The sequence below is a fragment of the Adiantum capillus-veneris genome, chromosome 20 (genome assembly GCF_014529385.1).
Source record: "Adiantum capillus-veneris isolate H3 chromosome 20, ASM1452938v2, whole genome shotgun sequence".
In the NCBI taxonomy this organism is placed as follows: Eukaryota; Viridiplantae; Streptophyta; class Polypodiopsida; order Polypodiales; family Pteridaceae; genus Adiantum; species Adiantum capillus-veneris.
This window is the reverse complement of record NC_140950.1, coordinates 5,799,268-5,871,356: the sequence shown is the minus strand read 5'-3', so window position 1 is coordinate 5,871,356 and position 72,089 is coordinate 5,799,268. Positions and strand designations below refer to the sequence as shown.

The 72,089-nt window shown below is 41.7% G+C and overlaps 1 protein-coding gene across 1 annotated transcript; it reads left to right on the top strand.

Moving 5' to 3' along the window:
- Window positions 1-23,558: 23,558 nt before the first annotated feature.
- Window positions 23,559-66,741, top strand: LOC147432035 (shaggy-related protein kinase epsilon-like). The gene is made up of 13 exons (XM_086491844.1): window positions 23,559-23,974; window positions 24,716-24,808; window positions 25,361-25,420; window positions 25,507-25,779; window positions 25,859-25,933; window positions 26,033-26,089; window positions 26,200-26,391; window positions 26,565-26,660; window positions 58,577-58,660; window positions 58,745-58,847; window positions 58,940-59,011; window positions 65,103-65,389; window positions 66,376-66,741. The coding sequence occupies exons 1-13, from the start codon at window positions 23,810-23,812 to the stop codon at window positions 66,739-66,741; spliced, it is 1,923 nt and encodes a 640-aa protein (XP_086347970.1). The 5' UTR covers window positions 23,559-23,809.
- The last annotated feature ends 5,348 nt before the right edge of the window (window positions 66,742-72,089 follow it).

Sequence of the window (72,089 nt, the reverse complement as noted above, 5' to 3'; positions counted from 1 at the left end):
GCTCCCTTTACACAAAGGGAATGAGGGACACATGTCAGCTCCCTAGGCCAAATGCCCACAAGGTGTACTCAAATCCTATTGGATGTCCATGGAGGTGGACCAATGAGAATTAGGCTAGAGTAAATCTAGTTTAATTGATTTAAAAACACTTAATAAAAGAACCAATAGGAATTAAGCTCTCTAGAAGACTATTGGACAGTCTCCCAAGGGGTCCAATGAACATTCAGCAGCCCAATGGTTTGTCTGATTCCTATTGGCCAGGAGGCAAAGGGGTCCAATGAGAGTTTAGTTGAATTGATTAATTACCTAAAGCTCTCACAAAAGGGGAAAGGGGGTCACATGTCAAAAGACTATCACTTATGCTACTTAACTTTCATTGGCTAAGCTGGGAGAGGTCCAATGAGGTGCTAGCAAGAGCAAATAGCAAGAGGGGTCGACCAAGAGAGAGAGGGGGCTTATTTTTCAAAGGCAATTATCCACTCACACTCACAAAAGCTCATGTGTAGAGTAAGAAGACTCTCTCTCTCTCTTCTCAAGCTTTAATGGAAAGCTTATCACCTACTCCAAGCTTGTGAGAAGGGAAGCCTACACCAACAACTCTTGGCTTTGTGATGCAAATCCAACCAAGAGCCAAGCTTCAATGCATTCTCGTCTCCTCTACCATGCTAATTACTAAGCTAAGTGATTATGTGAGGAGATGTACATCTTTCTCGTAAGACTACTCCTTCTTCCTCTCAATCTACTCTTATACCCCGCTAGCTCTCACCATCTTCGAAGGTGTGTGAGGTCTTGGGTCTGAGACCATGAGGGAATTGATGGTGTGTTTGATAAGTGTTTTGCTTAGTGCTTGAAGTTTCCATCTTCATTGCACAAGCTAGTATTCAAGGAACACAAAGAATTGTATTGTAAAATGTCTGTCTTGATGGGAGAAACCATAATACAAAGCCTTTTGGAGGGAGGACCGGCTCCATGCAAATCCGGTCCTCAACTATTGTCAATTGCTTAATTTCTCTCTCTTTTGAAGTATTGTTCATGCTACCTAACTAGGTGTTATACTTTTTGTTGCTCTCTCCACCCAAGCACTCTTGTTGTTCTCATTAGGAATCTATTGTAATGAAATGCTCACTATTTTCATGCTATTTTCCACTACGCACAAGTTACTAGACCATTAAATGTTACATTCATTGTCAGAGCTTTCACTGTTGTGGGCTTCACGCGAGCTTTCTACTGATTCTTCATTTCATTTATTTTTTCTTTTCTTCTTTGATCCAGTGGTTCGTGGAGAGGGTTGAGTTGAAACTATCCATGTATTCTAATCTAGGGCTGGTGGCAAGTTATCAATCATTCCAATAGCATGGTATGCAATCCGGGTTAGAACTTCTGGAGCACCCGTATATGTTACCTTTCCTTCATTCTTTGTGCTCTTGAGTGTTGTAAGCACGTATTGAGTGTGATCTATTGTTTGTCTTGTTATTGACTTCAACACTTGCATGAAAGTGGTTACAATGGCATGATTCGAAGTAGTGTATCTTGGTGGTCTCTTTGAGAGAAATTGGAAGTGCTGGTGATAGAGACGGGTGGATCGTCCACTTGCTTGAGACAGAGGTCAAAGAAGGTGGTGACAACTATATCCTTTGTGAACGTTCCAGCTGTCTTCCTATCTCTGGTCCTCATTGTCATTCCTTCAATGGACACTATGTCTTTGTTAATGACCACTTAGACTTTCTGGCTTTACTAATCCGTGATCTAAGCCGATCCATCCTCTTTGATTGGGTATAATAGTTCATAAGCTCTCTGGAAATCTACTCCACGTGGCACTTGATCGTAGAATTCTCAAATTCCTAACCTTCTGTTGGCTTCTTTTGTTGTTGGGTTCACGACCATATCATAAATTGCTTTAAGTAGTATCTGTAACTCTACCTAATTTCCATCTTCACTCTTGAGCCAGTGAAGACTGTGGTTTTGTGTTCTTCAAGCTGTTCCTTTGATAGGTAGGTTACCTTGGCCGTTTTCATTGAACTCGGCTCCAACTGGTATGGTGGCAATTCTTGCAGCTTTTCTTTTTGATTCATCCTCTTCTTTGCTTTCTCAGCCGTGACATTGCACGTATTAGGAGAATACAGTTCGTAGTTAGAAAATGCTACAAATTTCAGCTCTGAAATGCTCTATGTCTGAATTGCTGGCAAATGATGTCCATTTTGCTTCAAATCAATTTGGAGCATGCATAGATGCATAAAAACATGTAAAGATCAAAACCATGCAATCCAGTCAAAATTTGTAACCAAAGTAAATAATCGCGATTATTTACAGTAGGGAATTTTTTCAATATTTTTGCACTTTTGACATCATAGCCTTGAAAAATATTTGATTTAGATACTCTGAGTAAAGTGTGGGCTCATTTGAGTGCACTAGGTGGAAAGGGTGACCGATTTAGGCTTCAAACTCTAAAACAGTAGATATAAAGGGATTTTGGGTTTTTGTGATCCAAAGATTCATTATCCTGATGCTTAGGTTTTGATAGAGTTTCCTTTCTCATTTTCCTTGATGTTTTTTATGTCCCTTGTTTGTTGTCTGAAGGATATCTACCCATGATTTTGTCTTTGACACAATCATGTACATCTATCTGCATCAAAAACTGTGTTCTGCTAGAAACTGATGGCATGGGTCTAGATTTTAAGGTTTTTGTGTTTCTTTTTCTTCTATACTATTTTTGTCTTCTTGTTTTTTGGTTTGGAAAGTCAAAAAACTTTTCCTCTCCTCCTCTTAGGAGTAGTTGGACTCGAACATGTTCTATTCTGACCCAGAATCATCAGATGTAGCTGAATGTTCTTCAAACTCATCAGTAGCATCATAATAGAGGTCTGAAAAGACTTGTTGAGCTTTTAGTAAGTCCTTGGGTTCCTGAACTTCAGCTTCAATGGGAATGGTTGAGATCATTTGTATGGGAATTATGTCGTAATCATCCTCATTTTGCAAAATTGAGTAGGCATAGACGTATTCACATACACATCCATTGTTGCCAAAATTTGAGTCTATTCAAATGGCTCAAACAAACGGTCCGAAAAGGGTTCATGTACATATGCTTCATCTGTGCAATCTCTTTTTAAAATACATTCTTCTCGTTTTAAACTCCCGTTTCTAAGGCTCCACACATCCAAATAGGTGTGTCTTTGTTTAATCAAGACGAAAGCTTTGATTCAGCTGAAGAGAATGAGTCAAATTCTTGAATGGGTGTTTTCATTACATCTCTATAAGTGTGATCTTTCAGATTTACCCTTGTGATTGATCCCACTTGCTTTAAGTACAGGTAATTGTTTCCCCGATCTTGAATGAGTTGTACTTGCCGCATGAATGGCCTTCCCAAGATGATTTCATAATTAAATTTCTTTCCAAAGTCCACTATCGCAAAAGTATGTTGATAATCAATTCCACAAGAACTAACTATCACTTTTTCAAGCATTCCTAGGGGTTTTTCTATGTGTCCATCCGCCAATTGTCATTTCATTTGCCATGGTTTCTATATCATTATATCTCACCAAAAGGGTTGTGTTTCCTTCTTCCCCTTCGTAGTATTCTCTGACTTTGTTCATAGGGACGGATCTAATCTCCTTGTTATCCAGTTCATGTTTTAATTTACTAAATTTCTTGCTATTAGCCCTGTTATCCCCACCTTCTCTAGAGTTTTCTATAAATCATTCCATAAATATGGTCTGATTTCTGGCACTTTCATTTCAAGGTGGGGTCCTACCACCACTTTGGATTTTTCTGTATTGGTTTCCACCACAAGCTCCTCAGGTCTTGCTATACTCTCAAGCTTGGGTTTTTGTTTTTCCAGCATCTCTTGAGTAATTCTTACCAAATTTTGATAAGCTTCAATCTTAGCTGCTTCCATTTCTGGAGAAGGATAGTTTTTCCATTTGTTTTTCATGTTTTGGCTTACTTTAAGTCCCGCTTGGAAAGCTTCCAAGGCTGCATCGATTGGATCAAAAAATTTGTCTACCAAAATTGATCCTCCATATTTTATTATGGTTTCCTTGATTTCGCTCCCAGTTTCTTTCACTTTTTCCTGGAATAGTTTCTTGGCTTTTTTCTCAAATTTCATCCTTTTGTTTCTATTTTCTCATCTCATACCTTTGACTTCTTCTTTTCTTGGTCTTTTGAGAGGAAGTTTTAGTATTCTCTGACTCATCAGAGGAGTTATGTTTCTTTTTCTTAGCTTGGGCTCTAGTGATCACCTTGATTGGAACAATAGGCTCACTTTCCGAAGAGCTACTAGGTATCACTTGGACTACATTCACCACTGCTTTTCCCTTGTTTAACGGATTTTTTGGACAGTCTTCAAGGAAGTGTCCACCTTTTTTGCACCACTGTGTACAAAAAGCTTCAATTGGCTTAATTCATTTTTCCAATGATCATCTGCACCACAATTATGGCAGTTTCCAGCCCTTGGCTTAATCATGGGTCTTACCATTGGAGGTCTAACACCTTGATTAACTACAAAGTACATTGGTGTAAGCTCTGGTGTAGTATAAGTCACAAGTTCTTCCATTGAAGGTGGATGTGAATTATACCACTCTCCTTCTACCATAACTGTAGATGGACTAAGCTCACCATAAGGTGTAACAAGCACTAGTGCTTGTTCATCTATGATTCCTTCTGAATGCATGTACTTTATATGCACTACATTATGTCTAGGATATGGAGATTGTTGGCCCAACACTAGTGGTGGTCTTTCCATACTCATCGGTGATCTTTGTGCTGGGACCATATTAGGTTGATATCTGTACATGGGTTGTCCTTGTGGCCTCATAGGCACATATTGAACATTTCCATTGTACTTTGGTCGGTAATAGCACTCATTGGTCTCATGGTTGGTCCATTTACCCTCAATATCAGACGATTTTTGCGGTCTCATTGGTTGTTCCTGTTGAGGTATCCCTTTCCCTGGTCCTCTCATAGGTGTTTTTTGCTTTTTATTCATCCTTTTGAGCATGACTTCTATGACTGTAAGTGGTGTTGCAACAGCCGTTCCCACTTGTGTTGGTTTTGTGGATGTTGTTTTCTCACTCTGAGTATCCTTAGGGACATCTTCTTCATTGAAAATATCACAATGGTCTCCCAAGTCGATAGCATTCGATACACACTCTTTTAGGGTCATATGCTTCTTGCTATATAGTATAGCATGAAGTTCTTTGTTGAGCAATCCTTCTAGAAACAATGACACTAATCTTTCTTCCGTTGGTATTTCTAATTATGGGCATCTTGGAATGTATTGCTTCGTCCATCCTAGTTGCACATCCCTAACAGACTCACCTTGTTTCTGTTTGAAGCTATAGATTTGAGCTGTTGTATTATGTTGATCCCGGTTTTGGAACATGCAACTATAAATCCTTGAGCTAATGTATTTAAATCCATGATTGACCATGGTGGAATGTTTTGGAACCATGTCAAAGCTTTTCCTTCTAAAGTCATTCCAAATTCCTCAAATTGAGTGTGGAAATCAAATATGCATTCTGCTCTTAGCACTTGCTTGAAGCTTGCTAAGTGGTCATATGGATCCCCAAATCCACTATATTTTCTGACCCATTTTTGAAACTCAGTTGTTCTGACGCGTCTATTTGGCTCAGCTCCAACTCTTTTGTGGCAATTGGTCTTGTCTCAAGTCCTTCAAACCAATCTGTTGGAAATAGTGAGTCATGTAATCCTGGACTGGCTTTAATGTCACTCAGTTTTCTTCGTGATGAGGTAGGTTTGGGTTTTTTAACATTGCTCCCAAAAGATCTCTCATGGAGTTCTTCTCTTGGAATAGTTTATGGTCCTTGGCCCAATATCCAATCTCTTATCGAGTACCCTTGGTATCTGGTCTGTTCTACCTCCTCATGACTCATCATAACAAAGTTATTGTTATAACAATCCCTAAATAGGTAAGATGGTACATCTGTTGAACCCTTGTCTTTGCTTTTGAAGATATAAATGATCTTCATGGGTGTTAACTACCCTGATTTGGCATGAGAGGTCCATAAAAGATCCTTGACGCTCCTATCCTCCGAACAATAGACTCCGATCCTAGGATTATCGATGCTAGGCCGTTTCAAAGGTTTCAGATCAACTTGATTGTATCCCTCAAATTCTAAAGTCGGTGAACCTTCTTTTGCTGCCATATCCAGAATTTTTGTAATCACTTATAACCCCCATTTGTCTATCACATCAGGATTTTCAACTTTAACATACTGATTCCAATTTTATCCATATACATTTTTCCTTGTTTGTTTGCTTTGATTTCCTCTTCAAACCCTATGTCATGGTCATCAATGCGAATGGCATACTCCTCATTAGGATCTAGGTAAACATGAGCTCCATGGACATTAGTCTTATAAAAGGTGAGTATGTGCTTATATCGCATTGTCATTCCGGTTCCTGATTGAGTCGAATAGGAAGACATTTCAGATGTTGAGTCTGAATAAGTGTATGAGACTTCTTCAAAGATAGTGCCCAAGTGATCACCTTGATTCACGCTCTCTTCGGTGGATTTTCTACTATCGGTCTCTCCAAATATACCTTGATTTGCTAGTATACGACCAAATCTAAGGTTCATATAGACTTCTTAAGCCCTGTATAGAGTACATACCGTTGGATCCATTTTTCCACTTGACTTGAATCAACTCTTGTCAAGCTCTCAATTCTTTGCCTGCAACCTGGTTCTTGTGTCAGTTTTAACCAGGCTAGCTATTTTCTCTTAAAAACTATACAATTTTTACTAACTCTTGTGATTGGTCTGTGTAATCACTTCAATCTAAGCTAAGTGAGTCAATAAATGAGACTTTCATATTCTACCCTTGCAAAGAACTAAAGGACTAATCTGCAACGTGGAAACTGAGTTAACATGTACCAATTTGGATCCGATGGAATTCATGTTGGAATTAGGGTTGCAGAGAAACGCACACAGCTTGGAGAAGACGAAGGAAGCTCAAGGCACACAATAGAGAGTGTGTTACTTAGTGTGCAGTGGAAAGATAGATAGCCCTAGAGTGATGGGCATCTATACAATGCTCGGGGGAAAAAACCTCCTAAAGAGGGAAAAAATGCCCTGGCGTTCCTAGCGTGTTCACACACATCACTACCACATGTATATGGTAACAAATCCCCCCTGGAGTGATGTGGTGAACAAGAGCTGGCACATGAGTAAAGGGAAGTGCCGTGCCCTGAGGACATGATCAGTCCACAAAGGGGAGTAAGCCCAAAGCTTTGCATACATAAATGAGGCAACCAACAACAGTTTGGTAAAGAGTGACATCAGCACGATCGCCACCATCATGTAGACTCAACTTCAAACCTGTTTCCATGGGAGTGGCAATAGGTTTGCAATCCTCAAGTCAAAACTTACATAGCAATGTCTCTATGTAACTTTTCTAACACAAGGCAATACCACCATCACACTGCTTAAACTGTATACCCAAGTAATGATGCAACAGCCCCAAATCTTTCATCTTGAAAGTAGCATTCAAATCAGCCTTAAATTCAACAATATGTCTCTCATTTGGTCCAGTGATCAGCAAATCATCAACATAAAGAAACACAATGAGAAGTACATCATCCTCACGCTCTACATTCAATGTGCTTTCTGTTGGACTGTTACAAAAGCCTCGTTTGACCAAATGAGTGTCAGCTTTCTCATACCAAGCACGAGCATATTGCTTCAACCCATACAAAGCCTTCTTACATCTGCACACTTTGTCCTCTTGTCCTTTTATGACAAAACCGCGAGGCTGCGTTACATAAACTTCCTCAAATATGTCACCATTCAGGAAAGCAGTAACAATGTCTGATTGATGTACATCCCAACCAAAATGAGCTGCCAATGCACATAGAAAACGCACAGTAGTCATACGACAAGTGGGAGCAAAAGTCCCTTCATAATCTATGCCTTTTTGTTGTGCATAACCCTTTGCAACAAGTCGAGCCTTATGACGATCGATCTCACCATCCGGCTTGCGTTTCACTTGTAAACCCACTTCGTACCAATGGCCTTTTTGCGAGGAGGCTGATCACATAAAGTCCATGTGTCATTTTCTATAAGTGCATCATATTCTGATTGCATGGAAGCCATCCAATTTTCTGAATTATGTGCTTCATCAAAAGACAAAGGCTCCTCAACATCATGTAAGCTAGACACAGCCAAAGCATAACAATCTGATGCATAAGATGCATGGCGAGAGCCTGAACGAGTACGACTAGACAAAGGTGCATCCAATTCACTATCACGCAAAGTGTGCACCAGCCATTTTGGCATACCTCTAGCCTGCTCATTTTCAGCCCTTTCCTGATCAAGTACATCATGTACATCTGCATCAGTAATAGGCTGATCTATAACATTTTCAGAAACCCCCATAGGCTGTACATTTGCCTCATTGGAACTTACATTCGGATTTCCACCACTGAAAAGAGGCAACAAAGTGTCATAAATGTCCTATGAGCTTCCATTACTGTCTCTAGTACATGACAGCGAGGGCTGAACAGAATCTTCCACAAACACTATATCCCGAGAAACCAGAATACGTTTTGTTTGCAAATGATACAACTTGTAACCTTTTCTTTCAGCATTATAACCAACAAAAATACATTTGACAACCTTATCATCCAATTTTCCCTTGAATCTGCAAGAGCATTTGCAAAATTTTGTCCACACTTGTCATACAAAGTGAGCTTATACAGCCCACGGCACAAAAGGCCAGATGCAACAATTTCATCACCAAAACTGAGATCATGAATTGTACATCTGTCATCCACAAATTTGACTACAAGTCCAAGTCTAGCAAGTGCGGATACAGACAAGAGATTCTTCTTGATCCCAGGTACATAAAGTGCATCGACAAGTGTGAAGGAACTGCCATTTGCAGCAGTAAGCACAATCTTTCCAACTCCCTGAACCGGATAAGAGGCATTGTTGGCACAAGTGACTGAATTCCCATGAGGGACAGACTTGAGAGAGGTAAAAATTTCACGATATGAGGTAATATGCTTTGTAGCACCACTGTCGAAATACCACACATGTGAATCTGCAGCAACTGACAAGCATGCATCATGGACAACAGGATTATAAGTGCACTCTGCGCTAAAAGCCCATTCTGCATCAACATCAACAACACAGTCTCCTTTCACAGAAGACTCAACAATGGCTGCATTTGTAGTGGAACTAGCATTTGCAGTGGAACCACCCTCTTTCTTCTTAGCCTCTTTTTCCTTCAACTTAGGACACGACTTGATCAAGTGATCATTAGCTTTACAATAATGGCAACGCATCTTCTTTTTGCCCTTATCACCAGAATTGCCAGACGAAGTGCTGGCAGCAGAAGCATTGGGAACAGAAGTTTTGCCACTCGTAGCAGAACCATAAGAAGTGGCTGCATTGTTGTTACCACCCTTTCTTTGAGAAGCAATAAAAGCCTGTTCGAATGCACGATGTCTAGTCCTATTTTTTTCTAGAAAGTGACTCTTGCAACAGCAATGTGCATAATGCATCAAACTAGACAACTTCTAGATTTCATCGGGTCATAAGTCTCCAAGTACTAGCAAAAGTCTGGTAAGAATCTGGTAAGGCATTTAGAACAGTCTGCACAAGGGAACTGTCTGAAATGACTTCACCTACAGAAATAAGTTGCTCATTGATATCCTTGACACTAGCAAGGAAAGTGTCCATATCATCTTCCTCATTGCATAATCTTCGACTCCAACTCTTTACGCAACAAAGCAATTTTAGCCTCATTGCGACTTGCATAAAGACCAGCCAAATTATCCCAAGCCTGTTTTGCAGATTTTGCTGAACGGATGTGAGGAACAATGGTGCGCTTCACAGACAACGCAATCAATGCATGAGCCTGCGCATCCTTTACATCCCAACGAGCTTGTTCTGCCGTAGGCAAAACAACTCTAATAGAAGCAATCCTTGCAGCAAGACCTGCAACATCCTCAACATCGCTGCATCCTCAGAACCAGGACGTACATCAATGCCTTGCACAATATTCCAGACGCCCTTTGACACATGAACATGTTGCATCATATAAGCCCACATAGGGTAGTTGTCCCCATCCAACCTGTCCTCAGCAGCAAACATCTTGAACACATCTGTGTTGTTGTCAGCCATGGTAAATGCTGCAGTTGATGTGAAAACTGTTCGAAAATAGGAGAAACGAAGCGGGAACAACACGTGCTATATAGCACAAACCGTAGAAGACTATGAGACACCTGTTATGCAGAAAATGGCACTGACAAAAATTTTGCACAAAATGACAAAATAGCATGTGCAGCAATGCATGTAGTGGAAACGGAGGCCGAAATGAGCCCGAATTAGAAATCTGAGCAGATCGAGCTCTACGAGGTCCCTCGAAATATCTGTCGAGCTGCGAGCGCTTGCCAAATCTCATTGAAATCGAAGAAAGTGAGCAGGCGTGTGGTGCTGGAGCAGCTGGCGACTAAGCCCGCTAGGACGTAACCTGCTCTGATACCAATTGTTGGAATTAGGGTTGCAGAGAAATGCACACAGCTTGGAGAAGACGAAGGAAGCTCAAGGCACACAATAGAGAGTGTGTTAATTAGTGTGCAATGGAAAGATAGATAGCCCTAGAGTGATGGGCGTATATACAATGCTCGGGGGAAAAAACCTCCTAAAGAGGGAAAAAATGCCCCGGCGGGGTCCTAGTGTGTTCACACACATCACTACCACATGTATATGGTAACAATTCAAACTTGACCAGTGGCCTTGTATTATGTTGTTCTAACACTGTATAAGCTCAAAAGTCCAAAATCTTGTCTTTGGGGTTCAAAAGTAAATAATCTGATTATTTACTTTTCTCAAATTTTCTCACTTTTTAGGCTTGTTTTGCCATATAAACACAAACACCTTGTTATAGTCTTTGGACAAGTTTCAATGAGTTTGAACAAAGTTATCAACTGTTTAGCGTCCGCATACTCAATTTTCGAGAATTTGGCTTAAGTCTCACTTTTGTGATCCAAATTTCACCAAATTTGATTTGTGGAGTTTACTTGATATGCTTGACCTTGTGGTATACTCAGTCGTGCAGAAATTCTTAATTATGGAGCAGATGTAAATAATCATGATTATTTACTTCTGGGATTCTTTTGCTACTTTTTGACAAAATGTTCATACAAACATGTAAAGCAACTCAACTTAAGCTCGCTAGCCAAGTTTCATCAAATTTAGATAAACTCTGCTCAATTTGGCAATAATTTTGTGTCTGCAGACTAACTTTACAAATCTGGCCACAATTAAAGATCCAAATCTAACCAAATTTGATATGTGTGCTCAATACAACATGATAGAACTTATGGTATTCTTGGTTGGCCAAAAAATCCTTAAAATTTGACAAAACTAAATAATTGTGATTATTTACTTCTTGCAAATTTTATCATATTTTTTGTCATTTGAGCATGCACACATGTTAAACACTTCAAACTAAGCCTCTTTCACCAAGTTTGATCAAGATTTATCAAGTCAAACTCAATTTCTGACCAATCAGTACAGATTCCAGTTTTTATCAAGGTTTTGGTCTGTTTTGTGATCCAAATTCTATGAGCCTTCACAAAAGATGTTTGTAATCATGCATAGAGGCTCTAGTATCAACCTTCGTCAATTTTGAGCTAAAAGTAAATAATCGTGATTATTTACTTTTGGCCTAAAATGAACACTTTTTGCAAATTTTTCAATGGTCAGTCTTTTTGTGATATGTTTTAAGCTTTTAAGTCAAGTCAAAAACTTAATTTGGCCTAAATTCTCAAGAAAATATAAACAATATGAGTTTTTTCAAAATCTTGAAAAATTACCTCAAATGCTTCTTTAAGTTTACCCACTGGTTCATACAACATTTACGAGCGTAGTCTCCAGCCGTATTCAATGGTTAACAGTCTTTTGGTGTTGTTTCAAGTCGGAGACCTGAAAATTCTGCAACTTCACATAAACAACTTACATATGATTCTTTTGGAGTGAGCAATGTTTTGAGATCCCACCTCAGATTCTACTTACCCTACTCCTAGGTTTTGCCGCAATTGGGTTGTGGAAGGTATCCACAAACACTTGTTTTTAATGGTTTTTTGAGGATTGATTTTAAGACTTGTCTTGTCCAACAATCATTCTCAAATCCTAACTTGATTCTACAATCCTACAAGGTACTTAGCAAGTACAATCCTATCTCTACATAGCAAAAGACGACACTCTTAAGCTATGCGATTTTAAAGAGAAAGTTTTACTCTAGGTGATCTTAGAGGAAGTTAAAGGACAACTTACACAAGACGCTCTTGTTTTCCCTAGTTTAGGTTTATTCATCTCTAACAGCGGTGCCAAATGTGGGATGGGTTTCCCAACCTCACTCTTATCTTATTGCAAACATAACGAGAACCACAAACATAATTGTCAATCCATGGGACGAAGTTGACTCGACTAGTGCATAGAGGCTACAAGAGGGTGTCAATCTCTTGGAAAACAACAGACAAATCACATCTAACACAAGCCACACTCAAATGACCAAAGTCATCAAAAGCTAGTCACTAATCGGCAAACAAAACATGATCGTTACAGCATCAAACAACATTCGAATGTTACAAAACTTCTAGGACAATTATATGAGACCTAAGCACACATGCTTATGGTCTCAAACCTCATCTTTGATGAAGTGTAAAAAGCACGATTATTAACAACAGTGAGTTTTTGACCTAGTTGTTTTTTACTTCGAATGCATGTAAAATGCTTAGCAATGATGCCCCAATACCCTGTCTATGCTTATTTTGTGATTTCCTAGCTCAAATTCCTACTTATGATGAAATTAGTATGTGGATCGGTGACGCCAAAAGCTAAGGTTTACCATGATATGTTTATGTCAATGCGTAGAGCTCTTACCTGCGGTTGCAACGCAACAGATGGCACTGCAATGTGACAACTGACAAGAGATTAGGAAGCATGAGAAGGAGAGTGAGCGTCGTTAGCTCACATTGTGTATTACTTATCCAAAACTTAATAATAACTTACAAAAATTGGCTTTTATACCTTAGCCAAGGTTTCTTTGGTAAAAAACTAATCATCTGAGAGCTCTAACTAAGGATAAATTGATACAATTTGGAAGCTTATAGCTTCGGCTCATCGATTACAATATCCACTTAAAAAATAGGAGTTACAATATTCCCGATTTATCAAAAGAATAAGTGTTTTTACAATAAAAGCTCCCGAAAAATGTTACATGGGTTAGCTTGCTGTTAACATGACACGAGTTCTCTTAATTTTTTTTAAAATGGTACTTTTTGTTTATGCAGTGACTATAAAGCACTTAATAAAATCATGATAAAGAATTGTTTTTCTATTCCTCGTGTTGACGACTTACTTGATAAATTAAGTGGTGCATCCATTTTTAGTAAGTTAGATCTTAAATCTGGATATTATCAAGTGCGTATGATGGAAAGTGATGCTCATAAAAGTGCATTTCAAATACAATTTGTACATTATGAATCCCTTGTAGTACCTTTTGGTTTAACAAATACACTTGCTACATGTTTACGCATGATGAGTTGCATCTCTTTTGAAGCATCAAGATTGTGTTGTGGTTTTCTTTTATGGCATTTTGGTTTTTAGTAAGAATGAAAAAACCCATCATGCACATTTGGCTTTAGTTTTTTAATTGCTACATGGAAACCAACTTTATTTGAATCTCGAGAAAAGCTTAATCTTCAAAATTGAGATTGAATATTTAGGTGATTGTCCTTGGCAAAGGAATCCATGTGGATCCTAAGAAGACTCAATGCATCAAGGAATGGCCTAAACTTCAATCTATTCATGATATTCATTCTTTTTTGGGCTTGCATAGTTATTATAGAAAATTCATCATACTTGGCTTTACCACTCACAAAACTTTTGAAAAAGAACACGACTTTCACTTGGAAAGACCAACATCAAACATCTTTTGAGACACTCAAATATGCCCCACACATGCTCTTGTTTTACACATTCCTAACTTCAAAAGATCCTTCTTTTTTGTTGCCACTGATGCTAGTGGGCGTGGTATTGGTGTTGTATTAATAAAAGATAACCATCCCACTGCATACGAAAGTAAAAAGTTGAAACCAATGAGCTCAATTATAGCACTTATGACAAAGAATTGCTAGCTATTGTCATGCTTTGAAATTGTGAAAACATTACTTAATGGATTCTGAATTCTTGATTAAAATTGTTCAACAAAGCATTCGTCATTTGCTTTCATAACCAACTATCTTTGATTGCCTTATAAAGTGGGCATCATTCATTCAAAGTTTTCATCCACTCATTAAATATCAACAAGGATATGAAAATAAGGTCGCAGATGTGAATGTTTAATGGCAGAATGCACACTTGCATAAACATCATGAAAATTACCACTAAAATCATCAGTGACACACACAACATTAGAAAGACGTGAAGCAAGAGTAGGAAGAGAGTTACCATACACAATTTCAAATGGAGATTTACTTGTGGCAGTGTGAGTGGTGTTGTTATATGCAAATTGTAGAATATGTAGGAAATCATCCCATTTCTTTGGTTGAAAAGAAACATAAGCTTTTAGCAAGTCAATGGTATTGCGATTAGTGACTTCGGTTTGACCATTAGATTGGGGATGGAATGTAGAAGTAAAACCAAGTGTAGCTCCAATATTTTCAAAAACAGTAGTCTAAAAAGCACTATAAAATTTGGAATCTCGATTAGATTTTATGACTTTAGGAAAACCATGATGTGGAAAGACAGCTTCAAAAAATAGAAGTACAACTTGATGTGTTTGTGAGTGTCTTCTTACAAGGAATGAAGTATGCTTGTTTAGAAAAACGGTCAATAACAGTCCAAATCATATCATGCTTGTGAACAATGAGTGGAAAACAAGTAACAAAATACATTGAAATGTATTCCCAAGGTTTATCAGGAATGCGGAGAGGGTGTAAAAGTCCCAATTACTTTCCTATTGCTACTTTTATCTTTTGAGAAATCAAACAAGTTGAAAAATACTATTTAACATCACTTCTCATAGCAGGCCAATAGAAATCATGACATAAGTTGTGAAAAGTAGCAGCAAATTCTCTATGTACAACATAGAGTGGTTTGTGCAATTCTTCAATGATCAATGTACAAAAAGATTTCGTTACAGACAATTTCTGTTTGAAATAAAGAAAGTTATCTTGAATAGTGTATTCCAAAAATGTGTACACTGAATTGTCAAACATATACAACCATGTGGTCATCATTTTGTGCATAAGTGTCAGACATTGAATCAAATGAAGTACTTGTAATGGTTGATAGATTATTAAGCGAGGGTCTTCGACTCAAAGCATCAACAACATTTTCCTTACCAGGTTGGTATTGGATGTTGGGTTGAAAACTTTGAATGAAGGCACGTCACTTAATATGTCTATCATCTATTAAGGGTTGAGACAATAAATACTTGATACTTCATCCGTTTTGATGATTAAATCAGTACTCATTAAATATTGTTTCCAAGTTTTTAAAGCATGTACCACAACAATCAGTTCTTTATCATAGGTGTACTGAACTTTGATTCAGAAGGTTTGAATTTACGACTTTCAAAAGCGAGCGGATGGTTATCTTGCATAAGAACTACACTTTTCATTAACATCAGTGACTACGACAAAGGAATGTTCTATCAAAATCAGGCAATTGTAGTACTGGTGCATTTATCAAAGCATTCTTGAGTGCATTAAAGGAACTTTCTTGCAAGTCCGACCATGTATAAGGATAAATTTTCTTTGAGAGAGCGAGGTAATGAGATTTGTAAGCAAAGTTACGTACAAAGTTCCTATAATAATTGCATAGACCAATAAAAGAACGAAGTTTATGCAAATTTGTGGGTCTAGGCCATGACTCAATGTCTTCGATTTTCTTGGGGTCTACATGTATTCCCTTGCCCGATACAAGTGTCCAAAATTTTCAATCTCAGATTGGAAAAATAAACTCTTTTCAGGATTCAGAAACAAGTGGTGGTGTGCAAGCAAATCAAATACACGTGTTAAGTGCTCTTTATGCTCTTGTTCCAATATACTGAATACAAGAATATCATCAAAGAATACAATCACAAAATCTTGATAGTCAATGAAAATTCTGTTCATCATGCGTATGAATGTGGCAGGTGCATTTGTTAGACCAAATGGCATGACAAGAAATTCATAGTGTGTCGTTTGTGTTCTGAAAGCAGTTTTGCAGACATTCTGGTCAAACATTTTAACTTGATGATACCTTGATTTGAGATCGATTTTGCTAAAGTTATTTGCCCCTTTCAGTTTTTCCAACTGAACATCCACTCTAGGAATAGGGAACCTATGCTTAATGGTGATCTTGTTTAAAGCCCTGTAGTCAATACACATACGAAAGGTTCCATTTTTCTTCTTAATAAGAAGTAATAGAGCTCCGTACAATGATGTACTAGGTCTTGTAAGTCCTCGATCAAGCAAGTCAGTGATTTGAGTTTGTATCTCCCTATTTGTAGTCGGATTTACACGGTAAGGTACTCTACATGGAGGTTCACTACCCGATATAATATCTATTTTGTGGTCTTCTGGGCGTGAAGGTGGAATTCTAGGTGGTAGGTCATGCATGAAACATCTTTTAAACTGAAAATCATCATGTGAGGAGTTATGTGAAGTTTCAGTTTTAGCGAAAATTTGATTTACTAGCACCAGATATGTTTTTCCTTGTTTTTGAATTGCTCTTTTGGCTTGAGTGCGAGAGAGAAGTAAAAAATTTTGATGTGCTAGTGTTGTTTGGATGGAGAAATTTTGATTATTATAAGTGAGGGACATGGTACATGTTTTATAATTAATCAATAAATCAAATTCATGACGGAATGGCATTCCCAAAATCATGTCAAGACCATGCAATGGTGCTACCAGAGATGTGCGTGCTTGTGTGAATTCACCAACACAAACTTCAACAGTGACTTGGATTTTGCAATTAAAATGCTCATTATTAAAAACAGTTTTGACTTTGTGAGGTGAAGAAATTTCAGAGAGAGAGTTGTTCTCCCAATCGTGCAAAAATAAAATCATGGCTACTATCATAATCTAAAAGAATGTTAAAATTTTCACCCGATTGTGCCTTGCACTTTAAACAAAGTGTGAGGAGATATAGGAGTACCTGCATATGGGTTGTCATCATGATCATACTCAGGATCATATCCCTCACCATAATTAGCTTCCACTTCGTTGTCGTTGGGATTAGCATCTTCGATGAGGTTAAGTGTAGCACAATTGGGGTGGTTGTTGTTGAAGAGTCTTTGGTTTGGATTTCAGGTGACTCCATTAGATTGGCCATTGGGTTGGCCATTGCTCTTAGCATGACCATTTGGGCATTTATCTACATAGTGGCCATACTAGAAACATTTAAAACACTTCATCTTTTTGTTACCATTAGAGTTTTGAGTAGGACGTCGGTTGGAAGAATTTGGGTTGCCTCGTTGCTGTGTGTTGTTGCCATAGGGTTGAGAAGCTATAGCGTAGTTATCAAATCTCTGTCTCTTGAAAAAGGTATGGCTTTGATGTTTGTTCCTATCAAAGTTAGGAGAGAAAGAAGTTCTCTTGTTACGGTTAGTGTTAGGTGCGAGAAGGTTGTCCACCTTTCTTCTTCTCCGCATTAAGAGCCAAATTAGTAGCCTTTGACGGTGAATTTGGTTCAAATATATCTACCTCAGCAACAACTGTAGTGCTAATCTATATATACACTTACGCTTCAATTTTTTGCGATGACATGTTCAATAGCTTGCAATGGAATTGAACAATTTCAAAAATGATCAATGTAGCCCTATACATCTTGATTTTGACCATGTCGAATTAAATCCCACTGACATCATGCTTTAACTTTATAATGTGTGGATAAAAATTGAGGTAAAAATAACTTTTTGAATGCATGCCAGGTACATGGTTTTCTACCATGTTGTTTGGTGGCGTTCCACCATAATGTAGCGCTACTAGTGAGGTGAGTTGATGCACACTTTACCATTCCACGTTCGAAAAAATCTTCATCGTGAATATAATCATTTAACTAACTAATCCATGCTAGCATATTTAGTGCCATCAAAAACCTTGAAAGTGAAGGCTTTTCTGTTAATTTTGTTTTTCTTTGGAGCAGGTGCAGATTCGATGCATGCAGAATGCAAGAATTTATCTTTAAGTTCTTGGCTTTGCATGCGTTCATAAGTGAGAGATTTCTCCAAATTTATGAGTTACTCAGCAATCGTGGGCAATTGTGAAGATGTGCCATGCTTGCATGGTTTTCTTTCTTTCTTTTTTCTTTTTTTAAGTATATATATACATATATATTTATTTATTTATAAATGGATATAATTGTATATGTATATGATGGTATGCAAGATAATGCTAAAAAAAAAAGTAAATTAGTAAAAGAATAAGTAAAAATAAATGGGTACTTAGCTTGACGATCGCGGGTGATGTCCAGTCGAGAAATATGGTGCACCGAGTTTTGGTTGAGAATGATGAACATTTAAGCGATCGGTCTGCATATCAATTAAATTTCCGCGGCATCCAATCTCTCATGTCCCAAAAGTAATGGCAATTAGTCAATTCAAAAGCTTTTGGCTATGGTAATCTTAAATACACCTTTGGTAGTTTGCATTACGGTTTATGGATTTTTTATTTTCCTCAAAGAAGAAATGAAGCTCCTTATTGACAAAAGTAATTGACGATGGCTTGTTCGAGCACTTTTGGGTCGGTTCTTGGGGGTTACGAGTTAGGTAAAAGGTTAAGTAGTGTGAATCTACCTTGGGTAGGCAATGGTCTTAGCATTTGGTGGGCAACCAAGAGACTTTGAAGGTGGTTGGGAAGATTGTGGATGATGGCGGCCAAGGTTTTAATGTTTGCCTGTGGCGACCGGTCGAAGATGTTAAAAAGGGGGGGAAGAACGGGCTCTTAAAAGGGGTGGCCCTTAATAATCAAAGGGCGGCTAAAGGTGCGAAATAAAAGTGGCATGCAACGAGCTCTTAAAAGGGGTGGCCCTTAATAATCCATAGGGCGGCTAAAGGTGCGAAATAAAAGTGGCATGCAACGAGCAAGCAGCGAGGGCGACTCTGTTATGCAGAGGGAGGATGAAGGCGACCGCTACTACAGGCTTTTCCAGCCCTCGAGGAAGAAATGAAGCTAGTTGGTGAGCCCGAGGCGAACTGGTTGATGACGAAAATTCTTCATTTGGTCGTGGTCGACCTCCAACCTTTTGTGTGTTTAGGGTATCGATCACACGCAGAATTTGCGGTTTCTCTCAACAAACCTTTCGATTTTGCTCAAATGTCATGGGTTAAAATTGCCCATCCTCACATAGCTATTGAGCAGAAGAGATTGGAAATAGAGAATTCCAATGGCCGTCCTTCTTGCCAATATGATTCTTTGCACTCATTTTTTCTTCTTCTTCTTATCTATGATGGATTCCCTCGTCCAAATCTCCTTCAAGGCGTTCCGATGCCAAACTTCCTTAGTCATGGCTTCCTCAATTTCTCTGTATCTTCTTAATTCCCTTGCTGAATTCCGAAGTTAACCCCTTTTTGACTTATTTTAAGCTCTTCGATAAACAATTTTGGATAACCTTTCTTCAACATCTTCAAGCCTTCTGTTTCTTCGACACTTGCTCTCTCTCGCCTTCACAATCGACAAGAGTTAGTCATCAATTGAAATTTAAATGGCCATACCGAATCTCGATGTCATTGATCAAATTTAATTTGTTGATTTATTGATTAATAGCTGATTAGCCTTGATTGGTGAACTCGATGCCGTAGATTTGCAGTTTGCTCCTTAAAATTTGAATTCGGTTGCCGATTTTCCTCGAACTAACTTGGCTCTGATACCACTGTTGGGAGAAGGGGAAACTGGTTGCTTGGACAATTCAACAATTCCTCATAGACATCACCATCAACATGTCACCTTCTCTCTCAAATCCAAGTACACACACACACACACACACACACACACACACAAACAGAGAATAGATTTCGCAAGGACATAGTGTAAGAGAGTGTAAGAGACGTAGACACGTGACATGATTTATAATAGTCTAACAGAGAAGAACAGAGAATCTTGCAAGTGAATGGCTTAAAATCATAGCCCCAAACTCCTTGGCACCCCTTCTTGTGGAGTTTGGCATTTATTTTATTATTTGAGTTTTCTAGGTGCCAAAATTGAAGGGCCCTCTTTTACATCTAGTCCACTTTAGTACTTGAGTGGAGCACATCACTTATTGCATGTCCCATAAGGGTGAGTTCCACTAGAGCTATTTACAAGCAGCCAAAAGTGGCTTATTGAATAAAAAGTCTAAAACACTGTGCCAAGGTAAAATGACCGAGAGGGTTATTATTTGCCAGCGCCTCCTTTTCAACAAACAGAATTCCAATCTACAAATCATCATCAACTCACTATCAGTAAAATCAAATAGATAACACATAATTAACCATTAATCTAGCTATCCTAATTGAAGTTAACCACATACAACAGAAGGGTGCCCAGTCTCGTAACAACAACACCATGGTATTGTGGTCCCTTTAAAATCACTAATTGTATTAATGATAATTCTTTTTTATCAACTCTCCTGACTTTTGAAAAAATAACATTTGACATAAGTTTTCTTCATCCTTTCAAAGGTTCTCTACCATCACTCCTTAATGATCCACCTTTTAAAAAAAAGATTTAGAAATCCTTGTACCTGAGATCATCAAGACACTTTGATACACAATGGTATGTTGCATTGCAAGTATTTTCTTGAGTATAAGAATCATGGCCTTGAAAACACCAAGCGGATACTAGAGAGGTTTTTCCTCTTTCATCCTAGTATCCTAGAAGCATACTAAACCTCTAGAAGCTGAAAGTTTTTATTGTTTACCTGAGGTTCGCTCTTTGGCTGATGACTGTGGTATTTTATACCTGAGGTTTGCCCTTTGACCGTTCATTCAATGGTAATTCGATGCCGAGGTTTGCCCTTTGACTGTTATTTTGTGGAAATTCGATGTTGGGGTTTGCCCTTTGATTGTTATTTTGTGGTATTTGATACTTGAGGTTTACCCTTTGCAACTATTTAGTGCACCATTCATTGCAATACTTGACTGAGATTTGTCCTTTGAATGGTGTAAAAGGTGATTGCTTTTCACTGTTGTCATGCTCTTCTTGTCTTTGTTAGAGAGTCCGCTAACAAAGATCTCTTTCAGTTTTGTAGATTATTGGTTATGTGGATTGCACTTACCTTTTTGGTTTCCTCTTTCAAGATATTATAATGAGCCGTGGAAAGTTCCCTCTGAGTACTTTACTTGATCCAATGTATACCGTGTGAAGATCTACCTCGTCTCCACACAAAATTTGAAGATTCCTTTTTTAAAAAGATTTTTTGCAACCGAGGGCAATTGCTGTCCTATTGGACATGACTGTTATCAATATTACTACTTTTGGACATTTTATCAATTTTTCTTATGTTTTATTCTCAAAAACCATTCAAAAGAAACAATGTAAATAGAATTCTCCTTTATCTACTATTCTTAGAGTTTAAGTGAAAAGCAAACAATTTTATTTTTGGGTGCATACATGAAGAGAAAAAAAGAGTCTCGAAATTGCGTCTGTGTATGCACCGCATTTTTTCAGTTGGAATCAGCTTCTTGACTCTTCATAAAGAAAATAAGTGCTCCTAGAGCATCCTGAACAAGTGACCTTTTGCCCCTCTTTTATGCTAATTTTATCTCTTAATCATGGCATACACTCTCTTAATTGTGTAGCTCATGCTCTCTTATCTTTCATATATCTATACTATTGTATGCTCCATGAGATAAATAAAGAGGTAGAAGGAAAATACTTGATCATATTGATTGGGGGGAAGGTTGGTACCCAATATAGCATCTTGTGTTTTGTTTCTTGTTTATATTGCTCTCTTTGTGCGTTGTGATTATTCAATCAATTGTTTTGCTAAATTTATTTTTATTTAATGAAGAAAGTTGTGTTGAAAGTATTGGGAAGATTTCAAGAAGCCAACAATTTTATTTACAGAGTTTCATGGACAATTCATGCATGACAAATAACTTCAAAGGTAAAAAATGAGTTCCAAGTAAAAAATGACCATCCTAGATGGCAACCTAAGTGTTTGAGTGAACCACTTACAAATTGAAAGCTTGTGGCCCGACTTTAATTCTTGCGTACATCTGCAAAATTAACAATTTTTGCTTCAAAATTGTGGGATCCACCACTACATGTGAGATGAAGAATATCTCAAGACACTTTGCATATGACTTTTAGTGGCTTTGGGTTTAGTTACTGCCAACAAGGAAATGAGCATTTTAACATCCCAAGTATGTATGTAAGCATAGGAAAGTACTTTATGGGCTGAAGCAAGTACCTAGAGCTTGGTATGAGAGGATTGTAGTCAATATTACTATTGGCTTTTGTATAACTAATATGGATTAGTCTTTGTATGTGTGGGAGAATAAGGCAAGTAGTGTAATTATATGCATCTAAATGGATTGTTTGTAGATGTTGAAGCGGAGAACCCTCATTTGTAATATCAAAATTGCCAGCACGCGATGCACTAGAGGAGTGAGGGTGCACACGTGCTAGAGGTGCCGTGATTCCCCCCCCCCATTGCATTGCTGAATAAGAAGACACGTGAGTTGTCATGGTGGGTTGGCTTAGCTCAGTAAATAATCTACTAGTTCGGAGGTGGCAAGCTCGATCCTTGTAGAATTGTATGGGACTTTTGCAAAGGTAAGTGCAAAGTGGAATCTTCTAATCGGAATTTCCAAAGCTTTGTGCTAATAAAATAAACGAGGAGCCAAATATGTCTGTTTAGTTTTCAAAAAATCGAAGAAGAGGCAAATCAAAGCAAGATGCTGGTAAGGAAAGTGGAGGTTAGAATCTAGATTCCAGAAGCCTCGGTCATTCGAAAGCATCTCTCTCTCTCTCAAGCTTTTTGTGGTAGCACGCAAGCACTCTAGCTGACTCAAAGGCACCGACTCCTCTCCTATCTCTCTCATGCGCTCAAGCCTCAATCCTCCCTCTCTATCTGTTGTGAAACAGATTTCTCTCTCCCTCTCTCTGTCACCCAAGTGTGGTAGATTGGTTATGCCATTTCCCTCTTGAATAACAGGTCTTGAGTTCAACTCCTCGTCGGCTAGATCTTTAAGGTCTCTTGGGATAGTTTCCTACGACGTTAAAAATCTCTTCTTCTTCTTCTTCTTTTGTCTTTGGCGCATGAGCTACAACTCTCTCTCTCTATCTCTCTCATGGAGTGTTGCATTTTTGAGGTTGTTAGGCAGAGGGGAGGAGATTTTGCCTATGGGAAGCCAATCTGGCACATTAGTGGCATTTTACATTACGTAAGTTTTGTCGATCACCTTTGGCGGTCTCTCTCTCTCTCTCTCTCTTCGCCTAGTGACGCCCCCTCTCTCTCTGTATCTCGCTGCGACATTGGGGCTAGGGACTCGAATCCCTTCGCCCATTTATAATGGTATATATAGATAGATAGAGGGATCGTTTTTGAAAACACCCTCCACGTCATCTATTTACATGAAATTTGAATAGGCACCCACGACGAATTTGGGATGAATGGACACAGGACGAGTGGGATTTGAAGAGGAAGAAGACGAATTGGGATTTGAAGAGGAAGAAGACGACAGAACAGCGGAAGCGCTGATCAGGATATGGCATCCTTCGGCGCAGGGCTTGTCTCGCCCACAAGAGTGGGCGGCAGAAGCAGGACGAGTGACTTGGTGTTTACAACTTGACAAGGGGAAGGGAATCTTACATGGCCTCCATTAGCATCTCAGCCTCGAAAGTGGGGAGTAGCAGCAGCACAAGTGCCATTGTGGTTGTGGGCGTCAAGCCCACAGCTAGTGCTGCTGAGCAGCTGCCCAAAGAGATAAACGAATTGAAGATCAAGGATGACAGAGCTGATACAAGTGAAGATAAGGTGCATACTGCCATGTTTGCAAGGAAACACATGCTCATTTTTTGATTTCTTGAGTGTTTTGACTGCATTGCATAGGGAGAAAATGCAAGGGACTTCATGGAAATCAATTGCAGTACGAGGTTCAATTTCTACTGGTGCGTGCTTCATATTTTACTTTTTGAAAGGCTCCTTTTTAAGGTGGGTGGCTTCTCTTGGTCATCGATCTTATCTGTTGTACAAGATATCCCTTTCAAACTTCACTGGCATCATCAGTTTGACGATGCCTTTACGGGCGGAAGTTTCTAGGTGGCAGTATTGGAGCTGATTGATGTGCATTATGAACAGTCCTTTGAAAGAAATGAATGAATTATGGAAATATTGTATCGAAGCAAGAGTAGATCAGGAGGGGTAGTGTAGGGAAAGCTGATGTAAAGTAAGACTTACTCAGGAGAGGAAATGCAAGGGTATGTGAGGGCACTTTCTGACAGTTTGGGCCCGAGTGTCCATCAATTTTGCTTGAACATGCTTTTCACTTGCACTTGTGCACATCATGCTACTGTGTCTCTGGTTTTGGCATGTTCGTGATAATTGAGCTTTGTGCCAGGGAGTTTCACTGCAAGTAGGAGGGGATATAAAGAGAATGTGATGGCACCAGCTAACCTGCTTTGTAGCTTCTTCTTTTGTACAGTACTTTGCTGCATATAGTTTCCTTTTCTAAGTTTCCTGTGCTGAGGTTGAAAGATGTACGTTCTTCCTGAGCAGGACATTGAAGGTGCAGTAGTGGAGGGTAATGGAGCTGAGACTGGCCATGTAATCGTGACAACTACAGGAGGAAAGAACGATCAGCCTAAGCAAGTGAGTAGTAAAGTGTATTTTCAGAGTTGTGAAAAAAATCAATATACAGATCTCTGATGGATGGGTGCTTGTGTGTGTGTTTGTGCACGCATGCGTGCGTGTATCGCATTCTACACCCACCATCATAATGAATTTTGTGGGTCCATAGTAGAAAGTTAGTCTTTGCCAATCTATTATGGATCTAATATACTGTCTAGAGGATGACTGTAGCCATCCTATCATTTGCAGTTTCCTCTATAATCGAACTAGGCATTTCCTTGATTCATCCAGGATGACTATAGCCATCCTATCATTTGCACTTTCCTCTATAATCGAACAAGGCATTTCCTTGATTCATACAGGTGTATCATTTGAATATCATTGTGAAGAAAAAGTATGTTACTGAAAAGTATACAACCAACTTTCAGTTTATAATTACCACAAAATTTATGTCACTGGAAAGTTTGCCACCCGTTCATGGATCTCACTCTTATCAAGTAATAGGTGGAGAAGCGACAGTTTTGGTAATTTATTTATGAAGGGACTAAAGTGCAATGTACTTGTGTACTTCAGACAGTCAGTTACTTGGCAGAACGGGTGGTAGGCACTGGATCTTTTGGTGTAGTTTTCCAGGTTAAGTTCTACTTCTGTTTGTGAGATGGGGAAGATGTAACTTGTTGATACGAGGACTGAAAGTAAGGTTCCACATGAATCTGCAGGGAAAATGTTTGGAGACTGGGGAAGTTGTCGCTATCAAGAAAGTGCTTCAGGATAAAAGATATAAAAATAGGGAGCTTCAGATTATGCGATTGTTAGATCACCCAAACATTGTCTCATTAAAGCATTGCTTTTACTCGTCAACTGAGATGGATGAAGTCTTTCTCAACTTGGTTTTAGAATATGTCCCAGATACAGTGTATCGAATTGCCAAGCATTACAATAGGATGAGCCAAAGAATACCACTTCTTTTTGTGAAGTTATATACTTACCAGGTGATTGCTCTATGAATATATCAACCTTGTACTGACGACGTGTATTACCTGATGATGGCCTTTAGCACTCTATGTGCAGATATGCAGGGCACTAGCTTATATCCATGGTGCAGTTGGGGTTTGTCATCGTGACATTAAGCCTCAAAACCTTTTGGTGAGTAGGCTTCATGCAAGACCTTCTGGTACAGGTATTGACAAATAGTGGAAGTGTTTATGTTGCTAACTGCCTCTGTTTGTTTGAATATTAACATAGGTGAACTCCCAAACTCATCAGCTCAAACTGTGTGATTTTGGAAGTGCAAAAATACTGGTGAAGTCAAATTCAGATGCAAAAAATATTTGTGATTACTTTGTCAATTTGTCACCTTCTCTGGACACTAGACTAGCATAAATGAAATGACAACTTTCTGTTGGCTGCAGGTGAAAGGGGAGACAAACATTGCCTATATATGCTCTCGTTATTACAGAGCTCCAGAGCTAATTTTTGGTGCAGTGGAATATACAACTGCCGTTGACATATGGTCTATGGGCTGTGTCATGGCCGAGTTGATGCTTGGACAGCCTATTTTTCCAGGAGAGAGCGGGGTTGATCAGCTGGTTGAGATAATCAAGGTCACGCATCTCTCTGTGAGCATTGCTAAGTATTTGAAAATGTGCATTGAAAGTTAGACTTGAGAATATTGGAAATGGAATTGGAACATAAGTTTTTTGAGACTTTGGCTAATTATTCTGAGCATTACAAAAGGTAATCTGGTCATGAATTCTTTTGTGAAGATGTTTCCCAGGTTTTAGGTACTCCAACAAGGGAGGAGATTAAGTGCATGAATCCAAATTACACAGATTTCAAATTTCCACAAATAAAGGCTCATCCTTGGCACAAGGTTTTCTTTTAAACATTTTTTCAAGGAAGTCCTTTGTATTGCATTTGATCACCTGCATGTGTTGTCTTGCCTACAAAAGGAGGTTCCTGTACACTTGTGGACTTTCTGGTGGCTTTCTATTTAGCTTCTTGTGCTCCAACAAATTCAACAGACTTAATACTTATGTTTGAGGAGGTAGTATACATTATGACCTAAAGAAGTACCACTAAGGTCTTCATGCATCACAGTTATTGTCTTCCTGCTCTTGATAGAAGCTATTTGCGTACAGATGTAATATCAGTTTTTGTTCAATGCGAAATGTCCTTGTTTTCAGTGCTTGCCTACAAGGTCTGGGAGGATGTTGTGTAGGAGTGGTCTGCCTTTGAGCAAGGCCTCAGAGCATGGATGACAATTGCCAATGAAAATAGTCAGCATGTTTGAGTTAGTCAATTCACAAAGCCAAAAGGCTACAAGAGACCTAGAAACAAGAGCAAGTAATGCTTACTGCACAGGCCAGAAAGAGAAGGCTTGTGCCATGTGCCTTTTCTAGTAGGTGCTGTTTCAAAGTGCCATATCTTAATGCACTCAATGCCCTCGGTCCCAAGTTTCAGCTACTGATGGCTTGTTGTAGTTAGCTAGTTCAAGCCACCTGAAAAATTTGTCAAAACAAGTCTTTTGCCATGATGCTCATCATGTTGAGTGGAGACTTAGATAAGCTCAGAGTGCGTACTATATATGCAAGGCATGCAAATCTAATTTACAAAGTTCTTTGCACCTCTTTTGTTTATTCTTGAGTGGATGCTTGTGAATGAATGGCACATGTCAATCTCCTTTTCACTAATGTGCACATGTGCATCTTTGCACACGCATGCGAGGGGAGAGATATGAAACGAAAGTTATATTAATGTCTTCAAAAGGCTAAAATGACCTATAAGACCAAAAGGTTACATCCATGTGTGACTCTAGTACAATGTTTGGGGAGCGTAAAATTAAAATAAATGAGGGTACCTAGAGTGGGTAGGTATGTAAGCCTACCTACATCCTAATCATCATCATCATCGGTATTACGTAATACATCATCTCAAAACATATGGGGAGGGGTACAATCACATGAGGGCTAATGAGGTATACAATGGTGATCATCTCATGAACTATCTCATGGGTCACGATTCAAGATAAGAATCATGAATTTGAATGATAACGATGAATGATATGACTGGATACTGTGGTCAGCGCATCAAGAGCTCCCAAGGGATGAGATGGCTACACAACGATAAGATGATTAGACTGAATGATTGAAACACTCTATTCAATATGAACACAGTGTGTGATTGATGAATTGGAATTCTCAGAAACGAATTTGATTTTGATTACTCACTCGTGATTGTGTTTGAGTGCAGGAATGAAAGATGGAATGTTGACGAAATGACTGCAGTATTTTAGGCTTGAGAAATCTATGGATATGATCGCAATAAGAATTAGTTAATCCGACATCAGTGAGTCCCGGTGTGGATCTAGATGCGATTACTAAACACGTTGCTAGGAATCATGGTCCTAGATTTGAATGGACTGTATTTGATATGATTTGAATGTGATGTGAATGTCAGTGACCGTCGTCTTTGTGCAAGTGTTAAATTTGTGTCGTCTAGTGCGTCCTTACTTAGAGTCGGTGTCTACTGAACTAGTTAATGGCTTAGTGTCTAATTTTGCAGGCATAATCGAGGGCGATTACAACTCTTTCAAGAAGGGGGGTATGCCACGAAATGATGACGTGGCAGAACTGTACGAGCTGATGGCATGGCAGAACTGTACGGCAGGCCTACAATTTGCACTCACAATGTTGACGTGGCAGCAATACGGACATCCACGTTTTGCGCTGACATGTCACGTGGCAAGCTGTACAGATTTTCGTGATTTTGGCTGGTTCCTTTTTGGGTTAGTGCTTTTGAGCTTGAAGCTTTTCATATAACTGCTTTTCAATGGCCAAGGGCCTTTAAATAAGAACCCAAGGCCACTTCTCCCCTCAGTCTGCTGATGAGCAACTCAGCAAAGAGGACCCTCGATCTTTATACTTTGCTCAAACATTAATATAAAAAATAAATACCGAAAGGAGCGCCATATTTTGGGGTCGATACCTTTGGGCACGGAACTACATCGGGCCGTGTCGACTCTATTTTGAAAGTGTGATAAAGTTGTGAAGTATTTTAAGTGATGTTACCATGTGGTAGTGATGTGTGTGAATACACTAGGACCGCTGGGACATTTTTTCCCTCTTCAGGAGGTCTTTTCCCCCATGCATTGATATATATGCCCATCACTCTAGGGCTATCTATCTTTCCATTGCACACTAAGTAACACACTCTCTATTGTGTGCCTTGAGCTTCCTTCGTCTTATCCAAGTTGTGTGTGCTTTCCTGCAACCCTAATTCCAACAATTGATATCAGAGCAAGTTGCGTCCTCCCGGGCTTAGTCGCCAGCAGCTACAGTACACACTTGCTCATTTTCTCCGATTTCAGTGAGCTTTGGTGAGCGTTCGCAGGTCGACAAAATTTTTGGAGGAACTCGTAGAGCTTAGTCTGCTCAGATTTTTGATTTAGGCTCATTTCGGCCTCCGTTTCCACTACAGACAGGTGTGCACAGGCAATTTTGTCATTTAGTGCAGAATTTTTGTTAGTGCCGTTTTCTGCATAACAGGTCCCATACAGTCTATTGCGGGTTGTGCTATACAACACGTGCTGGTCTCACTCAGTTTCTCCTCATTTCGGGCAGTTTTCACATCAGGTGCATACATTTTTCATGGCTGACAACACAGATGTGTTCAAGATGTTTGCTACTGAGGACAGATTGGATAGGGACAATTACTCTATGTGGGCTTACATGATGCAACATGTTCTTGTGTCAAAGGGCGTTCGGAATATTGTGCAGGGCATTGATGTACGTCTTGGTTCTGAGGATGTAGGCGATGTTGAGGATGTTGTAGGTCTTGCTGCAAGGATTGCAGCTATTAGAGTTGTTTTGCCTACTACAGAACAAGCTCTTTGGGATGTAAAGGATGCGCAGGCTCATGCATTGATTGCGTTGTTTGTGAAGTGCACCATTACTCCTCACATTCGTTCAACGAATTCTGTAAAACAGGCTTGGGATATTCTAGTAGGTCTTTATGCAAGCCACAATGAGGCTAAAATTGCTTTGCTGCGTAAAGAGCTGGAATCGAAGATTATGCACGAGGAAGATGATATGGATACTTTCCTTGCTGGTGTCAAGGATATTAATGAGCAACTTATTTCTGCAGGTGAAGTCATTTCAAACAGTTCCCTTGTGCAGACTGTTCTTGATGCCTTGCCAGATTCTTACCAGACTTTTGCTAGTACTTAGAGACTTATATCTTGAAGTTGTCAAGTTTGATGCATTATGCACATTGCTGTTGCAAGTGTCATTTTCCAGAAAGAATAGGACTAGACAGCGTTCAGTTGAACATGCTCTTATTGCTTCTCAAAGAAAGGGTGGTAACAGCAATGCAACCACTTCTTATGGTTCTGTTGCGAGTGGCAAAACTTCCGTTCCCAATGCTTTTGCTGGCAACACTTCGTCTGGCAATTCTGGTGATAAGGGCAAAAAGAAGATGCGTTGTCATTATTGTAAAGCTAATGATCACTTGATCAAGCAGTGTCCTAAGTTGAAGACAAAAGAGGCTAAGAAGAAAGAGGGTGGTTCCACTGCAAATGTTGGTTTCACTACAAATGCAACCATTGTTGAGTCTTCTGTGAAAGGAGACTGTGATGCTGATGTTGATGCAGAATGGGCTTTTAGTACAGAGTGCACTTACAATCATGCTGTCCATGATGCATGCATGTCAGTTGCTGCAGATTCACATGTCTGGTATTTCGACAGTGGTGCTACAAAGCACATTACCTCACATCGTGAATTGTTCACCTCTCTCGAGTCTGTCTCTCATGGGAATTCAGTCACTTGTGCCAACAATGCCTCTTATCCGGTTCAGGGAGCTGGAAAGATTGTGCTTACTGCTGCAAATGACAGTTACTTTCACACTTGTTGATTGCACTTTATGTACTTGGGATCAAGAAGAATCTTTTGTCTGTATCTGCACTCGCTAGACTTGGACTTGTAGTCGAATTTGTGGATGACAGATGTACAGTTAATGATCTCAGTTTTGGTGATGAAATTGTTGCATTTGGCCTTTTGTGCCGTGGGCTGTATAAGCTCACTTTGTATGACAAATGTGGACAAAATTTTGCAAATGCAGTTGCAGATTCAAGGGTTGTTTCAGATGCAAAGCTGTGGCATGCACGTTTTGGGCATTTGAATTTTGCCAGTTTGTTGCTTTTGCAGAAATCTGATATGGTTGCTTCTATACCGCCTCTTGAAGCACCTGTCAAACATGTTTGTGAAGGCTGTATTTTGGGTAAAATGCAGCGTTTTAAGTTTCCAAAGGATGGTTCAGTTAGGGCCACATGCAGGTCGCAGCTTGTGCATAGTGATGTTTGTGGGCCCATGCAAACTCTGTCCTTGGGCAATTACCTGTACTTCGTGACTTTCATTGATGATTACTCTAGGCATGCATGGGTATTTCCGCTTAGAGCAAAGTCCGAAGTTTTTATGTGCTTCAAACAATTTCTGGCTATGGTTGAAAATGTCTCGAAATGTACTATGGGCACCCTCCGTTGCGATCGTGGGGGGGAGTATATGTCTCATGAATTTAATGCATTCCTGGCTAGTCGTGGGATAAAACACCAATGTACAGTGCCTTATACGCCTCAACAAAATGGTGTAGCTGAGAGGAAAAACAGGTCACTTACGGAAACGGCACGATGTATGGTCAAAAGTCAAGCGTTGCCGCATTCTTTTTGGCTTGAGGGCATCATGTGTGCCACTTATGTACTTAACAGGTGTCCTAAGAAAGCTTTGCAATCTATTACTCCATATGAAGCATGGCATGATAGAAAGCCTTCTATTGAGCATATTCGTGTTTTTGGCTATTTGGCATATGCTTTAGTGCCACAAACACAACGCGGAAAATTGGATGATAAGTTTGTCAAATGTATTTTTGTTGGTTATAGTGCTGAAAGCAAAGGTTACAGGTTGTATCATCCGCAAACAAAGCGTATTCTGGTTTCACGGGATGCAGTGTTTGTGGAAGATTATGTTCAGCCCTTGCTGTCATGTACTAGAGACAGTAATGTAAGCTTACAAGACATTTATGACACTTTGTTGCCTCTTTTCAGTGATGGAAGTTCGAATGTAAATTCCAATGAGGCAAATGTACAGCCTATGTGGGTTTTCGAAAATGTTACAGATCAGCCTATTACTGAGGCAGATGTACATGATGTACTTGATGAGGAAAGGGCTGAAAATCAACATGCTAGAGGTATGCCAAAATGGCTGGTGCATACATTGTGTGACAGTAAATTGGATGCATGTCACAAAGTGATGACGTGGCTACCGACAACAAAAACCCTAAATTCTGCCAGATTCTTGCAAACCCTAATTTTCAAAAATCCTTATTTTTGGAAACCCTAACCCTAACTGCTGATTGGAAACCCTAATTAGGCGGAGAATGCCACGTGGCAGCAAGTACGGATTTCCGGGATTTGCGGCGCAAATTACGGAAAGCTGAAAAAAAGGCACAGGCGACGCAAATCAGCTTTTGGGGCTTTTTCTTAAGGCTACGCTTTGAGAGAAAGAGAGAAAAAGAGAGCCTCTTGAAACCTTTTAAGGGTGATGTGCCTGATGATGGGGAGCCTGATGAGCAACCCGAAGTGGAAGAAAATGAGGAGATCCTTGTTCCTTTTTCCTGAGCAGATTTTGGCACATAAGGATACGAAGACTAAAGGTAAAGTCCGAAGGCGGTTCTTGGTTAAGTTCAAGAACTATCCTGCATTGGATGCGAAGTGGATGGAGGAGGACCTAGCAGATACTCCTCAGATTGTGAAACTTTACCTCGATGCTTTTGGTTTAGCATAGTCTATTCCGAACGGAACCCAGAATTCAGCGTGGCTGCAGATCTGGTGCAGTGGGATGCACAATAGGGGAGTCGCTCCGCTCCTTTGTCAGCAAATGCTTTGATTTCGATACTAGAGTAACTGATGTCTCTTTGAGCTTCAGGGATACTGAAAGCTGACAGTATTCTGCTGTATAACTTTATGAAATGAAATTCCTGATTATGATACCGATTTGTTCTTGACTTCTCTTAAGTGCAGGAACTGATAGACGAAACGATTGCAACATTTTGGTCTGATTGATCTCGAATAGACATGGTTGCAATAGGGGTTAGTCAATCGGACATCGATGAGGTCGTGATTGGACCTAGATGCGATTGCTAGCTACATTGCCGATAAATCATGCTCTAAGATCCGAATGAATGTTGAATGTCATGTGATGTCCTGTGATGTGACTGTCGATTTGGTACATGTGCTAGATGTGTGTTCCTAGTACGTAGGTACTAATAGTCAGTGTTTGCTAAGACGGTTTATGACTTTTGTTGGTTTTGCAGGCGTAATCACGGTCGATTACAATGCTTTCAAGAGGGGGGTATGTCACAAAGTGATGACGTGGCTACCGACAGCAAAAACCCTAAATTCTGCCAAAAACCCTAAAATTCCTGCAAACCCTAATTTTTTGGGGGCCAAAAACCCTAATTTTCAGAAACCCTAATTTCTGGAAACCCTAACCCTAACTGCTGACTAAAAACCCTAATCAGGTGGGGAATGCCACGTGACTGCGGCGCAAATTACGGAAAGCTGAAAAAAAAGCACAGGTGGCGCAAATCAGCGTTTGGGGCTTTTTCTTGAGGCTAGGCTTTGAGAGAAAGAGAGAAAAAGAGAGAACTTGCTTTATTGTTGCTCTCATTGAGAGAGAGAGAATCTGCTTTTGCTTTCAAGCTTTTGGGGCTCTGCTTTTGGGCATCCCTTGTAACCTTTTTATATGCAGTGAGGGCCTCACTTCTCAGAGCATCTGGACGCAGAGTTTGAGAGTGAAACCCTAACCGCTCTTGTACTCTGACATTGATTTTTAATACATAAAGAAATACCGAAAGGGGTGCCAGTCTTTGGGGCCAATATCTCTAGGCACGGAACTCCGCCGGGCCAGTGCAAATCTATTGTGATCTGTGAATTGTTTTGAAGTGGTTATTTGGTGCTGTCGCGATTGATTCTTGACTTGGAGTGTCCAAGTCTGTTACAATGCACCTTTGTCTTGTCGTACTCGTTCAGGCTCTCGCCATGCATCTTATGCATCAGATTGTTATGCTTTGGCTGTGTCTAGCTTACATGATGTTAAGGAACCTCTGTCTTATGATGAAGCACAAAATTCAGAAAATTGGATGGCTGCCATGCAATGAGAATATGATGCACTTATAGAAAATGACACATGGACTTTATGTGATTTGCCTCCTGGCAAAAAGGCCATTGGTACGAAGTGGGTTACAAGTTGAAATGCAAGCCTGATGGTGAGACCGATCGCCATAAGGCTTGACTTGTTACAAAGGGTTATGCACAACAAAAAGGCATAGATTATGAAGAGACTTCTGCTCCCACTTGTCGTATGACTACTGTGCGTTTTCTATGTGCATTGGCAGCTCATTTTGGTTGGGATGTACATCAATCAGACATTTGTTACTGTTTTCTTGAATGGTGACATATTTGAGGAAGTTTATGTAACGCAGCCTCGCGGTTTTGTCAAGAAAGGACAAGAGGACAAAGTGTGCAGATGTAAGAAGGCTTTGTATGGGTTGAAGCAATCTCCTCGTGCTTGGTATGAGAAAGCTGACACTCATTTGGTCAAAACGAGGTTTTCGTAACAGTCCAACAAAAAACACATTGTATGTAAAGCGTGAGGGTGATGTACTTCTCATTGTGGTTCTTTATGTAGATGATTTGCTGATCACTGGACCAAATGAGAGACATATTGGTGAATTTAGGGCTGATTGAATGCTACTTTCAAGATGAAAGATTTGGGGCTGTTGCATCATTACTTAGGCATACAATTTAAGCAGTGTGATGGTGGTATTGCCTTGTGCCAAAAAAGTTACATGGAGACATTGCCATGTAAGTTTGGACTTGAAGATTGCAAACCTATTGCCACTCCCATGGAAACAGGTTTGAAGTTAAGTCTACATGATGCTGGTGATCTTGCTGATGTCACTCTTTACCAAACTGACGTTGGCTGTCTCATTTATGTATGCAACATGAGGCCGGATATTCAGTTTGCAGTCTTATAGGTTAGCAGATTTATGCATAGCCCAGGGTCTAAGTATTGGCAGGATGTCAAGAGGATTTTCTGTTACCTTAGTGGCACTTTACATCTTGGCTTGTTTTCTCCCAAGGGGAGATCATTGCCGCTAGACTTACATGCTTTTTCGGACTCAAATTGGGTTGGTTGTTTTGACACGCGAGTGTCCACAAGTGGTTTTTGTTTCATGCTTGGTAGTTCATGTATATCATGGTTGAGCAAGAAGCAATCTACTGTGGCCACTTCGAGTTGTGATGCTGAGTACAGGGCAATCTTCACAGCTACGGTTGAGTGTGTATGGCTCGGACGCCTTATGGCTGATTTGGGTGTTGGACAGGACACTGCCAACACTATCTACACTGACTGTCAGAGCGCATTGGCAGTTGCGAGGAACCGAGTTTTTCATGCTCGCACAAAGCACATTGAGATGCATTACCACTATGTTAGGGATAGGCTCTCAGCAGGAGAGATCAGCTTGGCTCATGTGCCAACACAGGACAACCTTGCAGTTCTTTTCACAAAGGCATTGTCTCATGAGAAGTTCGAAGCTTTCCGCAAAGCTTTGGGCTTACTCCCCTTTGTGGATTGATCATGTCCTCGGGGCATGGCACTTCCCTTTACTCATGTGCCAGCTCTCGTTCACCGCATCACTCTAGGGGGGATTTGTTACCATATACATGCGGTAGTGATGTGTGTGAACAACTAGGCGTTTTTTCCCTCTTTAGGAGGTTTTTTCCACCGTGCATTGATATATACTCCCATCACTCTAGGGCTATCTATCTTTCCATTGCACACTAAGTAATACACTCTCTATTGTGTGCCTTGAGCTTCCTTCGTCTTCTCCAAGCTGTGTGTTTTCCTGCAACCCTAATTCCAACAAGTGATTCTCTCGTGTGGTCGTGCCCGTTTCCGACTTGGGATACCAAGTCTGTAACAGTTTTGCTTTTCTTTGTCTTTCTCCGCTTCTTTCGCTTCTTTTTCCTCATCGTGAGTAAACCTCGTCAAGTAGGTGACTCTTCAGATACTTTGCGTATTTTGGGCCCTAGGAGTATTGAATCTTCCGTTGGCACAAGTGTCAACCTGTAGTTGACAGCAATACTCCATCTTGTTGAGATCGCAGACATGTTTACAAAGGTGGTCAACAAGGAGAAGTTGAGCTTCAATCGGCATTCAAGGATAAGAAGCCAAAATGGAAAGCAGTCACAGGTTTGGTTTGGAGATCAGTCTCCAAGTGGGAGATTGTTAAGTATGGAGCCTGATTTACCCTTGTAATTTTCTGTGGTAAAAGCGCACATTTGTAAGGCCCCCATTATGAGGAGAAGCCATCGTGCATGAAGGAAAATCACTCACCGGAAACCAAAATTTTCACGGACAAGAACCAGGGGCAACTTTAAAGGCCTCGGGGGGCCATGATCTTCTCCCAATTCCTCAAAAAGAGGTTGTCTCCCATTGGAATCTTCGTTGGTTTCTTTCCCCCCCCCCCCGGTTGGGGTTTGCTTCATCTCTCAAAAGTCGGGTAGTCAATGGAACACTTTCCTCTCTGTCGAATTCATTGCTAGAACCCATGTGTGCAGCGGGAAAAGGGATGGGATCCTTCGTAGAGGAAGAATCGTTTGACCACTATAACAAGCTTGGACACTCCAAGCGAGAAATCTACAACAACACATGTGAGAAAACTCAAACAACTGAGAGGAGAGAGAGAGAGAGAGAGAGAGAGAGAGAGAGAGAGAGAGAGAGTGTTTCGCTTCTAGATGCACTGGCCCCAAAGATTGGTGTCCCTTAAGTATTTTTTTTCTTATTGATGCTCCACAAGATACAACGTGTGAGTGTCTTCATTTTGTAGTGCTCCCAAGCTAATCTGCTAGAGAAGAGGCCTTGGATTTGCTTATAAACGTTTTATGTGAGCCCCTTGGCTTAAAAGCAACCCAGTGGAAAGCTTTGACCACCAAAAGCTCCAAAAAAATGCGCCCTTAGGGTTATTGTAAAATGCGGGCGTTTGTACTTGCCAGTCAGTACCCTCCGCGATTTGCGGGCTTGTTTGTATGGAATGCCAAGTTAGAAGCTGATACGCAATTTGGGGTCCTGCCCCTCGACCGTCATCTATAAGTTAGTGGGGGTTAGGGTTAAGTTGTTAAAACCTAATCCTGTTCTGTTATTGCTGCCACGTCACAAACTTGTGATAAACATAATCCAACAACCAAATGTATTTTTGTGGTTGTGGCGTAATAGCCGGTTAGGCCATTTGACAATGAAAGCTCTTTCTTGGTTGGGTAACTTGGGTGTCTTTAACTTTTGAGACTTGAACTTTGTGAGCATTGTATGTATGGTAAGCATGCTAGATCAGCCTGCTCTACTGTGTCAAACAAGAAGAAGCTTGAGAAGTTAGATCTAGTGCATTCGGATGTGTTTGGGCCTAGTGTCAATGTCACCATCGTGTGACTACTCTCTATCCTTTTTGTTGATTTCTTTCTTATTATCTATTTACTTTCACTTTTTGGAAACACCCCTCGGGAAATCTAACTGCCTTGCATTGCATAGCTGGTGTGGAACTGTCCAGAGGGAGTCCAGGCCTGAGGGCAAGAGAGCACTAAGGTTGGACAAAGACTATGGTTAGCCAAAGTGGGGTCATTGACTAGCCAAAGCGGAATCCTTTGCTACAGAGGCTACATTTCAAGTCTGGATGTGGCCGCAGTGTACAAAGAGGGTCGGATGACCTAGAAAGATACAATGGCAGCATCTCCTAAAATTTAGGGAACTGCTATTTTGGGACCTGAAAATGTGTTGACGTCATTACCTCCGGAATGACAAGGGGAACATTTTCTTACTCTGCCGTGAAGTCAACTGGGCAACCGGTTGGGATATTTTTAGACGGCAACCCCGAAACGGGAAAATGCTTATAAATGTGCCAAGTGGCACCTTCTGGTGCACTTGCCTCATGCAACAAGAGTTGGCGCTGAATTTAGGAGGGGGAGAGCCTCATTTTCAGTTTTGTCACAGGTTAAGAGCTATGGAGTGCTTGCTTTCCCTCTTATGCACAGTGCGGTGCCAGGAGTGATGCCCTGCACGCTACGCACTGCCCTCTCTCTCCCCTTTGGCAGTATGTTATGCCCCACTAGTGGGCTTTTCATTTGACCAATGTACAGTTGTGTGGGTTCATGCGCGATTGCCGAGGCAAGAGCCTCTTGCACAGGTACTGGATTAGCTAGCGGCTAATCCCCCCCGTAGGTACAGGTGAATTCGGAGAGGTTTCATGCCAGAAATCTCGTCCGATTCATAGGGCAAGTAGCCCTACAGGTGCGGGAGCTCGAGGACTTGCTACGGATGCGACCGGCACGCGAAACGGAGCCCAAAATAGTAAATTACAGCCTGCTGTGTATTTTTGCAGGTTTAGGGTTTTGGCCCTAAACGGACCCTAATACCCCCAGGAGGTTCGGGGACGCAAGGGGACCGCTGTACAGGTGATTTGGCGCATTTTCGGGGCTGAAAACAGAGAATTCAGCGTGCTGCAGATTCTCGCCAGGTTTTGCAAAGTGCCCGTATGCGTCGGGAAAGTCATTCAATGCGTGGGAATACTGAGTGTGAAGTGTCCTAGTACAGTTATGCTGCCGAAATCAGGCCGGAACAGTGGAAATTCAGCCGAGTTTGTGCGGGGCAGCTTGTAAAGAACCACAACGTTTATTCCCTCTTTTAAACAATAAAGAAATACCGAAAGGGGCGCTTAAGTTAGGGGCCAATCTGGTGTGGGTCTTCTCATACAGGTGCATTCTAGCATCTGTATCCCATTTCCCTCTCTTGTGTCACTATAGTGCAGGTATAATAGACGACTAATAATGGGTGAAAGCTAAATCAAGGTTTGAAGTAAAGTCTACCGCCCTTTTTAGATTGAACAGGCCGGTCTTAGTCAAAGTTGACGATGCGGAAGCGTATAATGAGAAGGGAGAATGCGCGCGCGAGAGAGAGAGAGAGAGAGAGAGAGAGAGAGAGAGAGAGAGAGAGAGAGAGAGAGAGAGAGAGAGAGAGAGAGAGAGATGAAATGAAATGAAATGCTTTATTAACGTCTTCAAAAGGCCAAAATGACCTATGAGACCAAAGTGTTACAACATGGTGGATCTGATACAAAGTCTGAGTAACAAAATGAAATGACAAAATGATAAAATATAATTACTAGGAAATTGTAAGTTTGTAGGTGTGAACTAAGGAGCTAGCCTGGATAGCTAAATCACAAGTCACAAGAGATCCAACATTGGTCGCTGGTGGATCTCATCAATCTCCTCCATGGTCAGCAGTTTGACCGAGCGTCGTGCATGTCGGGCCAAAGCGATCCAAATCCTTTGATGTAGCCTCTGTCGATGCTGCTTAGTCCTCCGCAGCCGTGGGCGTCTGGATCTCCCCAACCGAGTCACTCGGTTGATCAGTGTGCCTTTGGTGTGAGGCAACAAGATTTGTTGTGGTAGTAGCTCCTCCCGGTGTCCAGTGTCTGCTCTAAAGAAGTCTGTGTTGTGTCTCTGAGACTGGTTGGCCTCTCCTCTCATCAGGCTGGTGATCTCGGACTGTGTAAAGAGTCAGGGAGGGTGCATCCAATGAATATTGGAAGGGGGGCAATCTGTCTATACTGAACCCATGCGCCTGGAACCATGATGTCATCTCCCCATAGTAACATGCTGTATCTCCTTGCATGGCTAACTGTCGAGAGGACTCAAGTGCAAGGAAAGCATATTTGTCTCTTGGAAGTTCCCACATGTTGTGTATGATGCAGAGAGATCTGGTGAGCACCTCAACCACTAGTGGGGGGGCAGCTAGCTCTGCTGGGATAATGGCACGTGGTACTGAAGCCTTGGCTCTAATGAGCCGCGAGATCATAGAGACTAGGGGCTTCTCCATGTCCCCCCATCCATTAGTGCGACATGTCCTCCCGTGATGATCCAATGAAGGCCCCCAGATCTCAGCTCCATAGAGCAATGCAGAAGCCACCAAAGTATCAAAGAGCCAGAGCTTCGTCCGAGGCTCCTGAAATTGAACTTGTGAACACATCCTCTCCAATCTACCCAATGCTGAATGGGCTCTAGTCAATCTAGTCTCTGCTGCTCTCCTCAATGAAAATGCTGCTCCACTAAAAACCACTCCAAGGTAAGTGTAAGCATCTGTATACTCCACCGTCTCTTGGCCGTATGTGAATGGGGGCGCTGACCTCCTGATCCACTGTGGGGTGGTATTAAATACCATGACCTTGGTTTTACCAAGGTTGACAGACAAACCACTTTCATGGGCAAACCTATGCAAAGCATCCAAGTGACGTTGCATCGCCTCCGGAGAGTCGGGGATCAACACAATATCATCAACATATAACAATAGCGGAATCCATGTCCGGCCAGCGGTGCGCCTTTATCCCCATCTCTGTCAATGTAGTCAGGAACCTCATCCACATACATACCAAATAGAGTAGGAGAGAGCAGGCAGCCCTGCTTCATCCAAAAAAAAAAGAGAGAGAAATGAAATGTAATATTAACGTCTTCAAAGGGCGACCTATGAGACCAAAAGGTTACATGTGGTGAATCTAATGCCAGGTTTGGGTACAAAAAGTACAAAGGACTGAAAAGAAAATAGTGGGTAGGGGTGGGGCGAAAGCTGATACAAAGGGAATACAAAGGGTGAGCTGATACAAATTACAATGGAGCTCTCTGACAATTGAGGCATCATACACATATACATCAGTATCCAAAAGGCTATAGAGATTCAATGTCCTCCAAGGTAGGCCCTCTGTCAGGACGGCTCCTACGTTTCGCTAGTATGGTATGGATCCTCTGTCGCAATCTGCGTCAATGTCGAGAGGGCCCCCTCATCCGTGGGCGACGGGACCGCCCCAACTCTATCGCCCGATCAAGCAGTATGCCTCTGGTGTTGTTATGTTGTGGGGGCTGCTCGAACTCCTCTGTCTGTGAGTGAAAGAAATCTGTAATCTTCCGCTGTCGCTGGATCTCTCTCATTGTGCCCCTCTTCAAGAGGTTCTCTCTGTGTTTGCTAAACTCCAGTAAGTATAATCCGAGGCATCTCTGATCCTAGTATCTCATGACTCTAGAAAGTGGCCCAAAACCCTCTTTGAATAGACAGTGAAAGCGGCCTCGTATCTCATTATATACTGAGCAGTGACATATGTAATGTAGCTCTGTCTCGGGCTCTATCTGGCACACCTGACAAATCTTGGATTCAGCGGGTACTCTTCTAAATCTACCTGTCTCGATCTCTAGCTGATGTGAGGATGTGCGTATCTGACCAATAGCAAATCATATCCCGTGGATAGATGAGTATCCATGTATCCTTGTTTGGTCACAAAAGCATCCTCCGTGAGCTGGAGAAGATGCTCTCTATAGAAAGTCATGTTCGTACCTAGCTCATGTGTAGGTTGTATCCATATCCTCTTCGTATCCAATTGAATCAAGTCTTGTCTGATGAGCCTGGTAATCTCTACCCTAGTGAGGGAGATGGAGGGTGCATCCAGAGAGTACTGAAATGGGGGTAGCCGAACCATACTAAAGCAGTGTAATTGAAACCAAGATGCCATCTCTGCATACTAACATGATCTATCAATGCCAGCTGTGTCGCGAAGACTCTAGTGCTAATTGAGCATATCTGTCTCTAGGAAGAGCCCAAGTGCTATGCATAAATGAAACTGATCGAGTGAGTGCCTCCACTACCAATGGCTCTGCCCTAACAATGTCATGTGGTACTGAAGGCCTTGGCCCTAATCATCCGAGAAATCATAGACACCAAGGGCTTCTCCATACGCCTCCATCCATCAGTACTACCAGCTTTGCTATGATGATCAATTGAGGGGCCCCATATCTCCAGTCCGTACAACATGGCCGAAGTGACCAAAGTGTCAAAGAGCCAAAGCTTTGTGCGAGGTTCCTGGAACTGAACGTGCGAACATATCCTCTCAAGTCTCCCCAATGTTGCATAGGCCCCGATCAATCGCGTATCTGCTGCACACCTCAGGGAAAATACCGGACCACTGAAAACCGCCCCAAGATAAGTGTATGTATCTGCATACTCTACAGTCTCTCAAGCATATGTAAAAGTGGGGGTAGACCTCCTTACCCACTGCGCCGTGGTGTTAAACACCATTCCCTTGGTCTTACCAAGGTTCACAGACAATCCACTGCCCCGTGCAAATACATGCAATGCATGCAAATGATGCTGCATCCCCTTTGGAGAATCTGAGATCAGCACAACATCATCAGCATATAATAGCAATGAAATCCATGTCCCTGCAAGCTGAGCACCTCTATCACCCTCTATCTGTACATAATCTGAAAACTCATTTACATATATTCCAAAGAGAGTCGGAGATAGGGGACAACCCTGCTACACCCCGATGGTGGAGTGAACCATGTCGGACATGCCTTGAGTAGTGCGTACCTGTCTTGCCACTGTTCGATGCCCCAAATCAGCTCTGTGGGCACCCCCATGTCTTGCAATTTGCGTATGAGTCTGGCTCGTGGCACTGTATCAAAGGCTTTGCGGAAATCCACAAAGCTACAATATATCCTCCTGCCATGGTGTCTACCCTCCTCAATAATGGCTCTGAGTGTCAAAATCTGGTCAAGAGTGGAGAAACCTCTCCTGAACTCTGCCTATCCTGCTGCCCGTATGCCCACTCTCTCTGCCCATCCACTCAACTCATGCTCAAGAATTGATGCATATAGCCCAGCCAGAGTGTGACCAACCATGATGGTGCGGTAATTCTCGGGAAGCATAGGATCTCCCGACTTGAAGATAGGCACAATCGTGGACATACTCCAAGTCTTAGGAAAACCCTTATTAAACATCATAGCAAGAGGCTCTTCAAGCATATCTCTGGCATGGATAAAGTGCTTTGCCACCAGACCATCATGATCCTGTGCTCTTCCTGTCTTCATCTTGTCAATGGCTTTCCTTACCCTCTCAGTAGTAAAGAAAGTACATGTTTGTGGCATGCCTTTGGAGGGTCAGGCAAAGGTGGTTGCCCCGATGTTGTATAGAGAGATGTAGCATATTCCCCCCATGTCTCTATGGAAGTGATGGCTGGCGGTGGAGTGTGCTCATTGAAAGCCTCCATGCCTCACTAGAGTCGTGACTCATAAACAGCTGATACAGATCACGCTCTAATTGAGATAAGTAAACCCTCTTCTTTCGTCGCACTAGGCAGCGAAAGATAATTCGTGACTGTCTATGTGTAGTAGTACCCATGAGCACCTCTCTGTAATTTGATCCTCGTCTCTCTACACTCCTCATCATACCAACTGTTCTGAGGCATGCTCCCATATCGTCTGCGTGTAGGTTGGCTGTGGGGATATGCCTCTGATGCTGCATCATGGAGCGTCTCTGTTAGAATCTGGGTGAGCTCATCTAGTGGTCGTCCTGGCTCCTGAGTGCATAGCTGCCTATATATCTCATCAGTGTATACGGGATCCGTCTCCCTCGTGAAGGTATACCGAGTATGTGAGGAGGCCTCTCCCAATGGAGCTGTGTTGAACTGGAACGATAGAGTGAGAGACAAGATAGATAATCGGTTGCTACCCCAACCGGCCAGTTCCCACCACGAAATCCTGAAAGGAAGGAATGAGTCGTGGCGGAGCCATAACATAATCCATTGTACTAGCGCATGCCGATGTGAAAACCATTCTCTGTAAACCATTCAAAATGACCAATCCATGTGCAATCCCCATATCAATCAAGTATCTGCCATACTCAGTGTGCTCCTCATCCTATGATAATCTAGACAGGCCCATTTCTGTAATATCAAGCTCCCTTATCAACTCCTCTGAGGTATCATAGAATATTGTCTGGTGATGGGTAGTCCTAGCATTGAAATTCCCCAAGATAATAATGTCGCCTTCTCTAGAAAACTCCCATATATCATCATCCACAATAGAGAAGGGGGATTGTCCTCTAGGTGATGCATATAGTGACGTACTAGGAGGGAAATAGAGGTATTTGCGTGTCTCTTCCTTCAGTCTCACCCACATGTACCTAGCATGCTCATCCCTCCAAGCTATATGTATCAGAGACTGTAGCTCCTTCCTGAATAAGACTACCACTCCTCCTGAGCCTCGTCCTCTGTGCTCTGATCTAGTCTCCTGTCTGCAAGGTGTCTCCCATCCGTATCCGCTCACATGGGGCATGGATTGCCCCGGGGCCTGATGCGTCTCAGAGTAGAAAATGATGTCTCTCCCTGAAACTATCCTCAAAGGCCCCTACATCTAGGCGCAAAGATCCATTACAATTCCATGTAGCTAGGTCTCGCTCCGTCATGCGGGGCGCTTCTCCAGAATAACCACTTTCCCCTTCTCTCGAGTTGTCATTATCTCGGGCATAACTTTTTTCATATGAGCAAGTTGTGAGAGTGTGAGGCTATCTCCAAGGAATATGCCCGTTTTCTTTAGTGTAGGACGCTTCGTCCTTCTTTGCCTCCATGGATGGGAAGCGCATGATTAAAGCTCTTTCGTTTAAAGTCTCCCCATTTCCTTGTGTCTTCTTCCCTACCCTCCATGCCTTTGTATGAGTAGCTTCACTACCCATCATGCGGAGAAGTTCTTTGACTTCCCCTTCCACATCATCTCGGTCTTGTAGACCGGTTATTCGTATGTGCAGAGCTCTAGTCTTCCTTTGCTGCTCTTCTTCTAAAGTCATGTTGATGATTGTAGGAGTGGGGATAATGTGGTTTCTTTTCCTTTCCCTTTCTTAGTGACTTCTATCCATTTCTCGGCCTCATCCGCCTTCTTCTGTGTCTTCGTGAAGACGTCTTTACCACATTCTGTTTCTCTTCCTCTTTGATCATCTGTACCTGTTCCTTGATGACCTTGATTTCCTCTATCACCGAGAGCTGGAACTCACCTTCCTCTAGTCCATTGCTTGCTCTATTAGCAAGCTCCCGCTTGAGGGCTGAGACCTCTTCTTTGAGTGCTTGTGAATCCGTCTTAAGTGCTTGTATTTCTACGTGCAGGTCCTCTTTCTTCTTCTTCTTCCATTGCGTGCCTTCGTTGAGGAACATTTGAATTTTGAAGAAGGTTGGCCTTCTCCTTCCACCATCCTTCCATCTCTGCTTTCCATTCCTTCATCTCCCTTTCCACTTGTGTTATCCGCTTGTTTGTAAGCATGAAGGTTGCTTTCGTACGGGACTTGCAAACTGGTGAAGCGCTCATGACCTTCATCATAACGTCCCCTTGTCTGTTAGGGTAGTTGCAGAGGCATCAACATCACCGGTAACTAGACACCTTGGTTATGCTACCACCAACTTTTTACTCTAGAAGAATGCCATCGTGAGCATCGGTTGCCTCACAGAAAATTGAACCGTAGATTACACTATGTCCAAGAATCCCCATTTGTGAACTGTGAACACATTATGTCCAAACTTTTGTAGACAATGACCTTTTGGAACACTTCCCATAATCCTTACAATAGTGGATTGTTTGCAGTATATCCAGTGTTTTGTATACGTCACGTTGGTTCCTTGCCAGATGCATGTGCCTTGAACACTGACCTGCGGGTTCAAACATCGATAACTTGAACTCGAACACATGGGTCTAGATGACTTGTAGGGAGCACTGTTTGCCCCTCTCTGCCGCTCTCAAGCCTCTCTCTGGCTGAAGAAAGTTGCAGCAATGGCCACCTGACTAGAAATCTAGCACCGTGGCCACGGTGGCGGCCGCCATGAGTGCCATGTCGAACTCCTCGTTAGAATCCGTATCACCGCTATCTCTATCAAGTTTCACAAACGGGAACGCATAACAATATACTCGAATAAATAGAATTTATTACTTAATTTTGAAGCAATTGGATATAGAGAAAATGAGAGAGAGAGAGAGAGAGAGAGAGAGAGAGAGAGAGAGAGAGAGAGAGAGAGAGTTGACACATTACTAGGGACCAAAAGATGGGCCGGTTCCCCTCCCCCCAAAAGTATCTTCATTACTGGGGAGAAGTCTATACAAGCACTTGAACCGAACGTATTACCACGTTCGTTCTAGAATCAGACTTGATGGTACTCGGAAGCCTTGGCTTCCTATTCCTAGGACAAAACCCTATTCCCAAGAACTTTGTTCTTTATTCTGAATCCTTGAGAATCAAGGTTCTCGCCTCTGGATCTCACCTTTCAGACTCAGGGCATGACATCCCTGCAACTCTTTTCCGACTCTGTCCCCGGATCCTTTTCCTGTAGAACAACTCTGCTTTCCTTGACACGAAATCCTACCTAGGGAAGCTCAACTTCCGGATCCCAACTCGAGAGTTTACCACTCTTAGATCCATGGATCTTCTTCCAAACTTGGGGTGCTAAACCCTTGGGTTGATCTAGCTATAGTTCCTTAGAGCGCTTTTCTCCTACAGAGGCTCCTACCTTCCTCTGCTCCTACTCCCTTGCGAAGAGGAAGTACACCTGCAAACAAATCTCAGAGATCATAACATGAAAAACGTTACCTTCGAAGTCTCGAGGCTCGAAACGCAACTTGGTTCTCAACAAGCAACTCCCCGGAAGAGATCTCCACACAGAGAATCCTCTCTTCCAATCCTATTCACAGAAGAGGTGTGCTCTTGGGTTCCTTCTTGTAAATTAGCCCTGTCTACGATGTTTATGGACTGAAAACAGAGAAAAACAGCAACTTGTCGCGATGGAAACACTCTCCGTAGGCATTTCTTCGCGATGAAACTCGCATACTAGATCTTGGTGGCATCTGGTACACTCGGGGCATGGGCATCACCGGTGACTTTGTCTTCACGGCTGAAATCTGCAACAGTCTCCCCTTTTTCCTAGCGTTGGCTTTTATTGTGCACCTCTGGAGTGGTAGAGTCTTGGTGCTAGCGCTGGCAAAGCTGAGAGGAGTGGGGCGCTAATGTTTCCTTTTATAGGCTCCGGAAGGTGGCAGAAATAGGAGGGGATCTCGGCGAGAATAGAGCAAGGGGGGGGAAGCGCCCAAAGTAGAGAGAGAGATTCCCTTTTCTTTTGTGCCATTAGAGAAAGGGGGCACCCTGATTTGCTGCCCTATTTTTGCAGTATTATGTGGGCGGCCAGCCAATCTTTTAAAAATGGTATGAACCTGCCCAAAAACTCAATAAAACCCTATAAGCTGAAAATGTATGCTTACACGGCACTTCCCAGGCATCCCTTGATGCAACATGTACGAATGCAATGCAAACATAAACCTCCTTGTGGGAAAGCATCTGGTTTCCCAAAAAGCAACTTTCTTTCTCAAAAAGCATCTGTATTTCCTCAAAGTTTCCTCTGAACCCATCTTCATTCAAGTGCTTGCTCATCCTTGTGCACTTGTGCACAAGTCTAACTTAGCTCTGAATTTCCTCCCGACTATGGAATATTCCCTTTCCGATGCCCTCGTCACCCAACATGTGACGCATCAAGACATGTGACGCATCAAGAATGCCCATCACCCTGTCCTTTCTCACCGAACTTACGGTACAATCTCCTTTGTGATGCTTTATGTTACCCATCCTATGACGCATCAAAGATGTCTGTTCCCGGATGGTTGACTACGTCTTCGCGATGCTCCCTGTCACCCATCCAATGTGACGCATCTGAAGCACCCATTCCTGGTGGCCTTACAGATATTCCCGTTTACAGTGCTCCTGTCATTACTTTAAATGACGCGCCAAAAATATCTGTACTTGGATGTCTTCAACGAGAAAAACCCTCTCACTTAAAATTCCAATAATTGATTGAGAATTATTTTTCTACGAGATAAAGCTAATTTAGCAACATCAAGCTTGCCTTTGCCTTTATCGTCTTGTGAGCTCTTGCATTTGGCTTCACATTCCCGAGCCAAACAAGCATTTCCCTCAAGGACTCCAGTTGTGGAGAGGCCACTAACTGGGTATTGATCCAACAATTTTTAAAGTCAATATGATAGAAGAAGACCTTTAGGTTTAAAAACATTGAGGCCATTGTGCCAAGCGGGAAAGTCCCCATACTCACGATCGGCTCCATGAGCTTGATGGGATAGCATAAACCTTCAATGGTCATGCCCTCCACTTTGTTGGGACGTTGCACCTTCTCTGAGGACTCCTCACATGCCATGCACTGTGGTTCTCCAACAATTTCCACTGTAGAGTCTACCCTCTCTATTGACGGTATCTCAAGATGCATGTAGAAATGCTGAAGTTTCCCAACCGGCTTCTTAGAACGCTGCAAAGGCATTGCCTCCTAGTGCCATACGTTTCAAGACACTTTCAACAACGAGGTCATAAGGGAGATACCCCTGTCATATGCATTTTAAGATGCTGTTAGAGGAGGCTTGTCTGCTAGCAAAAATTGCTCCAACATTGCTGTCGTTCATTGCAAACGCTTCGTGAAGCATTGGCAGATTGTAGTTCTCCTCAGCAAGTGTTTCAAATGCCGTCTCTTATTCCCTGCAAAGCGCAAAGCGTTTCAGAACGCCCACTGCAAGAGGCAAAAAAAACGCCGGTTCGCAAAGTGTTCATGCAACACCTTTTCTACAACATGTGTGATTTCTCCCGAAATCAACGAGCCACTTGCTCTGAGACCATGTCAAAGTCGATGATGCGGAAGCGTACAATGAGAAGGGAGAATGCACGAGAGAGAGAGAGAGATTGCTATACCAACCAACTGGGCAATGAAGTAATGATTATACAATAGGGGTTGGCTGCTCCTTATATACTAGCTTGGGGGCCCTTAAGTAACCCCCCCCCCCCCCCCCCCCCCCCCCCCCCCCCTCCCAATCGAGCAAATTGCCCTACCCAGAACCTCGACAAATAAGTAAAATAAACACCTAAAGCCAAAATAATTATTGGGATCACATTGGGCTATTCACTTGAGATGCTTTAACTTTAACACCTATGCCTATCAAGTCACGAGGTGGTGCTAGGTATTTTTTTAGTTTCATAGATGATGCAACTCGCAAGATTTGGGCATATCTGTTGAAACATAAAGATAATGCCTTCCGTATCACTCATTTGTCGTGTGGGTGTAAGCTTTGTTGTACCATGTATCTGTGTGTGTGAATACTCTCTACCTATGTGGAAGCTAATGTAGACATAGCCATGTGATCTATCCCATGTGGAAACGTATGTGGAAAGTTTAGTCAACAAAGATGTGTAAGGCTTACAATAAGCCACCTAGAGTGCCTGCCGGTGTGACAATTCAAGTATCCTTTAAGCTCTACAAAAGGGCTTTTGCTTTACAAACAAAAGCCCTTTTGGGCTTCGTGCATTAAATCTCTCTCTCTCTCTCTCTCTCTCTCTCTCTCTCTCTCTCTCTCTCTCTCTAGTCGCAACAACAGAACCCTCAACTCTCTGATTGCTCTCCTATGTCTCCCTAGGGCAAGGGGCATGGCGAAGGGCAGCCCTATGGGAGGCGTTAAGAAATAGCCTCGTCCCTCCTCAATCAATAGCAGCTTGTTGCCTGCGCCCCTCAACCAAGCGTAGCCAAGCCTTCACTTCGTTTGTGATTCGCACGAGCAAAGGCCCAACACAGCTTGCAGAAGCACACCATGTGGTTGGAACTTCAAACCTATCCAACACAGCTCGCAGAAGAACTGCGCCAGTGAAGCTCTGTCGAGTTCATTTTCAACACAGATTTTTCTTCTTGAAGCTTTAATGAAAGCCTACCTTACCCTAGGTATCTTTTCCACCAGTAAACTTTTGCTGCTTGTGCAGCCCATCAAGTGGAATGTCGGCTTTTGCTATACCAGCCTCCAACACCCGCAAGAGTTTTCTTGCAATGGTGGTTGCCCCAAGGAAGGATCCCACAACCCGTCAACATGCTAGGATCACAGCCTTCGAGGCCCAAATCCAAACACTCATTGAGGAGAATGAAAGACTCAAAGAATGCGTGCGTAACCTTGAGGACACGAAAGAAGCCTCCCTCGCTGACACAACACATAAGCAGATTGACACCAAGATACAAGCAGTCTTACAAGAATGTCGACTCCAAGAATCTCTTGGCCTCAAGGTCAAGATTGGGGGGCTCCAATCCCCATGGTGCATCGACCAGGCACCCTAGAAGAAGCAATTGCCAAGCTCATTGCCATCCTTCAACTAGTTAACATTGAGCCCGAAGCCGTCTCCTGGATTAACCACGTGGGCACTGTATCCTCACTTTCACATCTAACCCTATGTGCATGTGGACAAGCTATCCCAGTTCTAGGGTTCAAGTTAGCTTAGGAAGTGTTTTGGCACCCTTGTGAGCGTGTGCGCAAGCCGTGCATGTCCAGGCACTTAGAATAGTTGCATACCCTCTGATTCCACACACCATGATCATTAGCATGACATTCAGTACCCATTATGAGCATTTTCCAGGCATAGAACCCTTTTTCCCAAAATACACATTTTTCACTTATTTATTAATAAGTGACTTTTGTTGGAAAAGTAAGTAGGGCAATTTGCTAAAAGAACTATAAAAGAAACCCATTGGGCACTCAGTACAAGCAGAAGAAACATCAGAAGAAGTTCTCCAACTTGTAGAGTCTCTCTCTCAGCAGCACCCAACGTTTTTGGTGTCAGCCTTCAACATCCACTAGCATTTTTGGATTTTCAGCTTTAGCCTCACAGATCTACCACTCCTGCACTAGATCCTCGCCACAAGCTCCTTCCCCGCAACGGGATCTGTGGCATTTTCAGTGTCAGCCAAAGTCAGCCCTAGCGTTTTCAGTTTCAGCCAAAACCAGCCCCATCGTTTTTGGTTTTCAACCTTCAGCTGTATAGATCAGCCTTTAACCTCGCCGATCCCACCCCTACTGTAGCAGATTCCCACCACATCGCTGAATTCAGACAGTGCTTTCAGAATTCAGCAGATCAGCACTTTTTAAAGCATTGTCGTCGAGTCGTCACCACCGTCGTCGTCGCCGACATAATCCCAGATTCAGCCTCAGATCAGTTTTCAGATTTTCAGCCAGATCAGCCCTATTGTTTTTGCATTTCAGCCCGTCCTTGTCGTCGCCATCATCATCGTCAACATCGTCGGCAAGTCCATTGCATCTAGACCATTGTAGCAGATTTGTGCAATCTATAGCATAGACCTCTCTCGCCATAGAGAGAGGGGCCCTTGGAGGGGGGTTTGAGAACCCATCTGGTGTTGTATTTCTTTTCTCTCTCTCTCTCTCTCTCTCTCTCTCTCTCTCTCTCTCTCTCTCACAGTACTTTCATTCACAGTAGCATTCACTTTGTTGTTGTCATTGCACTTGCACTCTCTCTAAGAAGAACGGAAGGCTCTCCCTTCCGTACGTAAAAGCAACCCTTGAGCAAAGTTCGGAGCACTCATCTTGAGCACTATCAACATTCACTTCTGTTGCACCTTACAAGGGCAAAGAAGAACGGATGAAGTTGCTACGCCAATTTTGCCTTCTCAAGGAAAAAAATCTTTGGATCGCAAAGGAACTAACCACAAATAAACTCAAGGTTAAAGCAAGCGAGCCAGCATTCAAGAGTTTTGAACTTCAAAGCCAGCTCCCCCCTTACAGGATCCCCCCTAGATTTTCTTTTCTTCTACCCTTTCGATGGACTCTCAGTCCTTAACTGATGTATCTATTGCTATCACCTGAAAGAAACCGTTGTAATGTTTTGTCATGGTCCCATGGGTCATATATGACCTCCGTGGACGATAAATCTCTCTCTCTCTCTCTCTCTCTCTCTCTCTCAAGCTAGATCTTTAAGGTCTCTTGGGATAGTTTCCTACGACGTTAAAACTCTCTTCTTCTTCTTCTTCTCTTAGGCTTGTGTTACTCTTAATCACATGTATTAAGCCATGAATGCTTCATTGGCATATCCACTTTAATTTATATCAATTGGTATCAGAGCCTAAGCGAGTACAACTGCTGGGAGTCACTATAGATTTTGCTTCCAAGCTGATCTGCAGCAGGGTGGATAGGTACGGTAATTATGGTACGAAAAAAATGTTGTACAACTGCCGGGAGTCACTCTAGATTTTACTTCCAAGCTGATCTGTAGCAAGGTGGACAGGTGGATGTACATGTCTCTATATGCATGGTTGCACATTTAAAATATGCATGCATACACACTGACATGCATGCACATATATACATACTTTTTTTTTTTTGTGAATCTGTTTTGATTAATTTACCCGTGGGAAACCTCAAGGCGAGGAAAATCCACCAAAAAGATCATATACAAAGGTGTCACGTGCACATCTAACCCTATGTGCATGTGGACAAGCTACTTCAAGTCAATGGTTTAGTTAGTCTAGCTTAGGAAGTGTTCTGGCACTTTTGTGAGTCTGTTCGCAGACCGTGCATGCCTATGCACTTAGAGTAGATGCATATCCTCTGGTTGCACACAGCATGATCATCAACATTACCATCAGAATCCATCAGGAGCATTTTCCAGTGCACAGAATCTACTTCCCCTATTTTGGCCATTTTTCACTTATTATTTTTAAGTGACTTTTGTTGCGAAGTGGGTAGGGCAATTTAGCAATCTTGTATAAAAGAAAACCTAGCGCTAGTGGAATCTGGTAGAAGAGGAAGGAAAGCACAGGCATCAAGTTGCAGTAGGCCCTCTGGAAAACTTCTGAAGCAAGAACCCTTCCACAACAGTGTTTTCAGCTTGATTCACCTAGCGTTTTTCAACCTGAAGAACTCTGCCACTCCCCGTCTCGTGTGTTGTGCATCTTTCAGTTTAGGTATTATTTGAAGTGCTTAGAGTTGTTCAGTCTGTTCTTTTCCGTTGGCACGTGCGTTTTGCAGCTTGGCACCCAATTACGCAAATTGGATGCAAAGCGCAAAGAGGCTTTCATTTTCGGATTGGACGACTCTATCAGGTTTGATGTGAAAGTCTTCAATCTCGTGGATCTCAACAAGGCGGTAGCGATTGCTCTCGCACAGGAGATGAAGCACAAGAAGGGAAAGCCTAAGGAGAACAAGTCGTCTCAAAGTACCTCTCAGACTTCTTAGAACCCTTAGAATGGTAAGAACGGTAAGAATGGTAACTCTTCTAGCCAATCTTCCTCTCATCCTTCGAAAAAGAACTCTCAAAATGAATCTAAGGGTAAAGCTAAAGCACCTGCAAAACCTAAGCTAGCCCCGGATGAAAAAGCCGCACAAGGAATTATGGGAGGATACATAACGGCTGAAGAACAAGTGATTTATGCTAAGGAAGGTAGATGTTATCAATGTCACTTTAAGCGTCACATTAAGAAGGCTTGTCCTAAAACGCCATCTAAAGAACCCAAGGAACCCACAACTACCACAAGCACTTTAATGAATCAATCTGCGTCATCACATGTTGCTGACACACACATTGATGAGTCTCGCATGAAGTGTTATGGTCATGTGAAACGTTAGCGTTTTGTCATATTGTTTGATTCAGGTAGTATGCATGATGTGATTAGTGCCTCTGTTGTAAAGAGAGCCTCCGCCTATAAGTTAGTCCGACATCTCCTCTCTAGGTGTCTGGCTTCGCTCCCGGTATGGACTCTCTCATCACGCAAGAGTGCCGTGATGTGTTGTTTTCAGTTCAAGAAGTTGCCTTCCGTAGAAAATTTGTCGTGTCTCCTCTTTCAGGATGTGATATGCTTTTGGGCATTCGATGGTTTCATGAGCATAACCCTCTCATTTATTGGGAGGACAATACTCTCATATTGAATGCCCAAATTGACTCTCCCATGATCATTCGTGCTGAGGAGGGTTTAGATTCTTTGCCTTTCATTTCACATGTGCAGGCAAAGCGTGAATTATGACGAGCATAAGCGGCATTCATCTATGCCGCTCCAGTTACCTAGAGCATTTGGGCTCCTGACAGGTATTCAACTTTGCTTACCAAGTTTAAGCATCTCTTTTTGCAGGATGATCTTCCATCCCGTCTCCCACCCGAGTGGCCGGAGGACCTTCGCATCGAGCTTACAGAGGGGGCACAGCCTGTCAGTAAGGCTCCCTACCGTTTGAACAAGACTCAGGAAGAAGAGTTAGAGTGGCAACTCACGGAGTTGGTGGCTTGAGGATTCATACGTCCTCCTATTTTGTCTGTCCGCAAGAAGGATGGTTCGTCTCGTTTGTGTGTTGATTAAAGGGCATTGAACAAGATGACTGTCAAGAACAAGTTTTCGATGCCTTGCATTGAGTATATCCTCGATAGGCTCAATGGGGCAAAGGTCTTCATAAGGTTGATCTCAAAAGTGGATACCATCAGGTAAGGATATTCAAAGGCGACATCTTCAAGACCGCTTTTCGCACAGAGCGAGGGCAATGGGAATGTGTAGTCATGCCTTTTGGATTAACAGGTGCCGTGGGTACTTTCAATCGTCTCATGGTAGGCCGTTTTGGCGATATGGTTGGTGTATATGTGTTCATCTTTCTTGATGATATTCTCATTTTTTCTACCTCGTGGGAACAACATGAAAAGGATGTAGAAAGGGTATTAACCCGTTTGAATGAGTGTCAATTGTACATTGCAGCTAAGAAATTTGAGTTTTTTCTCATTGAAGTTACTTATCTGGGTTATATCATTTCTGCAGAAGGCGTCAAGCTAGATCCCGCGAAGGTGGAACAGGTACGTAATTGGGATTTGCTCAAAACTGCATATGATATGCGTTCTTTTCTTGGTTTATGTCAAGCATATAGTTCGCACATAGAGAATTTTGTACGCATTGCCGCACCTATGATTGATGTTTTGAAAGGGGTAAAGACTCGCCGTCAGCGCGTAGACTTGCCCGAAGGAACCATTGAGGCTTTCGTAGCTCTCAAGGTTGCGGTGATAGAAGCACCGTGTCTTATCCTTGCCTCTTGGGATGACCTCTTTGAGGTATGGACGGATGCGAGCAATGTCGCCATAGGCGCTGTGCTTCAGCAGCATGGTCGTCTAGTAGCTTTCCTTAGTCAGAAGCTCAATAGTGCAGAAAAGAGCTATTCAGTTTATGATAAAGAACTTTAGTTTGTCATTCACTCTCTTAAGCATTGGAAGCATTTTCTTTATGGTAGAGAGTTGACAGTTCGCACAGATCACCAAGCCCTCAAGTGGCTCCAGTCTATGGCTAGTGCACATTGGAGTGATCGCCAAGCACGGTGGTCACAATTTTTTGAGCAATCTGGAGGTTTGATTGAGTATGTGCTTGGAAAAGCTAACCCTGTTGGAGATGCGTTAAGTCGCAAAGGACAGATTTTGGCTCTTGAGTCAAGATCCACAGTTTCTCTTCAGGGTGTGTCTTTTTCGACAGCATGAAGAACCAGTATGCGGATTCCGAGTTTGGTAAGCAATGGTTGCAGGCTCTTGCTTCCCAAGGGCCAAGCAACTATCTCATTCGTGACGGTTTGTTGTATTTTCGTCAATGTTTGTGTGTTGCCCTCTTTCAGGCCAACCATATTGCATGATGCACATGACTCTCTCACAGGTGGGCCCAGGGGAATGAACACCACTCTGGAAAAAATAGAAAGATTCTTTTATTGGCCTAAAATGCGCAAAGATGTGTTTCGTTATATCACACAGTGCATTATTTTTCAAAAGGTAAAAGCTCCGCGGGGTAAGCACTAAGGCCTCTTGCTTCCGCTGCCTATTCCCGATGGACCTTTTCAAGATATTTCCATGGATTTTGTGATTAATCTTCCACCTAGTTTGCATTCAAGGAACACTCAATGTTTAACAATTGTTGATCGTTTCAACAAGTTTTGCATGATGATTCCTTGTAAGGCCACAGTCACCGCACAAGACGTGGCACGGTTGTTCATAAAGCATTGGTACCCCCTCTGTGGTTTGCCAAAATCGATTGTTTCAGATAGGGATGTTAAGTTCACGTCGGGTCGCACAGACCGTGCATGCCTAGGCACTTAGAGTAGATGCATATCCTCTGGTTGCACACATCATGATCATCAGCATTACCATTGGAATCCATCAGGAGCATTTTCAAGTGCACAGAACCTACTTTCCCTATTTTAGCCATTTTTCACTTATTATTTTTAAGTGACTTTTGTTGCGAACTTGGTAGGGCAATTTAGCAAGCTTGTATAAAAGAACATCTAGCGCTAGTGGAATCTGGCATAAGAGGAAGGAGAGCAAAGGCATCAAGTTATAGCAAGCACTCTGGAAAACTTCTCAAGTAAGAACCCTTCCACAACAACGTTTTCAACCTGATTCACCTAGCGTTTTTCAGCCTTGGATTGCTGGCGTTTCCAGCCTTGACATACATCAGCAGATTCAGCGTTTTCCGAGCCAGCAGGTAGAACATTTTTCAGCTAGCAGGTTTAGCGTTTTTCAGCCAACAGATTTCAACACTTAGCCTCAGATCAGCCTCGTCATCGTCGGCAGTTGCAGAATCGCAAAGCATTCAGTTTTCAGCCTAGTCTCACATCATCGTCTCCGACCTAGAACCACATTGCATTGTAGCGTCAAGAATTTGCATCAGCATCTTGTACCAGATTTGTGCAATCAATAGCACAGACTTCTCTTGCCATCGAGAGAGGGGCCCTTGGAGGAGGGTTTGACAACCTGTCTGGTGTCGTATTCTTCTCTCTCTATCTCTCAGTCTGAGTACTTTCATGCACAGTGTTTACCCACTTTGTTTGTGATCATTTGAACTCTCTCAATAAAGGAACAAAAGGCTCTCCCTTTCGTAAGTAAAAGGAATCCTTGAGCACATTTTGGAGCACTCATCTTGAGCAAAGTTCGACATTCACTTCCGCTGCACCTTACAAAAGGGAAGAACACTGAAGTGCTCTGCGATACAAAAGCGCTAAAAGCAAACTTAGAAGAGCTGCAAGATTTCCAGGGATATGTCCCATTGTCAAAGGCAAAATGTAACGATTGCCTCAACGAAAACTTGAACGATGGAAAAGGATCTGGATCATGCTAGTGAAACATGCGGAGGTATTTTGGAAGAATTCCGAAAAGCCATAATTATTTGTGGAAGACTGCTGAGGGAAATCGAATGTGCAAACAAGCAGAAACGTGGCGAAGGAAAGCCCTGGTGCAGCGACACTCCCAAAGCAGATGTCTGTCTGTCTCATCATCAGCGGAGCAACCGACACAACGAGAGAAGCTAATACGACGCGCCGCAAGGAGTGTTCCAATTGGAAGAACTCCCAACAAACAACGCCAAAGAAACAAACACTCCTTACGAGGCAAGCGAGACTTCCAGATTGCAGTAAGAGCCTGCCTCCACCATTGATCGGATTTGTGTAAATCCTAGAGCGCATTACAATGATCAGCCAGCCAAGAGTCCTGTAGGAGAGAAGCATAGATATGGCAAGCAGAAATTGCATCCAAAGAAGAGTCCCATAAATTCCAATCCTGCATACGGCATCCATCGGCCAGCAGCGGCAGGCACATAAATACATACACATGTCTACAACCTAATACACATGCATGCATACACGCATGTACTGGTGAGTGCATATAAATAACAAGTACGTTAAGTACTAATACCAGTACGCGCATTTATTGTACAATATGGGATAATGTACATGCATGCATGGTGAGCGCATATAAATAACAAGTACGTTAAGTACTAATACCAGTACACGTATTTATTATACAATATGGGAAGAATGATAAATACGAGTATCGAATGCAACCTTGATTTGAAGAAGTGACCCCCTAGGCTCAATTATAAAGGCCTCTCGCCTAAAAGCAACAAAGCAAAATTGGGTGCTGCCAAAAGCATCTGCTGAACTTGATTAGCGCTCAATAACTGGGTTCACACTTGTTAAAATCTACTTCATCAGCTGTACAGCTGCCTGACTTTTCCGGGGTGATTTATGGGTGCCACTTCAGTAGGCCGTACGGTCATTTTGCCACATCATCACTTGCGATCAGTTTCTTCCTCTTCTCTTCTGCTAGTTATAGCCATGTCATTACTTTGTGACAGCCATGGTCTTTCTGCTACTGTCTTCTCCTTCATGCCATCTTCTTCTCCTCAGTTTGCAGGAGGCTGTGGGTCACTTGGTTTTCCTTGTTTTTCATTTTTGTTTTGTGTGCTGCTGCTTGCTTTGCTTGTCATACACAGTCTGCCTGTAGTGGGGTGGGCCCTGGGGTTGTGTCTGTGGTTGTGTGTTGTTTTTTGCTGTTGCTTTTTCCTTGTTTGTGGAGCACATTTGAAGGACTTAAGATGCTCATGCAAGGCTGGTTTGTTCCCTTGTCTCGCCTGGTGGAAGATGCTTAAGCAAGGCTTCTCTTTTGGGAGGACTCAAGCTCTTCGGTAGAAGTTGCTCTTCGTGGTGTGGATGCTAAGTTCACAGCCAGATTTATGTGGTTCAGTTTTCCATCTCAGCCCTGTTTTCATGTATCATTCCGCTGTTTTCCATCTCAGCCCCATTTACATGTATCCCTCCCTCAGCTTTGTCACCCCGAAGATGTTGAGGGTTTTTTTCACTTGTATTGTGTTGTATTTTGGCTTTGGTTGTGTTTTGTAATTAGCATATTTCTGTTTATGTAATACGAAGTGTACAAGTCCATTATTTTTGCTAATTTTGACGGATTTTCAATTTCTAGAAACCAGCATCTTTTTGTTCCACATAGAAATCAGCTCTCACATTGTTATCCCTGTTTTTTTTTTACATTCTCTGGGTGATAGATCATCGAGCATCTCCAGAGGTCTCTTTTGTACCCAGCCACTTTTCCTGCCAAAGAAAGGAGAAAAAAAAAACAGAGAGAGAGAGAGAGAGAGAGAGAGAGAGAGAGAGAGAGAGAGAGAGAGAGAGAGAGAGAGAGAGAGAGAGAGAGAGAGAGAGAGAGAGAGTTGTTGCAGATGTTTCACAAGAAAGCGCCACCTGACGCTGTGGATCTTGTTTCAAGACTGTTACAATATTCTCCTACCCTTCGATTAACCGCAGTATGCTTAGCAAGCCTTGTGTTTATGGCTCAAAAACATAATTAAAGGGGAGTATACTGCTCATAAAACATATGTATATGGCAGTTGGAAGCATGTGTTCATCCTTACTTTGATGAGTTGAGGGACCCAAGAACCAAGCTGCCTAATGGGCGTGCATTGCCTCCCCTCTTCAATTTCAACTCTCGAGGTAATAAGGGCGTTTGTTTTTTTTTTTCAATTTTCCTTATTTTGGGTGGTTGTTTTGGATCGTAAGAAGACTAATTTAACTCGCCTATGCAGAGTTGAAAGGTGCTACACCTGAGATGATTCAAAAATTGATACCGGAGCATGTTGAAAGGCAAATATCCTCAGGTTAACTTTCTTCTGTATGTCTCTGCACTCGAAGGAGAATTGACAAGAAGAACTGGTTTCTTCTTGTCTATACACATTGAAAAGATATCAGTTTGCTCTTTACTGGCACCTTGTCATGGATTCAAACTCTGGTTAACAACGCATAAGTAGAGATTTACGCAAAGATGTCAAATGTAGCAAGCGTTCCTTTGTGCAATCAACATCAATGCTTGGAGTCTTCCCTTTCATTAGTATCTTGGATAATTAGGTGTGTCGAGCCTACGCCAAAACTTTGATCAGTGGTTTAAAAATAATCTAGAGGAACTTGCAATAGCACACCACATGCCTAGAGCTAGATTTGAATCTATCACAAAAACAAGAGTCAATGCATTGGAACGTGAGAGTTCCTTTTGATGATGATGAGAGAGAGAGAGAGAGAGAGAGAGAGAGAGAGAGAGAGAGAGATCATTAGATATTTATGAGAAGGATTCACAATGGACACTCTTTGGGTGAAGAGTGCTCAGCTATTCAATGGGATTGGAATTGTTGTCGTCGTCTCAAAAATACCCCAAATTCATATGTTCCTTTGTTCCTTTATGAGAGGTAAAATGGACACCCACAATGACTAGCTGTTGGTGACATGCTGATGACCTGCAAGCTGCACAACTCGTAGTATGGCTGGTGCATTCACGAGCAGTAAAGGTTTGGTCCCAAAAGGGGATATGCCACCACAGCTTTGCCTTTGTGCCACCCTTTGTTTCTGCTACATAGGCAAGTTTCCTCGGGAAAGGCTCGTGCTTCAAATTTCAAGCGTTCTCTCTCCTTGAAGGGAGACAATAGTCAAGATATGCAGAGGCACCAACACCACACTCTCACAACACACCAAGAGTAGTATACTGAGGACTAGCAGGGGCATGCAGTGGATGCCAAAGCAGACACTATGGTAAGGACGGTCATGTTATCGAACATGTGCTTGAGCCCATAGCCCCACTCTGCCAAACCCAACATTCATAACCTCAAATCCATGCCAAAACTATGGCAGCATTTTCACCACCAACTGCCCCTAGGATGCAGGCTACAGTTGAGGCACATCTTGGCTTGGGCTTTTGCATCATCATTGTTGCGGGTTTACAGAAGAAGAAGTTTGGATGCCCGAAATCAAGCAGTGAGGCTCAGAAGCAATGAAAGAGCTCATAGCCTGAAATCGAAGATAAAGCACGTCTGCCATTGGTAGATCTCTTCGTAGCAGATGAGAATAAAAATGACTTGGATGCATCTAACCCAACAATAGAAGGCAGATCAAAGATACGAGATACAACTTGACTACAATCCCAAATCTATTAGTTAGGAAAGATGACGTTTAGCACAGATGTAAAATCTAATCTGTGGGTGACCATTTGCCCGAAATCCAAGCAATGAGGCACATATGAAGTAGCTAAGCAATGGTTACTTCTACAAGTGCACTCAAACTGGGACGCTCAAGTGAATGTAGAGATGTAGAACCTGGGCACCAAAGATGATAGGTATAGAGACTTGAGAGGTATATAATAGTAAAGAAACAAGGGAGATAGAAGTGCTAGGGAGACCGGAATTAGACACAAAACTGACAATTAGCTCAATACAACTAGCAAACAAAGTTAGAAAAGAGTGGGTCAGTGGACTAACAAAGAGTCAAGACAATAGAGAGCAAATACACACAGACAACAAAAGAACAAACGCACACTAGGAGAGAACACATTGAATGACTACCCTAGAAGCACTCATGTGCGTCACTAATGACACAGACCTCGAATAGACTTGTAAAGCAATCACCATCTAGTCGACAAAGTTTAGCTTCAGATAAATCCATCAAAGCAAGAACCAGCAATCCTAATCGCGCAAATAAACCCATCACAAACATCCCACTCTACATTGCAAATGTCGTACAACAATCGTGCAAGGTGGAACACACAAATCCAATGCAACCATTCACCAACCCATATTTAGGCAAGGAAATCCAAGGTTCAAATGCAAGTATTCACCAGTATTTTGAATAGAACAGACCAATGCAAAATCAATGAAACCTCTTAGAAAATTCAAATGGAGATCATCAAATAGGTAGTGAGAGCAGCACCTTGTGTAAAAAGACAGCAGACATGGGTAGGAGACATCACGGACACATGGAGGGAGTACATTCAACAACATAGCCATTCACTATCGCTAGTTTTCTTGGAGTGGCACACAATCCAAACACAGAAGTCCACTAACTACAACAAAGATTGCCCAATCTGAGTTGTGTCCCACAAGCATAACTTTCACAATCCCATGGCTCAGAAGAACCAACCAACTACCTCTAAGTAACTTGGGGCGTCCATTAACATGTTGGTTGTAAACCGCGTCCTATGCAGCCACATTTCTCTCCCATCCTCTATGCATGTCATCGGAGCTTGCTTGCCATGTCCAAACCACACCATGCCCTATACCTCTGTCTTCCTCTATTTCTACCCCTCCATCATCTTGAGTACTTTGCCTTTAAAGCTATTACATCATGAGATGTCCCTCTAATAACATTAGCCAATAGAAATTATGTCAATTTTTGAGAAATCAAAATTAATTTTAGCCAAAACAAGTGATAAAATCACCAGGCATGTCAAGCATAGTAGAAATTTCTTTTTGACATGCAGTTTTTTAAGCCCCCTTTCATATGCTTTGTGTAATACGATCAACTTATATAATTTGCCATATATAACGTTAACTCAAGGGTATAAACACAACAAATGACAGGCAATTTTGAGATTCTAGCACGTCAAATGACATGAGGTTTCTTTTAAGCACTTGTTTTGATAGGCAAAATAGCCATTGACAAAAAAAAGGCGTCAATTTTAAGTTTTGATCTGAGTCTAGATCCCACTTTAAAATCTCTACATCTCTAAGCTTTAAAAAGAAAAAAACATGAGCACAGAGAATTAAATTTAATAAGCACCCTTAAGCTCTATACCTTAAGGTTTAGAGCCCTGTGCTCTAGACCCCACTTTAAAAATTCTACATCTTTAAGCTCTAGAGCCCCTTTTACAAATTTAAAACTCTAGATCTCTAAGCTATAATTCCCACTTTAAAAGCTCTAAACTTATGAGTCCTAAAACTTTAGCGTCTCGGGGTGACTCTCCCCCTACATGTGGGTCCATGTAACCTTTTCCTTCTAAAAGAAAAAAATCTACGTCCTCATTGGATCATTGAAGATCTTACTTTGAAACTCCTACATCCTTAAGTTCTAAACTTAATTTTAAAATCTTTAAAAATAAAAATAAAAAATCTCTAAAGATTAAAGCTCTAAAGGATAGATCCTTCTTTAAAGTTTGAACTAACAAAAATGACAACTTTAGTTTAGTTTCAAAAAGTGAAGAGCTAATGAAAAGGTGACTTTTGGGATTTGTGGAGCCTCTAAAGCTTTATCATTTAACCTGTAAGGTTGTTAACGTTTCATGCTTTCAAAGGAAGCCCAAAATCCTTACTTGATAAATGAGCATTCATTTCATATTTCAAAACTCAAGACATGTTCATCATTAGATTTACAATCATTTTTGGCCTATTAAAAAATGCTTGAAAATACAACTCAACCTTATTTCTATTTTAGTCAGCAAAAAGAGAAGGCATCTCTATAGCCTTTGCCCTTTGGGCAAGCCAAAAAGAGAAAGCAGCTCTAAGCCTTTGCCCTTTGGACACGCCAAAAGTAAAAGTGGACAATCGTCACAAACTCCTTCTCTAGGCAACGCAAGCTCTCAAAAATGCAACGATGCAAAATCTCTCTCTCTCTCTCTCTCTCTCTCTCTCTCTCTCTCTCTCTGCCCTGTAAATTTGCATCTGTGTTGTTCTTGTTTACTGAGATGCGAATGTGAACGGGAAGGCTTCTGAGAGGAAAGTATGTGTGAGGAGGAATCACAACTTGCGTTAGGAAAAGCTTGCATGAGCAAGAATGCCTAGCTTGTGGCCCTGGAGAGGGAAAGAGTGAGGAGAAAGAGGCATTGTCATGAGGGTTGAGGTATGTTAGTGCAAGGGTAGGAGGAGGAGGGCAACGCACTGCAAATCGAGGGCATGGTTGAGGGATTTTTTGGCATGCAGAGGCCATAGGAGAGGTTGGTGGATAAAGCGTGCAGTTTTTTACCCGTTGATTTTGGACGGCCAGGATGACTACCAGGTGGATTGAGAGGCATTAAGATTAGGTTTTCTGCCTGTAGAAGGTCTTTTCGGGGAAGGTAGCTGCAGTGCGTGGATGAGGGGATGTCTACAGCGCATGCGCGCATCTGGAACGTGTGGCGAAACACAGGCGGACGTACCGCAGGTCTGCAGTTGAAGACAGGCGTCGTTTTTGCTCACGTGCTGTAAATCCGTCTGCCCCCTCGTATGCTAAGGCGACATGGCCTCCTTTTCTCTCACATAGGGTATCTACGTGTTGCGCCTTGCCGAGCATTCAATGTGTGATGGCAATGTGCTCATAGCCCAAAACACCTATCTTTCTCGCGCTGCTGCACATTCAATGTGATGGGAGGTCATCTGCAATGCAGAAACTGCCTGTTTTGGGCAAGGAGGACAGCAAGGCCTTAGCATTTGTTGGACGCCACAGTGCAAGGGGTCTTATGAAATTGTATAAGAGCAGGGATTGTTTTGCGTTTGTCCATCTCAAAATTGTGAGGATATATATTGAATAATAAAATTACCGTTGCTTGCCAGTGGCTTCCAAACAACATAGTGGGAGTTCTTTTGCTGCTGAAGCATGAGAATGGTACATAAGCAGTGGAGATTCTGATGGTGCTGACATCATGGATTTTGAAGGTGGTGAGAGCTATTGAAGACTTTTGTGTTGTTGCAGTTTCTAATTTTGCTTGGCAAAACTCTTTAATAGCCTTAAATGCACTTCACTGTTGTCATTTTGATTTCTCTCCCGTTTGTACTTTTTGTGTTGCATCTTGACCCATCGCGACGTCAGCAGAAAAGCAACAACACCTCGAATTCCGACTGACATTGGCAAAACATTTTGCAACATGCTTAGACTTTATTTTCCATCCCCGCATCGTGCCTTCTCTCATGATCATAGGCTTGCACGCCTACAATGCTTCTTCTATGTAGGTCGAAGACCAATGGTCTAGGTGCATGTCCTCTTCTCTATGTTTGCGAATACATGCAGGCGTTTCTTAAGTTTGTTAGCTTTTAACAAGCCAATTGGTAGGCCACTCTTAAGTGATCGTACTTTGCCGGCATCGACTCCTTTCCATTTGTGTCAAAAGTGTCCAAAGCCATGTTTGTCTAGGCTAGCTCTCAACAGATTGTCAACTGTATTGGTATCAATGGTTCCATTTGGCTTTCATGCACTTTTGTTGGCATGTTTGAGTGATCATTAGCATTCTATAGGCCATCTATGAAGAAGTTGTCGTCATCATATTTTGTGTGCAACTTCCTTGCATCATAACCAAGCTACCTGCATAAGATAAGAACATAAGAATTATTATCTTGTGTTGTGTCATGTCATCTATGGTTCTTAATATGTTGTCATTCTCGCCACATAATCATTGAATCTCTCTCTCTCTCTCTCTCTCTCTCTCTCTCTCTCTCTCTCTCTCTCTCTAACACACATAGACCCGTATCACAAGAACATTCGCCACTCTCATATGATTACCCACCTTCCTGTAATTGCAAGCACCTCTCTGCCTTCTAGGTGCTTTGATATGCAAGGAGTAGTCATACAAAAATGTTGTCGTCTTGAACAATTTGTATGACAAATGAGTGTTTGCTTGTCTTTCTAGCTATCATTATCAAATTTTTCATTATATATAGAAGGCATTAGGCCCTCAACATTAATGTTCTACAGAGCTTTGAAGGTTGAGAGAAGGTACTCCTATCTCGAGTGCTAAATGTATCGATGAGTCCCCAAATGCATGCACATCATCGTCGCCTCGCAAAATATTGAAGCAAGAGCTTCATAGGCCTCACAAGTCTGTTGCACGTGCATTGTTTCATTTGAATGACTCGATGAACTTTGCACTTGAGCATTCATTATTGCAAAATCTTGTTTGTTTGAGAGCCATTTTATCAACTCGTAGAGGTGTTTGCTTATGTTGCTATCTTTTGGATTATGTAGGCAAGCAAGCCGTGGTGGAGCCCATTAATATCAAGAAGGAAGCATATGTTGAAACAGTTGTTCCATCCCATGCGCTAAACGAGGCAAGAACTCTTCATAATGAGCCTTTGTCTATTGAGCCTCCCCTGCCACTGCAAGCAACAATTGTCCCAAACCCTATTGAGGAGATACCTCTTAGCAATGCTAATGATCCGAGCCTGATTGAAATTGAGCCTTCTGTTCAACCTTCTGGCCTATATGGAGTGGGTGAATCATCTCAACTAGATAGCAAGACTATTGATCTTAGCGTTGTTCCATTTCCTCAAAGTCTTCTCCCACAATTCTTGATTATTGATATCTCTGACTCAAGCCCACGATTCTATATTGAGGGCCAGATATTGAATCTGTATGGGACCTACAAAGCTGGCCTTGACCAACTGAAATACAACCGTTACTTGAAGGTCGACTTGGTTGATGAAGAATGCACCAACACTATTACGGTGGTGGCCAATGATCCATACATAATAGAGCTCTACGTTGACCAAGCTCCACCTCGGTGACTGTTCACATTGCTAGCCCAATTGTCAGACGCAAAAGTAGGGTAGATGGGGAGTCAGCGTTGTATTCCTTGTACATCGATGCTACAACTGCTGTAAGCGCATGAGAACCTTTCCTAGTGTCTCTTACCTTCGCCCCGGACTGCAAGATACCTACATTTCTTGATGACATAGGTGCACAACAACCTTCAAGTGGATGTTCTCAGTTGAGCACACTTGCTTTTGTTATTTTACAAAAGCATAACTCACAGTCAAGATTTGGTGGGTCTGTTGGTGACCTTCTGGTTGCAGATGGTCCTCTCCCATCAAATAGGGCATTTGTAAGAATTCACCTATCTTGCTTATTGTTTTGTACTCTTTTATTATAGATTTGAAATCTTCCATGATTCATTCATGCTCCTTTTGATTTTGTTTCCATAATCTTCTCTTGTAGCTGAGTTTTGTGAACTCTCACAGAGATGATTGCCAACAATTGCTTCAAGAAATGGTTGTTGATGGCCCTGTAATCTGCGTTGCAAGAAACATTGGTGCTTTCCTTGGCAAACCCAATACCTTGTCGATACTGGATGTTACAATTCTAGTGCCTCTTTGTAGTGTGCGCCTCTGAGAGGAGCTTGCTGCTGTATTTTAGGCTCAAACCAAAAATTTGGGGTACAATCGTGAGGTGTGCTCATATAGCATAAAGTGATATATTAGAAGTGACTTCTCTCATTTTCTTACATAGTTACCTTGTGCAGGTTGTTGGCACGCTTCGGTTCGTCAACTTCAACAGTGTATTGCTGAAGAAGCATTGTTTGCATTGTAAATCCACAAAAGTTTATAGACTTAGGCAAGCACCTTATTGTGGATCTTGCAATAACAACACCACAATAATCACAACACCAAATTTGGAAGCACATATTGCAACAAAAGACAAAAAGCTTCCTGACGTGCAAGTCATTGGTGCAGCAGTCGATTTAGTCCTTGCATTGGATAGAACCTTCAACCAAATTTACATTAAGTCCGTTTCTGAGGCAAGAGATACCTTGGCAACAACCTCACTTTTTGGCCGCTTCAAAATCAATGCAAGTGTCCATGTGGTGGCGTATCAAACTGAACCTTAGTGTTTTGAATGTTCGCCTTTCATTATTAGCTACCCTTTACTTTGCCTGCTTGTTCCAAGTATATCCTCAAACATAACCAATGCTTCCATCCTCTACTTCTTTGTAATGTGCTTTTGCACGCTTTTGGTTGTGCTCCTAAGTATTGTGGTTGTGCTTCTAAGTATTGTCCGCTTCCCCCTGCATTGAGAACTCAAAATATTTATCTGTTTCTCTTCTCTCTCTCTCTCTCTCTCTCACACACACACACACACACACAATCTTCTTCTTCTTCTTCTTTCTCTCTCTCTCTCTACTCCTCTCTCTATCTATCAATTACATGCAAAACAACGAACACTGCCCTCTTCCTCTCTCTATACCATTCTTTATTTTGTTCAATATTGTTGCCTATATTTGCATTAAGAATTTGACTACTTTGTTCCTCTCCCTTCCTCTCTCTCCCTCTCTCTCTCTCTCTCTCTCTCATACACACACACACACACACACATACAAACACAGACACATACACAAATACCCACATCCATACATCAATACCTATGTGCACAGACATAGATACACACACATAGAAACAAACAGACACACACACACAATTTTACGTTGACATGATATTTATGCAGACACATCCTTTTAATCAACAATTGTTTCTAGCACTCCATAGTGTATTGCAAACAAACCTAAGCTTTGAATCGTTTAGGCTTATGATTAAGTGAAAGAGCTGCACAGTTGAATGCTTCGTACGAAACTTGCGAAACATCGATGAGTCTCACAATGGAAGTCATCAATATTTTTGCTCACAAATTCGAAAAAGCACTTATCACAATCCTTCACAATGCTACAAGAGGACACAACAAACAACAAGTAGTTGGAAAATCAATTAAAAAGGGACTTCTAATTATAGACGGATCTACTATGGGCTTAATCTATTATGCTTTCACGACTTTGCAATCACGTCGTAAGCTTGTCCATTGGACAATTAGAGAGTGTGATGCATTGACCTGCTTGTGGAGAGAGAACATGGATAAACCGGCAACTCAAATCGCAAATTTATTTATTGAAAAAAAATCACTTTGTGTCCACACACATTCTGCAATTACAACAAAACTAAAGTGACCAAGACATATAAAGCTAACGGAGACTACCTCATTGAAGCAACATCCTTCCACTCATCCACAAAAAAAAACCAAGATTGTAAAAAAATTCCTCAAGAGACTGAATGACACATCCATGCGAAAAATGTGGCCGGTTGTTTTTCCGCTCACAAGTCACGCAATTGGCTCCTCCACTGTGCTTACATACTGGAGGTGGAAAACAAAAAAGATGCTACTCTCTATTCTGTTGTCGTGCATGCAAACGTAAATCAAACAAATCTAAGGTGCAATTTGAGGCTTGCATACATTGGGCTTTAACAACCCTCTGATGCCAATCATGCAATTGAACAATGTTGAAGCGCGCCTGGTCTCCATTCGCATACCGTTTGCAAAGATTTGAGAACTAACTTATGATGGCCATTATGGTTTGCGAGGGGGTGTCATCAATGTTCTTGCAAACATGGAAAAAACACAGCGAGTTCTTCCCCGGTTTATCCAAGATAAGGCTTCAGTCTTGATAGGCCTCAAACGCAAGCTCGAGTACACACATTGCTACTTATCTGGCCGTGTTAGATTGTTGCTGACAAAGGCCACACACGCTCTTCTTGATACCTCTCTGTATAAAAAGGAAAGCAAAACCATAAATGATAAATGGATTGCACACTTTCAAGAAATCTCACACTCATCACTTCCCCTAGACACAAGCACATATGAGATGGAGGATGAGGAAAGTATTGACATTGATGTGCTCTTGCACAACATCACTACTGCTGAGCAAGTTGTTGATTATAACGATAAAATTTTGCATGTCACATCATCAGAGGGGAACAATCCACTTGGTTTATTTGCTGATGAGTTTTGTGAGGAGTTTAGTTTTCCTACGATCTTCTTTGGAGAGCCTAGAAAACACCACCAATACGTATCTAAAAATCACCAAACAGTAGCCACATGAAGCTCATGCACAAAGACGTTTTTTCCTCAACATCGAAAACTTATTTTTCAATCCAGTGAAAATCATGACACAAAAAATACTATCCTCCATTTGGATACGCCTCCGCAAAGCAAAACTTGAGGGAACAACCTTGTCTGCTGGACAGGTTTGTCAGGACACAAACATAGAGAAAGTAGTCTCATCACAACTAGGCTATAGAGACTTCGAAGCGCTTTGTACCTCGCTAGATTATAAGAATTTTTTTTTTTTTTGGTATGATTCGACAACTAGGGCCACCAACTTTCTTTGTAACATTCTCTTCAGCTGAAAACGTTGGAAAAACCTTGTTGATGCCTTGAAACAAATAGTCCCGCTTAAACAAGATAGCAATGAAAGCGATAGCTCCTTCCGTAGATGTTTGGTGCGAGCAGATCCAATAACAACAACTCGCTTCTACCTTAACTGTTTCACAGCCATGAAAAGAATACTACTTAATGATAGCACATTATGTGAGAAAATTCTTCATTATTTCTTCGTGACAGAGTTCCAAAGCCATGGCAGTCAGCATGATCATGGTCTTTTATGGGTTGAAGAAGCTCCTTTATTTGAACATGACACAGGTGATACTATTGTGGCGTTTGTAGGCAAGTACATAAGTACAGATAGCTCCAAGCTTCCATTAGACCTTCGTGAAATACAGACACATCGTCATAGAAAAACTTGCCTCAAGAAAAGAAAATGTTGTCGCTTTGATTTCCCAAGGCTCCCCATCCACTACCAATGACTACAAAAATCGAATGAGAAGCAAAGAAAACTTTTAAATGCATTAAGAATAGCCTTGATACACTTCCCACTGAAACTACTGTTTTGTTTGAGGAATGGCTACAAAGCCTGTATTTGACGTTTGAAGAATATACTTTTGCAATAACAAACTCACTATCCACGACAACATTCTCCTTGAAACTAAATATGAGGGACATTTATACAAACAATTTCAATCCCATGATTGTAATACTATGGGACGCAAACACTGATATTCAGTTTGTCTTGAACGCACATGGTGCAACAAGTTATTGCACATCATACATGACAAAAATCGACAACACATTGATAGGAGCAATAAAATCTCAATTTGATATTTGTGTAGCCAATAATGCAACAACAATTGAGTGGCTACGTAAGGTCGGCAACACTATTCTTAACACACAACAAATTAGTGCACAACAAGCATCTTACATAGCACTATCGTTACCACTTCATATTACAACTGGTGACTTTATATACATAAGCCGTAACCCTCCTGATCAACGTGCATTAGTTCTCAAAAGAAAAGCATCTCTACAGAAACTAGACCCATTTGACACAATCGTATTCTTCCAAAACATTATTGATAAATATGCTGAAAGATCACAAAGTCTCCATCATCTATGATTGACTGAATATGCATTAAAAACTAAACAAAAGGGAATGACATACAAACAATTGCACAAAGCTAAGATTATAAGATTCGTGAAATATAACATTCTTAAAAACCCAAAAGATCACTATAGAGAACAATGCTTGCTATATCTTCCTTGGATCAATAACGAAAACCAACATTTGATAGAATCCTTTGCATGGAGTGATGTATATAACCAATATATACAAGTCATAAAATCAAATGAACTCAAGTTCAACAAAGACCCAAGCTCAATAGAAAAATCTAAAATGCACTACATTTCCTCCCCAACCACAACTAGTACAACCAGCAACAACTCACATGCCTCACATCATGCAAAAATTCTTAATGACTTGCACATTAATATGCACTCTAAAAACCCTTTCCACTTGCAACATTTCAAGTACACCTCCATGATAAGTGACGACTTCCATGTAGGCATTGACAAATTAAATGAACAACAACGACACATATTTGACAACATAATGTTGAAAAACAAATTCAACCCAACAAACAAATAATCTCTTTCTCACAGGAGGTGCAGGAACACAAAAAGCATTCACATTACTATTGTTAATAGAAGGATTGCAAAGATTTTACAACCATAAAAGCCCACCAAATCCAGAATCTCCAATAGCATTGCTAATGGCATACACAGGAAAGACAACTTTTAGTATTGGTGGCACCACAATCCACTCGGCGCTTCACTTGTCTCTAATTACTTCTACACAAACAAGGTTGAGTGCTGAAAAGTTGGATGCACTTTCTCTCCTTTATAAAGACTTGAGGATTGCAGTTTTGATGAAGTGTCTTTGATAGGTTCAAGCGTGTTCTCCATGGCTGACTCTCGTTTGCGAGCAATCAAGTGCGTTCACAATAAACCATTCGATGGGTTGGATGTGATTCTTTGGGGTGATCTATATCAGGCAAGCCCTGTTAAGGATAACTGGATCTTTGTGCAAAAACATACACTTTTAGAAGCAATTTTCCCATCATGTTGGCACATTCATCCACAATGCTACGAACTTACACTAACAATGCAACAAAACGATCCAACGTTCATAGATATTCTTAATAGACTTTGAGTTGCACAACATACTTCTGAGGATTTGGATTAATAGACCTTTTCAAATCAGCCAAGTTTCTCATCTATTTTACTCCAACAAAGAAAAGGACAATTATAATCTTGTTGTTTTCAATCAAATGGAGGCAACACCCCAAACTTTCATCGCTATTGATAAAAGAAATAACTCATGCAACAAAACAGTTAACATTCTTGCAGATCCCAAATTCACTGGAGGATTGCATTCCACACTGAGCCTGAGAACAAGCATTGTTGTCGAGCTATGCACAGGAAACTTGGATATTCTTGATGGATTGGTTAATGGAGCAGAAGGGGAGTACAAAAACTTTACAAAAATCCGTAGGACTCTATTGAGGTGCAATTGTTATTTGAAATAATGTAGCATATTGTACCGATGAATTGTTCGTGCATGTAGCACAATTTGAAACTGCATGTAGACAACAGTTGAGGACTGGATTTATGTGGAGGGCTCTTTTGTGCTTATCAATAGCAGCCTTTTGCCTTTGCTGTGAGATAGAGATAACATCCTTAATCTTTTGGAAAGATTCTTGTAGGTCTCGGCTATACTCATCTGCAGCGAAGATCTTCCCGTGTACCTTAAGTAGCAGGGGACTTTTTGATCTTCCCTCAATTACCTTGAAAGGTGCTTTTCTCGTATAAGTATGTACAATGTTATTGTAGGCATACTCCACTAAGATCTACTTCCGTTACATAGGCTTTTAGTAGATCAAGAATTGTTAGGTTAGCTATTTCACTTTGGCCATCCGTTTGCGGGTGATAGGCCAAAGAGAAGATAAGCCTTGTCCCTAA

Coding starts and splice junctions, on each gene's coding strand:
- LOC147432035 (XM_086491844.1), top strand. CDS start 23,810: ATGGCCTCCATTAGCATCTCAGCCTCGAAAGTGGGGAGTAGCAGCAGC. Junction 58,661..58,744: donor CTACCCTTCGATTAACCGCA/GTATGCTTAGCA, acceptor TGTATATGGCAG/TTGGAAGCATGTGTTCATCC. Junction 65,390..66,375: donor GCAAGACTATTGATCTTAGC/GTTGTTCCATTT, acceptor TACCTTGTGCAG/GTTGTTGGCACGCTTCGGTT.